Raw genomic sequence first — 72089 nt, 5'->3', positions numbered from 1 at the left:
TGGGCATCAAGGAGATAGTAGACTTGCTTAATTCTTTCTTTGCATCTGTCTTCATGTAAAAGGAAAAAATAGCCCAACCTACCAAAAATAGAACGTAAAAGACAGACTAGGAATACAAATTAAAACAAGTAATAAAATGGTAAGAGAACACCTGTCCACTCTAGATGAGTTCAAATCAATAGATAGATTGTATCCCAGAGTTCTGAAAGAGCTGGCAAACGCAATGTCTGAACCATTGAACCATACCATAGCACTGGGCAACTACCACCCGGGAATTACTACTAAGATTAGAAAAGAGCTGATATGGTTCCCATCTTCAAAAAAGGGAAAGACTAATCAGTCTGACATCAATACCTGGGAAGATCATGGAAAAGATAATAAAGCAACAGATCTGCAAACACCTAGAAGCAAGCAAAGTTATAACCAGAAGCCAACACGGCTTTGTCAAAAACAGATCATTCTAGACAAATCTTATTTCATTCTTTGACAAAGTGACTAAATTAGTGGGCCAATGAAATGCAGTGGATATAGTATAATTGGATTTCAACAATGCATTTGACAAAGAAGACCACAACATATTTCTTGGTAAGCTAAAAAAATGTGGACTAGACATCATCATTACCAGATAGATTTGTAACTGGCTGACAAACTGCACTCAACATGTACTTCTTAATGGAACTACAGCTACGTGGAGAGAAGTAAGCAGTGGATACCCCAAGGTTCTGTTTTAGACCCAGTACTCTTCAATATCTTCATAAACTATTTAGATGAAGGAATAGAAGGGGAATTCATCAAATCAACACCAAACTTGCAGGAATAGCCAACATCTGAGAAGAGTGGCTTAAGATCAAGAAGGATCTCGACAGACTTGAACACTGGACCTTATCTACCAGTAAAATGAAATTCAGTGGTGAGAAAAGTAAGGTTTTACACTTAGGTAAGAAAAAACAAATATACAGAATTGGTAGAACCTGGCTCAATAGTCGCAACTGGAAGAGGGATCTAGGAGTCCTAATAGACAACCACTTAAATATGAGCCAGCAGTGTGGTGCAACCATCAAGAAAGTCAATGCAATCTCTGTTAGGCTGCATTAACAGAGGAATAGAATCAAGATCATGTGAAGTGTTAGTATTGCTTTATAAAGCCTTGGTAAGACCGCACTTGAAATACTGCCTCTAGTTTAGGCCACCACAATATAAAAAAGACATTGAGACTCTGGAAAGAGTGCAGAGAAGAGCAACAAATATGATTAGGGGGCTGGAGGCTAAAACATATGAAGAATGGTTGCAGGAATAGAGTTCATGATCATGTTCATGTTGACAAATAGTACAGAAATTCAAAAGAATCAAAAGTGGGTTTAAAGCAAAAAATATTCTTTGCAAATAAATGTCGTTAGCTGGTTTAAGTACTCCGTGTAAAAATAAATAGATGGACTGATAGTCATGTTATTCCATAGCATATAACAGTAACAAATACACCAAAAAGCTTGAGATAGACATTGTTTCTATATGTAAGAATCACATGTAAGTGAGAAGGAGCCAGAATCCCTTTGTGGTAACTTTTGTATTTTCAAAATTGTCCTTATAGTTATGTGTGCAATTCCTTAGTTTAACAGGAGACACATTATTTGGTTAGATGGATACACTTGGCTCCAGAGACTGTTTCTCAATTACAAGAATAGTAGTGTGAAACTTAAATTAAAACTTAGAAATGTTCCTCTGTTATAAACAAAATATTCCCTTTGGCAATTAAAAAATATTGTGATTTTAATTAAAAGAGCTTATGAGCTTATCAGAGAAATAGCAGATTTTCAGCCATGCTAATTATTTTTGTACATTTGCTATTTAGATTTGCAAATTACTCGATGGTACATTTAATTGCTTTTAAGGGATATGATTATTTCATTTCATTATTTCATACAGTGCTTGAAAAAAATATTTCTCTCTCTCTCTCTCTCTCTCTCTCACACACACACACACACACACACACACACACAAACTTATTTACAACTGATATGAAATAACATGTTGCCTGCTTGCAATAAACCAAAGTGTCAAAGAATCATTAACTATCTCAAAACCCTGGTCTATATTAATGGGGAAAGGAAGCAGTGGCAATTTGCCTTGTGAGAATAGTTGCGTGTACTGGTTCAGGCATTGGGTAGAAATGGGGAGATTGTGAGTTCTAGTTCCAATTTGGGCACAAAGCCTGCTGGGTGACTTTGGGCCAGTCACTTTCTTTCTTAGTCCTAGGAAGAAGGCAATGGCAACCCACTTCAGAAAAACTTTGCCATAAAAACTGCAGGAACTAGTCCAGGCAATCACCAGCAATCACCAATGACTTGAAATCACAACACACACACACACACACATACACACACACACACAGAGAGAGAGAGAGAGAGAGAGAGAGAGAGAGAGAGAGAGAGAGAGCACCTTGCAAGCAGTTAGAGCATAGGGGATTTTAAATCAATAAATATTTGCCTTGATATTTTCTTTTATTCTTCCTATTTACATGCAGGTTTATGACCACATGGGATTACAAGATCCAATGTGAGCAAGTGATGAGATCAGGAGTAGGCAAACTTACTCATTCTGTGATCATGTTTAGTTTTTGTGGGCATGTTCACAAATTGCAAAGTGGCTAGAAAAGAGACCAATGAGATGGCTCCCTACTGATTTTTCTAACCAACGTCTGGTTGCTTACTTTTCTGAGCACCTGGTAACATCTGCAACGTCCCCCATCCCCATTTTTATTTTCTAGGAAAGCATGTGGAACATATGTGTGATGTGGAGAAATGGCTGTAAATGAAGAAAATGTTAGAGGCTGGCACTTGCTTTTCACCCACTCTGTTGCCTACGACATAATGGGGTTGAAACAGGGACACAGAAGTGTAGAAATGCTTTCAGCCATGTGTGAACCCTCTCATTACATTACCTCATTGTTCAGTCTATTATTAATATTGTAAGCCATCTGGAATCACCTGTGTGTGAGAGATGGGCGGCCATATAAATTGGTAAATTGGTAAACCAACAAATAACAAACAAATAATGCAAAATTGGACAATGAGTTAATTAGCATCATCATTCTTCATTATGTGGGAATGCACTGATTGGGTGACTCTTTTCCTCTCAGCACAATCTTTCTCAAAGGTTTGATCAGAAGATATCATGTTGGGGTTAGGTATAATTATAGGAAATTACGAGAAAGAGTGTATATATCTAATTTTACATATATTAACTGCAGCAAGAACTGTATTTGCCCAACATTTACTAACAGAGGAGGAAGAGTTAATTAAAAATTTTTTAGATTGTGCAGAAATGGATAGATTGACATTAAAAATGAAAGAGAAAGAAGATTCAGTATACTTTAGAACATGGGATACCTTTTATCAATGGCTAGAAAAATGAAGTAGAGAGAAAGGAATTTAACATGTATTACTAAGTTAAATGTTGGAACCCAGACAATATGTTACTGATAAAACATAAAACATTTGTTACTATAAAAAAATAATAAAAATACATAAGTAAAAAAAGAAGATACGATGTTGGGGGAGACCAAGTACACTATTGGAACTCCTTGGAGAAACGTTAAGGTGGACACACATAATATATGAACAGAAATTGTTAAAATGGAAATAAAAATAATATATAGAAATAATAAATATTTGAGTGGCTACCTCAGTTGATGTGAGAGGACTAGTCTGCAGGCATAAGAATTTAGGATTAGAATGTAAAACCATAAGGCACATCTACAGGAGCCTTATGAAGTAAACATGCAACAATAGCCATGTGTTTTGTAAAACAAAAAGCCTGTCTGGCTTTCGGATTTGATGCCTTTCCTCCCTTGGAATTTTATTGTTGTGATGCCTAAAGTGCTGCAACTACAGCAACACTGTTATCAAAGCCTCCTTCATTAAAACCTTCCAAGCAAACTAATTATAAGGAGACTTTGGTGCGTCTTTTCCCTGGTGCAGCACTCTCAAAAGGCTCTGTGGCCAACTGTAGCAGAGTGAAATTTAAAAAATGTTTTCCTGTTTTCTGTATGAAATTAATTAGAAAGCATATTAAACAAATGGTGAGTTTAATTAATTTTGCTGACTCTAGATGGAGAAACTCATTATTTCTAGGAACAATTATAATCTCGACTAAATAAAGGTAACTCATCCCAAGGTCACTTTCCATTGTGAAATCATCTTTTGCTAATGTGTTAATACTGGCAAGCGTTTTGATTAGAATTAGTTATGTACACATTAAAAGAACAATAATAGAAAGTAACACCAGCAGTAACAACCACCATTATCTACAAGTAAAGTCAAAATCACCAGCAAGAGACGTTCTAAAGTATTCTCAGGCATCTTGAGAATATAATAAAGGCATAAAAACAGAGACTTCTATTTCAGGGAGAAGTAAGTTCTGAGAAAAATGTGAGGCAGTTTTCAGCATAGCATGACAACAAAATGTAATCAAGATTCAAAATTCCTTGTATCTGTGAATTCAGTTCATACTTGCTAGAATCAGATTTTATCTTTCACCTCTAATGGGGAGGTTAAAAATAGCCTAACATGCTAAAGTGTCTTTGTGCAAATTAATACAGTATGCTTCTCTGTAAACTGTTTTATAGAGTTATGCTGTTTTGCTTCATGCATGCTTACAGGTAATCCTTAGGTTGTGACCACTTGTTCAGTGGACCATTCAAAGTTAAGACAGCACTGAACATGGGGACTTATAGCTGATTCTCAGAGTTCTGGTTGTCAAAACATCACTTAGTCATGTGATCGCAATCTAGGCATTCGAGTATCTGTCTTGCAATTATGCTGATGCAATGAACTATGGTCATGTTATTATGATTTCCGATGTTCCCTGTCAACTACTCACAAGTAAAGTCAACCAGGCAGCCAGCAAGAATTTGGAAGTTGCTCCTAGTCCTGCTGCTTTTTCACCTGCCCACATTCCTTAGCACCTGACCATGGACTTACTCTGCCAGCATCTCATACACCAGAAGTCCCAAACTTTTGGGCACCAGTGACCAGTTCTGTGGAGAGAATTTTTTCCATGGACCAGAGGAGGCGTGGTTTTATGTGCTGCTGAATCTCACGGATGGGGCTTTGCTTGTTTGTGTGGACCAGTTGCTGACATGCCGCGGACGGGTACTGATCCATGGACTGGGGCTTGGGACACCTACCATACACTCATCCACCAGCCTGCTTGCCTAAGACTCCCACCGCTTCCTGCTTACATACCCAAACAGACCTGGGGTTACGATGGGAGCTGGGATTGCCAGGAGTGTCACTGTTAGGCAATGCCATCATGTGAAATTGAACTTTGTAGCTGCATTGCTTAGTGATGGAAATATCAGTCCATTGTAATTAGAAGTCTACCTATAGTGATAAATTCACACATGTAAGAGAACTGATTCCCAGAAGGGATACCTAGGGAAGGGGGACCAAAAAGTCAACATGTCAACTGCGATTGAAGTCCTGCTCCATTTTTACGCTCATGTAGCACACAAAAAAGGGGGCAACGCTTCAGTCCTAGACTCCACCCAGTTCTAATTCTAATTAGAATAATAATTCTATTATAATTCACCTAAATCTATTGCTGGCAAGTAAACTGTAGAAAACATTACAATCACTGAATGGCATTTTTGTAAAGGTTTTAATATGTTAAAAAGGCAGAGCTGTGGGAGTAAATGGTTCCTTATAATTTTGTCAGGACAGCTGTAGCTTTAAAAAGTTAGTGTTTTCTCATTATTTTGGAATGAAAACATATTATTTATATTCCTTCTGAGACTTTCAATTATTTTTCTGACATTATGATTCAAAGCATATAAATATTATTTATTTATTACCCTTCCAGGCATAATCAAGTAATACAGAGCAGGAAAAAACTTCAGGCAAGCAGCTCAAAACACTTTATTTTGGCCAATTTTTAATGAGGATCACATTTTAGTTTTCTTGGTTATACTGAATTATTTTATTTCCTCAGTTTGAATACATTAAACTGATGATCACAATTTGTAGTAGGAGGAGTTTTTTGGGTAATTTTTTTCTATTACTTCTTTTTGTACAAGCTATTTTTCAATTTATTTGATAAAATGCAAAAGATGAAGTCTTAATTTAAAAGCAGTTTCCATAAATTTCATTTCCTTTTCCTGCTCAAGGCTGGTTCTAAGCCTAGGTTCTCTAGGGCACCAAATTTTAGGGGGTGCCAAAATTGAATCGATTCTTAAAATATACAATATGAATATAAAATCTGATTGTCTTTATTGCTGTAGAGCAGGGGTCTTCAAACTTGGCCCTTTTATGACTTGTGGACTTCAGCTCCCAGAATTCCTCAGACAGGCATGCCTGGCTGAGGAATTCTGGGAGTTGAAGTCCACAAGTCATAAAAGGGCCAAGTTTGAAGACCCCTGCTTTAGAGGGAGGAAGGAAGGAAGGAAGGAAGGAAGGAAGGAAGGAAGGAAGGAAGGAAGGAAGGAAGGAAGGAGACATCTTTCTTAATTTCCTTACAGAACAGGAAGATGAACCAAATCATAGGTGGTGCCAGAATATGACTTTGCTTTGGGTACTGGCTTTGTCTGTGGCAGAAGACTGAACATTAGAAGCCCAACCTACATCTTTCTATCCAAAACTGAATGCAGTATATTCTTTTTTTGCAGGCAATAAGAAAGAAATGGCTATTGAGGAGAGGCAAGCTCTGGATGAAAGAGTGACTCCATCAAAGAGTGGGGCAAACTTGAAAAAAATCCCCCCTCCTTTTTCCTTTAAATGCTGCCATCATTTAGCGTCATTGCTGAGGCTCTTCTGCCTATCTTGTTTATATATATTACATTTTCCTGCTATATACTGTAATTCTTTACCTCCTTTCTGTAGTACAGTAGAGTGGGAAAATGAAGGGAACTCATAAGGATGCCATTTAGAACTGCTGTTAGTTTCCTTCTCTTCATTTCTTTCAAATGCTGCAGCCTTTCCTTCAAAGTTTTCCTTCATCAGTTAGAGCAGTCCTGTTCAAAAACTCAATGGGGATGAATTGCTTTTCCTCTCTTAACGTTTCCTAAGATTTTTCAAACACTTTGATCTTTCATCACAAAATTCAACTGCTTGCTCTCCTGAGATCAAATTATATTTCTCTTTCAAATTCTTTTCCTCCATTCCCACAAGATCGTTCCTTTCTCTTTCATTTTACTAATGTCACCAAAGGGCTTTCCTAAAATCCTCCAGGTACTCTCTTTCCTTGCACTGGCACAAGGAAGTTCCAAGTTTGTAACAATCTGATTCTCTGCTTCATCAAGAAATAGATTAACTCAGTAGAACTGGACCCATTGCAATCTATTCATTGCATTGCCTGCTTTTTATGTCTTAAAGCCAAGTTATCGTTCCAGATATTTTGCAACTATATTGACTGAGAATGATCAGTGTTGTATCTGGAGGGCACAAGCTGAGATAGATAAGGAAGACATCAGTGCATTGAGTTCAACTAAGAATAGACTTGAATTTCAGGCTATATTTTTTATTATAGCAATTACAAGGCAAGCTAACAAATTAAATATCCAAAAGAAGCCTCTTGCAGTTACAGAAAGGGATTCTAACAGTTAAATTTTGACAGTTGAACCACTGAGGCCTCCTATTCTTCAATGGTTTTTATTAATGTGCTCATGTTCTGCTTCTGTATGGCTTTGTACCTCTATTTGTATCATAAAGGCACATAGACACCTGCTTATAAAATCAAAATCTTTCTATAATTAGTCAAAGCACATTTTGTGGTTCTGGTATTTTATTCTGCAAAGAGAAGGTTATACTCACATTTCTCACAAAAAGTCAGTTTTGATTCTTCCTTTTTTTTTTTCTTGAGGGGAATGGGTAGCTGATATTCTCCGTTTATCACTAAATGCACATCCGAGGAAAACAGACAAGTTGATTTATATCAGCTTCATATGATTTAGGTTTGGGTGTCTTTCCCTCATTAGTTATACCTGGTTGTGGCTTTGTCAGTTTTCAGAAGGCATTTGAGTTGTGTCAACTCCCACAACTGGTGCCTTATTTCCGGCAGATGTCCCAGATGTGAGCCTCTGGTATTCCACCACAAAAACACAGTTCTGTAAAATATGCTTGTTCTAACCTGTCCATGGAAGTGATTTAAACATAGCTGTGCTTTTATAGAACCTGCCCAATTGATGGGGGCGGAAGGCTATCCACTAGATATTTTTTTTGTGGTTTGGCAAAATGACTTCTGCTTGAAACAAATGAAATAAAATGTGAGGATGTATCTTTCTTAATCTTTCTTAAGATTTGGATGGTTTAATCATTATAGTTCTTGAGTGTGCCATCTCCATCTCCATTCTCCACTTTGTAGCCTTAGTTCTGGACTGAAGGACTGCTTGGTAGAAACAAAGCAAGTTTGATCTTGTAAACTCTTGGGAAAGTGACTATCATTCATCATTATTGAGCAAAATCCTAATTGGTTTCTGACCAAAACTGAGCTGCAGTCAATATAAGTAGTCTGTAGTGGTTGAATCTAACAGCATTTGGCATGTGTTTGACACCACAGTATATGCACAAAAGTAGTGGGCCTGGCTTCATGATATCACAATGCTTCTTTCAGCAGTCTAAACCTACTTGATTCACTTTCCTTGGTTGAACCTTGGTAGTTCTTCTCTCTTGGCTGATCAAGTTAATAATAAATCAATTTATAATTTTGGAAACAATGCTAATAATAACTTGGATCATTCTTACATATCCTCTCCATCTTTCATTCCCATTTCTTTGGCAGGCTGTAAAAGTACACGACTGTCACTGATGATCTTTACTGAGAAATCTGTAGCAATGCAACTTTAAATGCCACAGAGTAGGATAAAGAAAGAAGAGAAAACAGAAATACAGGGCACTTAAGAGAAAGAGATTTGGTTTGTGTGAACTCTGTGACTAAGAAATTCAGGGCAGCCATTGTTACAACAGCTTGATTTTCTATTTGTTCAATATTACAACCAAAGTACAAGGAAGGGGGGAGGGAGGGAGGGAGGGAGGAAGGAAAGAAGGAAGGAAGGAAGGAAGGAAGGAAGGAAGGAAGGAAGGAAGGAAGGAAGGAAGGAAGGAAGGAAGGAAGGAAGGAAGGAAGGAAGGGTTTCTCAAAGCACATGAGACAAGTGGAGAAATCTTCTTTTGGTAACAAATGAATATTTTCTTTATTGAATCAACAATGAACAAATATAATATTTGACATTTGCTAGTGGCTGTGGATTTTCCCTCGTTTCCTAAAAATTACATTTTCCTACATGTGCTTACAGCATTAAGACTCAGAAATCTGCATCCCATTATTGAAATTTATCAAGGATCAGAGTGGAGGTCCTGGTCTTCTTATGTTTCTTGCCTAAACTTTTTGAGTTGTTGGTTAATATATAATGGTTAATAGTGTCTAAACCTGGGCTATACAGTTAGTGTATCCATATGTGAACCATATTTAAATGGAAGCAGTTCAAGAGGTAAAACTACTTAGTTTGAAAAATATGTGTTTGACAGGTCTCATAATCTCCTGAGGTAATTTGGAGGAAATTTGCGCTGTTGATCCAGAGCAAGTGAAGAATCATCTCAAAGGTGCTTTTTCAAAAGGCAACTGGACTTTGTTTTTCCTTAAAGATGTTTCACTTCTCAGCCAAGAAACTTTTTCAGTTCTGATCTGAACTTTTGAAAAAGCACCAATGGGACATCCTTGACTTGTATGACTGAGAATCTCCAAACATATGAGAACATATGAAAAACATTATCTGCAACATCAGTTCTTCCCCCAGCAGCCTGGATCCCTGGTCTTCTTGGTTGGTGAAGGCTCTAGACAGGTAACAGGAGGCTGGATCAGGGCAATAGTGATGGTATCCTTAGGGGTGCACCTATCAAACCTGCCTCGAAGGAGAGAGTGGTACACTTGCTCCTCAAGAAACCATCATTCTTCCTGGCAACTTTGGACAACTGTTGCCCATTCTCCAACCTCCCCTTCTTGGGGAAGATTCTTGAGGAGCTGAGCTCTGCAGGAAACAGATCTTCTGGACACTTTTCATACTTCTTCCAGGGCATATTTCACAACATATAATTATCTCATCACTTCTTTAAAGATCTTTTATATGGAAAAGCAAATATAGCATTTTAAATAAATTAATACAATGACAAGGCTTCTCTTATGCCTGCCAGGCATTTTGGCATTCCTGGTTTACCACTGTTGATACTTAATAAATGATCAGCCCCATTTGTTGGTCTGCCCCACTTTTTCTGGCAGAAGTGACTTGCTATGGACCTGTTTCTCAGGAAATTTCAGCAGGCAGGGTCTAGGACAGTGGTTCTCAACCTTTTTAATGCCGCGACCACAACCAGTCGTACGTTGAGGACTACTCAACCAGTCATAAGTCGAGGACTACTCAACTGGTGCAGCACCGTTTGCAGAATGGGACTTTTGGCGGGCTCAGCAGGGCAGAGACAGCCTGGACAATTCCTATTGGCTTTTGAAAGCCAATAGAATTAGACTCTATTCAAGAGAGTCTATTCTATTGGCTTTCAAAAGCGGACTGCGTTGTTTGGCGACCTCCGTGAAATGGTCATTTGACCCCAAATGGGGTCCCGACCCACAGGTTGAGAACCACTGGTCTAGGATAAGAGCCTTTTCTGCCATCGCCTTTTGGGACATCTTGTTGAGAGAATGAGATCCATCCCAAGTCTACTGGCCTTCCATAACAGCCTCAAAACTTGGCTCTGATGAGGCATTTTATGTTGGAGGTGGTGGGTGTAATAATAATAATAATAATAATAATAAAGTTGAAAGGGACCTTGGAGGTCATTTAGTCCAACTCCCTGCTCAGGCAGGAAACCCTATACCATTTCAGACAAATGGCTGTCCAGTCTCTTCTTTAAAACTTCCAGTGTTGGAGCATTCACAGCTTCTGGAGACAGGTTGTTCCACTGGTTAATTGTTCTAACCGTCAGGAAATTTCTCCTTAGTTCTAGGTTTCTTCTCTCCTTGATTAGTTTCCATCCATTGCTTCTTGTCCTGCCTTCAGGCACTTTGGAAAATAGCTTGATTCCCTCTTCTTTGTGGAAGCCCCTGAGATATTGGAATACTGCTATCATGTCCCCCCTCGTCCTTCTCTTCATTAAACTTGACATACCCAATTCCAGCAACCATTCCTTATATGTTTTAGCCTCCAGACCTCTAATCATCTTTGTTGCTCTTCTCTATACTTTTTCTAGAGTCTCAACATCTTTTTTATATCGTGGTGACCAAAACTAGATGCAGTATTCCAAGTGTGGCCTTACCAAGGTATTGTAAAGTGGTATTAATACTTCACGTGATCTTGATTCTATCCCTCTGTTAATGCAGCCTAACTCTGTGTTGGCTTTTTTGGCAGCTGCAGCACACTGCTGGCTCATATCTAAGTGATTGTCCACTAGGACTCCGAGATCCCTCTCACAGTTGCTACTATTGAACAAGGTTCCACCTATACTATACATGTACATTTGGTTTTTCTTGCCTAAATGTAGAACCTTACTTTTTTCACCATTGAATTTCATTTTGTTAGAAAGCGCCCAGTATTCCAGTTTGTTCCGATCCTCCTGTATTTTAGGCCTATAATCTGGAGTGTTGGCTATTCCTGCCAGCTTAGTATCATCTGCAAATTTGATGAGTTCCCTGTCTGTCCCCTTGTCCAAATCATTGACGATGATGTTGAAGAGCACTGGGTCTAGAACAGAGCCCTGGGGCACCCTACTGCACACTTCCCTCCATGTAGATGCAGTTTCATTGAAGACCACATGCCTGAGTACAGCCAGTCAGCCAGCTACGAATCCATCTAGTGGTGATGCTGTCTAACCAACATTTTTCTATCTTATTAAGTAGTAGGTTGTGATCTACTTTATCAAATGCCTTACTGAAGTCCAAGTAAATTATATCCATAACATTCCTCTGGTCCACTAATTTTGTCACTTGGTCAAAGAATGCAATAAGATTTGTCTGGCATGACCTGTTTTTGACAAACCCATGTTGCTCCTAGGTGTTCACTGATTTGTTGTTTGATTATCTTTTCTAGAATCTTCCCAGGTACTGAGGTCAGGCTGATAGGTCTGTAGTTTCCTGGATCTATTTTTTCCTTTTTTTGAAGATGGGAACTACATCAGCTCTTTTCCAGTCCTCTGGTAGTTCCCCAGTGTTCCAGGTTCTTTGAAAAATATAGTTCAGTGGTTCTGAGATCACATCTGCCAGTTCCTTGAGAACTTTGGGGTGTAATCCATCTGGTCCTGGTGATTTGAACTCGTCTAGACTGGATAGATGCTCACTTACCATTTTCTTGCCTATTTTAGCTTGTGTTTCTAATCTATTTTTTAAGGTACTGTTTTTGATAGGTTGAACTGTTTTTTCCCTTTGTGTAAAGACAGATGCAAAAAATGAGTTAAATAGTTCTGCTTTCTCCCTGTTGCTTGTCACCTTCTTGCCACTTTCCCCCACTAATGGACCAATCATTTCCTTAACTTTTTTCTTGTTTTTTACATGTTGAAAGAAGTTTTTTTTTTTTTGTTATTTTTGACTTTGGTCACAAGCCTTAGTTCATTTTGAGCCTTAGCTTTCCTCACTTCATCTTTGCAGGCTCGGATTATTTGCTGATATTCTGTTTTAGTTATGTGTCCATCTTTTCCCTTTTTATACTTGTCCTTTTTATCTTTCAATTTATCAGAGAGTTTTTTATGCAGCCATGCTGGTTTCTTTTGAGAGCTGTTATTTTTCTCCTTTTCTTCTTTGTTGGTATTGTGTTTAGTTTTTATTCAACTCTTGTAATTTTAATTGTTTTTATATTTGTGTTTTATTGTATTGTAAGCTGCCCCGTCACTTTGGATGGATGCCATATAAACTGATCTCTAATTCATAAAAATTGTTAAAAAAAAATAAAGCACCAAGCAATATAAACTGCAAGGTGAGGATAAGAGGAGCAGGTTAAATGATGAGTTAATAGAACTGAATCCTTTCATTCTAATAGTCTAGAAAAGCATAAGGATCTTAAGTGAAATGCTGCTTTTCTTATGCCAACTTGCTCCTCCCCACTGAAATGGCTAAACTGGCCTGAAATTCAAAGTATTTGGGAAGTGCCTGTATTTATCTGAATTTGGCTTTGAATTTTCCATTAAGTTAATGGTATGTGTTAAATAAAAACAATTGGCTAGATATGTGCATCATATTAAAACATTAATTAAAAAACATAATGGTTGAGTTCACACCACATGTTAAGTTAAAAAGCAAAGGGAAATACCTTATGGCATAATGTTAAATTATCTGTAGATTTCTTGAGATTTATTCGCTCGGTTTATCTGTAAGGCAAAGTTCAGTTACTTAAAACCCAGCCAAGCTAAATTTAAAAATATTTCAATTCAGGAAGGATATACTTTTCACTGAGACATGCACACTTTTCCTATGCATTACGTGCATAAAATTTACTTTTCATGATTTCAGAATAATGATGCTGTTGAAGGGACTGCATGCTACTCACTAAAATGAAAACTTGAAAAGAAAAAAAAGAGTAAAACTTATTCAAATACTGACATCTGCTGGTCAAAGGCATGCCTTACTTTCTTTGGCTGGTATGGTATGATATAGTACCGTATATCCTGAAGATTAAGAGGTGTACATGGGAGAAGATTCCCAATTCCTTCTGAAAATAAGTGAGTCAAAAGAAATAGTATCTGCAAATCACCCAATAAGCTCTTTGAGAGAACCGCATGAACTACAAGACAAAGATTTCATCAGAATCCTGAAATGCTGTTGTCAACCATTGGAATTGAGATTCAAATATATCTTACTATATTTCTTCATTGCAGAAATTCCCCAATTTCCCTGAAATCTGCAGTAAGGGTGCACCTCCTGAAATCTTTGGAGATCCCTGCCAATCAACACATATAACAACGAAACAGTGATTGGCCATGCTAGCCCTAGAGAGCAACAAGCACAAGCTATAGGCCGAGTTGTAACCACCGTGCAAATGTTGAATGTTTGTAAAAGAAGTCCATTGACATCTGTAAAATATCTTTTAATCTAAAATAGCACTTCATACAGAAACTGAAATTGTAGACTGAGGGGATAAAACTAGGTGAAAACAAATGTATCTTTAAAAACTGCAGACAGTGGAAATAAGGTGACAAAAACATACTCTGTTCATTTGTGGATGATAAAAACAGAACATAATTTAAAAATGCATATTAAACAATGTCAAGGTTTAAATGTCTTAATGTATTAAATTGCATTCCAATGTACCCTTTATTTTGGCTGTTCTTTATTTTCTCACATTTCACAGACATTCTTCATACAAAAGTTTTAAGTGTCAAAAGAAATAATCTTCTACACTCAAGCGAGATGAGGAAAAGATTATAGCAGTTCTCTCTTTTGTACACATTTACATTTAAAGCCTCTCAGAAAGAATTCCAGTAAGTAGTTACCGGTAGTGATGAGATTCTGAATGTTTATTTACTATGATTTTTTTCCTCCCTCTGGCAATAGAGTCAAAATAAAAGGAGTTGCATTGTTTCCCTGTTGAATCATTTCTAGAAATGGAAGCTCCTTTTTCTTTCAACCCACAAAGAAGTTTAAAGAGACAATTAGAAAACAGCCCTTGCAAGTATGTTTGGAAACTCCATGGAATTCAAGATGTATACAGTAAGTTTCTGGTTTAAATGAAGATGAGTTTTGTTTTGCATAAACTATGTACAGTCAGCTAATTGTCCTTTCATGGTTTCAATCATCCTTGTCAGCCACACATTTATCTCCAAGGTTTATTACAAACAAGAGAATCAATCTTTTAAGGTGTCTAAAACAGGTAAGAAAGAAGGCCTCACTTTCAATTGTGATAGGTACATCAGCTTAACAAAAGTCAGTATTGCTGACTGTTGTGACAATTTACTGTTGACAGATTGTGACAATCGAGGTTTAATCAGAGATGGGAAATCTTCATGTAAGCTACACATAGTATTTCTCATTAAGGAAATGCATCAGGATTTTAAAATAGATACATTTATCTTATTACTATGACAATATTTGTTATATGCAGGTGGGCTTGAATTCATCTGCCTCATTACAAATATATTTGCCATAGATACAGATAAAATAAGATCTTGTGAATGTATATAAAATTAACAAATGATAATTAAGTATAAGTTATTCAAATCTATTATTACATAATGTTTTTCTTTATGCCTAAAGAGATTTAAAAATAAATTAAAGTGAAAATGTTTTATGTCCAGTTATTTAAAATAATATAATTTCTATTGCATAATTTGGTTTATATTAGTTCTTAAATCTTCATGATAGGATGTATGGCTACATATACCAGAATTAAAATATAATCCTAATAACATTTAAAAAAAATACAGAAAATACTATTGATCAGGAATTGCATCATTAAGCATTACAGAAATCATTAAATTCTAAGCCAATAATAATGTTTCCAAAAAAAAAAGAGTTGCTAATATTATCAATCAAATGCTTTGTGGTGTTAGTCCAACATTCCCTTTTTAGTGGACTTTCTGAGGTAAGAAATGGATGCAAGATTACAAAAATGTAAGGTAGTTACAGACTAAGGCAGAGGTCTCCAACCTTTTTGGTTTGGTGGTCTGGAAAGGAAGGCAGGAACCGCTACGTGTGCACGTGCAAATGGGCCATGTGTGTGTATGCACGCAAAATTTCCCCCCACACATGCATGCGCACATGCAAATGGGGCTGCTCAGGTGTGAGTGCTGCAAATGGGGTGGCGCTAGTGCCAGTGAGACACTCTGGGGTGGGGCTGTGCTAGTGCTGGTGATGCTCAGGGCAGCACTAGTACCAGAGGGATGCTTGGGCCAGCGCTAGTGTTGGTGGGGCACCCAGGGGCAGGGTAGTGCTAGCACCACCAGGTTGTTCAGGGCGGCACTAGCGTGAGTGGGGAGGGGTGAATACTAGCCATCCCTTCATGCAGCCCGGTAGCCAAGTGGCCACATCCTGGTAGTGGGCTGTGGCCCATAGGTTGGGGACCCCTGGACTAAGGTATATATTTTTTTCTTCCATTAGTTCCTGTCTGATTCTCAGAGACTGCCTGGAGAAGTCCCTGCAGTTTCCTTGGCAAAGTTTTTTCAGAAGTGGTTTGCTCTTCCTTCCTTCCTAGGGTTGAGAGAGAGTGATTGGCCCAAGGTAAGCCATCTGGCTTCATGCACATTGTCTCCTGTTTTCTATCCTGGTGCCTTAACCACTACACCAAACTGGCTCTCTAAATAAGATAATAAGGGTCATCTAAAATTACACTTATATTGTGCAAGGACATGCAAAAGAATTTGCATTTATTCTCCTTGCAATACCCACAAGTGTCTGCAATCTTCTGCAGCATCCTTGGATAGAACACTGGTAGAAGAACATATTTCGCTGGTAGATGTTCAGCTAACAGGGGAAACATGCATAGTTGGATATATATCCTACCGTCTGAATACCCAGTATTGTTCTGAGAATAAGGCAAGATGATCGTCTAGTAGAAACATTTCAAGAAACCTAAGGCATGAACATCTTTTTCTGATAGTCCTATATTACAGACAATACAAAAAGCACACAGAATACTATTGCACAATAGATGCAGTATTAGAAACTCTTATTAAAGGAATCAATTCAATTAACAGTTTCTCCATGCCTGAACTGAGAACTTTTTGGTTACTTGAAGATGTTTGTTATCAAGGCATCTTGGTTATCAGCCATGGAAGGATTTCTCATAATACCCTCATTATCACAACTAAAATCATGAGCTTACAGTTGGTCATGAAGATGGTAGATGGTAAGTCAGCTTTTGGGCTCACAATTATATAAAAAAGAGTAAAGTAAGAATAATGAGTAAAGAAGGCATTCATCTTTGGGATAAATGCCGAGACAAAGATGGCCTTTCCCTACTACCTAATTCAAGTGGCTTTCTGTGTTTGAGTCAGCAGAAATCTATACTGGCATAAAATGTATTGTCCCATCGCCTTTCCTATTCCTGGATCTGGAGAACCCTCACAATTTGTTAAGCTATCGATGAAATTGCTGGGTCTGGAGCAACTATGCCCAGTGTTTTCTCCAAGGCTAAGAAAAGAGAATGGTGACAGATCCCTGGGAATGGAAGGGAAAAGGTGTGTAACTCCAGAACTTGAAGCTAATCCTACTCTCTAGAAGTCACCTGACTGTGTTGCTGACAGAATACTCCATGAAGGATCTAAGATTTTATAGACTTTGGGATGACTAGGGCAGAGGTCCCCAACCTTTTTGGCACCTGGGACGGTTTCATGGGGGACAGTTTTTCCATGGACCGGGAAGTGGAGGGGGGCAAGGGAAGGTTTCAGAATGATTCAAGTGCATTACATTTATGGTAAATTTTCTAAACAAATAAATAAATAAGTAATCCACTTTATTTCTAGTATTGTATTAGATTAGATCACTTCTAAAAAAGTGGGAAGGAAAAGAGATAATCCTAAACTCAGCCTTCCAGCAAAACAAACCAAAAACCCAGCACACTGAGGAAGTGCTGAAAAAAAAAAACCATGAGAGAGAGAGAGAGAGAGGGGGGAGGGAGGGAGGGAGAGGGAGCAAAGGAACTCAGCACTGTGCAAGCCCAGCAGCCTTGGAAAAGATGCAAATGAGAGAGGGATTCCCTTGGAGACACAGTACTTAAGTGGAAATGTAGCTTCTCCCTCCCCTATTGTAAGCTGGGTAGGAGTGTGCTTGCCTTGCAAATTTTGAGAACTACACGAAGAAAGGAGGGACACACACACACACAAATACACCAAATGACACCTCGAAAAGCAGGCAGGATGTTGCCAAACACGAGGCACCTGGAGCATCAAAATAAAAGCAAAAAACTCCAGTTGAAGTGCAGCGGAGCCCAGCGGTCTTAGAAAAGGGGTAGATAAGAGAGAGAATCCCTTGGAGATGCAATGCTTAAGGTGAAAGGTGGCTTCTCCCTGCCCCTATTTGCACTCTGAGAAAGACACCCTCACACACACATACCTTGGGGAGGTGTCCCCCCTCCAATGAGGCTTTGGGGGAGCTCCCAGTTGCAAGCTGGGCTGGTGCATGTTTGTCTTGCAAACTTGGAAAGTTGCTTAAAGGGAGCGTGAGCCCGGCTGGGGGGCCGGGAAGAGGGAGGAGGAAAGTGAGAAAAAAAAAGAAGGAGGAAGGAGTAGTAGCAGAAGGAAGAGGGATCAAGACCAGGAAGAGGAGGAGAAGGAGGCAGAAGAAGAGGTAGCAGAAGGAACAGGAGGAGGGAGGGAGGAAGGACACAGAGCTCAGATGTTACAAACTAGTTGCAAGTGCAGCCATTGGAGGACCTTGCACTGAGCAAGATGGCTTCTGCCCTGCCACTCTCCCACCCCTGCCCAGAACCCTGCAGACTTGCTGCATGCCTGGAAGTGGAAGACGTGCTATCAGCGCATCTCCAGCTGTGTGGCCCGGTTCCTAAGTGGCTGAGGCTCAGTATCGGTCCATGGACCGGGGGTTGGGGACCCCCGGACTAGGGGGTTCCTCTCCCTGTAAGATACAAAACATAATGGATAAGAACAACTTAAGCCTGTCTCATCAATGGGCTGAGGACAAGACAAAAACATTACAGGAAGACGTATATAAAGAAGTTGCTAGAATATGTTTGTATTATGATTAGATGGGTAAGGATATTTTAGAGGAGAATATTTGATGACAACAATGATCAGAATAGTTAAAACAATGGTCCTTCCAATAATATACTGTATATTGATACTGAGAAAGAACAAGAGAATCAAGTTCAGATGATGGATCTAAAGACAGTAAGAATACTATGCAAAAATGATTATTCAGTCCTGAGCCAAAAAAAAGCTCACTGCCTTTTGACATAGAATAAAAAATATGACTTTGTTTGTCAAGAGGGAAAAATAAAAGAAAGGGTTGAAACAGGAGAAAGACAGGTTAAGGCAGATGGAGAGGATAAAAGAAAATTTTGCATGATTATCCCAGGAAGAGTTATGAGTTATTGTTGGAAATAAATGGAGATACTGAGCAGTACTCCAGGAGACAAGCCTGACTCATTAAACAGTTAAGGTTTTAATATAGAGTAGACCTAAATAAACGGTGTTCCCAGAGCTCATCAGAGTTTTGATTATATGATACAAAAGACTGAGGTTAAGCGCTGATGTTAGTTCATCTATAATTTTTATTTTTTTACTTTTATTATTTAATAAGTGCAACCTTAAAGATTAAAACAATAATAGGGATCTGTTGTTACTGTATGAAATAATTTGCCAATTTTGTTACTAGATGTTTATATTTTACAAAATAATAAATACTAATGGGGAATATTTGACAGAAGTGAGAATATAGCTTTTGTTTTGCATATATATGTCATATGTTTTAAAGCTATGATCTGTTATTTCTAACTTTATTAGCTCATTTCTAATTTAAAACCAGTCTCTGCTTTGAGTTTTCAAAAGTGAAAGTATCTGATTCTCTAAACAGCAATAATGATGAATACAAACATTCTTTTGATATCATAAAAGATGGTACATTTGAACAGCAAGACAGAAAGCAACCTAACACAATCCATTTTTTAAAATAGATTAAGCAAACATAACTAATTCCAGATCCTTGAATATCAAAATAGCTCACTTTGAAAATATTACTGTAGATACTAGCAAGTTTTTTTAAAAGTAGCAAGGTAATTCAACAGCAATGGTCTTTTCACAATGATTCTTCTGGAGAGCATTTTAGTACTTCTGCAACTTATCTGAAAAATCAAATTTTGTATCTGCCTCTTGGGATGTCTTCACTGAAATTCCACAATAGATTTATTGAGCAATGTCATAGTAGTAGTTGCGTAGCTTTAATTCAACAGTAGAAAATGATGGCCGATCATCAACACTGGAAGAAAAAAGGAAAATATTTTTATAGCCAACCAGACTCTTTATTATTTGTCTGGCAATTTCCAGTCAATATATTATCTCTTTAACAACAACATTTACCAGCCCTTTCTCTTGCTTCAGGACAGCTTATTGTGTAACTGCTATCATCAGATAACTTAATAGTGGTTTCTCAGCACTTAGCAAGAAACAGCCAGCAAAATACTGCATTACAAAATGACATTTTGGAAACACTGGAAAGGATCACAAATCTAGGCAATGTCTGATCTGTATTTTTCTTTCATCTTCTTATCAATACTATCAGATTGGGTATCTCCTGGATGGAGGTTGAAACAGAGAAGGAGTCAAAAAGTCAAGATGGTGGTCACAACCAAGAGATCAAATCTTGGTATTTATGTTGTGATGCATGAAAAATGGGGTGTATCCCTTCTCATTTGCTAAAGAATTCCAAACTGAGGTATATGCTGGTTTTGATGGAACATTTAACTATGGTCAATGAGCCTGAAAAGCTTCAAGAAACTATTGATATGAGAATACTTACCTATATGTCCAACACAATTTCATTAATTCATAGATATCAGATGAGCAACCCACTGGACATTCCAGTCGTTCTCCTCTTTCAATCATCTGTGCAACATCAATTCCTTTCATACCCTACAACCAACGACACAGAAAACTGAGACAACGTTGGTTTCAATTGAAATAATATCACAATTTCTGAAATGTTTTCTCACAAAGAAGTGTCGTAATGGACATTTGAATAGCATCTACATCTTGGTTTATTTTTAAATCTATGATTTGGAATTAAAGAGGAAAGTTTAATAATGGCAGATAAAGTTTATTTACCTTATATGGCTTTTGTCCAAAGGAAAATGTCTCCCACATTAACACACCGAAACTCCAAACATCACTCTTGCTAGAAAATTTGAAGAAGTTCATGCATTCTGGAGCATACCATTTAACTGGCCATTTGCCATGATGTTCTGCCTGTAATGACACCCAAAATTAAAGAAAACAGTAAAATACATTGGTGTATTATATCTATCAAGCACAACTATAAAAGAATCAGAAAACGTGTTCCATTTTAATTGTTCAATGAACCACAATTTGTTGTTGCAACCCAGAGGTTTTATAGAATGTATTTATAAAATAGATTTATTATACAATGACACAGTAACAGTAATTAATAAAGAACAAATAAATTATATAATATCAGGTAATTACTCAAAATTGTTATTAGAACAAAATCATTATCAGTTAATGGTACTATAGAAGAAATGTTTATAACATTCAGTTGCTTTTCAAGCAAAACTTGCCAATCTCCACATCTTCTCTGTATTCAATAAGAATTCAATCTTATCTGAATCTGGCTAGAATACTTTGCTTTTTAGAAGACGTTCTAATTATTTGGTATGGGTAGCTGAGGAAGTTGGGCAATACTGTATAGTAGATAGTAGGAATAGCCTATAAAATGCTTTTTTTAAAAAAAGGGGGTAGACTCGCTGGGAGTGTGAATATTTTAGGCCAGGGGTCTTCAAACTTGGCCCTTTTATGACTTGTGGACTTCAACTCCCAGAATTCCTCAGCCAGGCATGCTAGCTGAGGAATTCTGGAAGTTGAAGTCCACAAATCATAAAAGGGACAAGTTTGAAGACCCCCATTTTAGGCAATGACCATCATATATATTCCATGCTGCCTGTTGCATCCCTAATCTTACTAATGATGTCTGAACAGAAGGGATAATACAATAGCATATCCTCTAGGTAGATATACAAATTGAATAAATATATTTCAGACATTGCTTGCATTTGATCTTAATTTTTAGTATTGCATATCAAGAGGCACCTTTGTTGATAACCACTAAACTTAAATCAACTTTTGCCAAAATATCAAATACCTTGTTCTTAAAAGTCCATTTTTCTGAGATGCAATTTTCTTTTTTGCTGCATTCACAAATGTAGATGAGGCCTCTTAGTGTTTTGAACCAGTAGGGATATATTGTTGGAATATATTGAATTTTTTTTCTAACAGGGGAAATTTAGGTAACCAGGAAACTGAAAGGAAATGTACAGTATTCCAGTACTAAAAAGCTCTGGTCATGATGCTTGTTTGAATAGGTTGACTGCCAGCCCCTGCACAGAGAAAGGATATGGGGGTATCTTTGGAATTCCCAAAATGATTCTTAAGAATTTATTTTTTTTAAAAAAATGAGTTTGCATTATGAAGAAAGGTTCCAAACTCAGTTTCATAGAGGGGGAAAAAAGGCTAACTTAAGTTTGAGGCAATGTAATATTGGATGAATGTGATGACCATCAACAGTACACTACCATTTCAGTAGCTGTTGTTGAATCTTAATTTCAGGGACACATTATTGAGGCAGGTCTCTCTCTACTGTAAATAAAAAGCCAAGATAGTAACAAGAAAACACTTGATTGCTGGACAAGGTGCCCACTTTTCATTCATCCTTCATTTATGTCTAGGAGAATTTTGCCTAAAAACTCTAACTTTTGTTTTTATAATTGATGGCCCTATTTTTTGCAATCAACTCCCCCACTAACTATATTTGGAACCTGATCTTCTGAAATCTGAAAAGATCCTCACATTTCGTTTTTTCCAACTGTGGTAGCCAACAATGGTTTAAATTATAGTAGTATTGGAGTTAGTGTTTCTTTATGTTTACACATACACATGTGTTGTTTATATTATATTGTGATAAGTTATACACATACACTATATTGTATGCTTATTCTAGTGTTAAATATAAGCATACATCAAACAAAAATATTATAGCAATTCTACAAATTTCTCTGGGAGCAGATGGCAGATGCTATTGGTCTTCACTTTGTTATTCATGAATATTTTTTTCCATTGAAAAATGAAAAGAATGACTCACTCTCTGATATTTCTGGAATGGAGACCATGAGTGAATGAGGTGGATTTTACAGGAAGCATCTGGCCCATCCCTAACTATAAAGAAACTGATGCCATTAGAAACTGTTAAATCTTTCGTTCGCGTGCGAATGATGAAGACACATGGTGACAATTAACAATGCTTTATTCTCCTACTCCATCTCCAAGCAAAAGGCACGCAGGCCTTTTTATAGGGCTTGAAACCCAGACAGAGTGAACCAATAAGAGTTCCTCTTTCTTCACTCCTTGCGCATGCACACAAGGCCGGCGCCGCTCTGTCTGGTCCCGGGCAGCTTTTAGAATGCCTGGGACCATTTGCAACAATTCTGGGCCTGCTGACTTTCCTCATCAGACCCAGGACACAACACACCTCCCCCCTGGATAGAACAAACACAATTCCAATTTTTTTTACAATAATAATAAAATAAATTAAAAGAAAATAATAGTCTGCTCACATGCAGACACCCTTCTTATAACTAATAGAGTTAGCTAACCAACCACTCTCTAATGTGGACTTCGTGTGTCTATCCTCTACCCAACATAGGTCCCATCTCCTCAACCTAGACCTGTAAGGTCCCTTGTACTGACAAGAACCTCACATATTCGCCTAGATGCTTAGGAGGGGCCTTAGCCCGTTGTGACCTACTCAAGGTTAGGGAGGGTGCCTGGTCTGTCAGCTCACCTGCCCGGCTAGGCAGACCAGGACTTGTTCTTAAGGGCGCCTGGCCTACTGGCCCGTCTGTTGGGCTCGCTAGACCAGGACTTTTATGCACATGTTTTGCAGGTGACCCCTGGTGAAGCGTGCCGGCAGAATTGCCAGAGCTCTCCCCAGGCTCCGTAAGAGCAGCCGAAATTCCCCAACCCTCTGAATTGGCTGAGGATTCCCCAACTACCCTGGATGGCTCCAAGGAACTTAGTCCCTCGAGCCCATGACTACTCTCGGATGTGACCTGTGTTGCAGATGTGCCCCAATATTCCCAGTCTTCTGTGGCCGAGGTGCCAGAGTCAGGGGCTGCCTTTATGACAAACCCTGCCTCAGGTGAATTCCTGTTTGGAGCTCTTGCGGATACGTATGACTCCCTGTTCGGCACAATAGCTGAACTCTGAGGATGCCCTTGCACCTCCCCTGAGAAATCCCCTGGGAAATCCTTAGTGACCTGTGGTACGTCCCAGGAACAATGAGATTGTGCTTCAGAAGGTTGACCTGAAGTACAACGTGGTTCCTGGGCCCCCTCCCCCGAGAGCGGAGGCAGAGGCGGAATCCACAAGGGACAACCACCAGCGCAGTTGATCGATGTGACGCCGCAAGATGTGGTCATCTCCCAAGGTCACTTCGTATGAGAGAGGTCCAGAGATCTTACAGATGACAGCAGGAACCCACAGACGACCAGGAGCATAGTTCCTAGCCCAGACCGGATCACCCAACTTAGTCTCCTTGGTGCCCATGGTTGCGACACCTGAGAAGCCACCCGGTCTGGATGCAACCTGTCCAATTTAGTAATGACTCTGCGACCCCAGCGGAGTTCAGCTGGGCTCTTTCCAGTGGTCGTGCAAGATGTGGTGCGGTGTGCAAGAAGAAAGTCAGCTAACCTGTGATGCCAGCTACCAAACGTGAGTCTTTTGAGTGCGTCCTTGGTGGTGCATACCATCCTTTCAGCTTGCCTGTTGGTGGAAGGGTGGAAGGGAGCTGACGTTGCATGCTGGATCAGGTTGGCCTGAAGAAAAGCCTGGAACTCAGAAGAGGTAAATTGAGGGCCATTATCTGAAACCAGGACATCTGGAAGTCCGTGTGATGCAAAAATTCCTCTCAACACCTGGATAGTCCTAGCAGTAGTAGTAGAGGAAACAGGAACAACCTCTAGCCACTTGGAATGGCTATCAACAAGGATAAGGAAGAATTGCCCCTGGAAGGGCCAGGCATAATCTAAATGTACCCTTGACCAAGGGGTGTGTGTCTCCTCCCACTTGTGGACAGGGGTCTGAGGCATTTCAGGCCGTGATTGTTGGCACACTTGGCACCCATGCACCTGAACATCAATAGCTTTATCAAGCCCAGGCCACCAAAGATGGCTGCGCACAAGTGCTTTTATCCTGACTATCCCAGGATGTCCCTCATGTAGAGAAATTAAGACTCTAGACCTCAGTGAGGCTGGGATGACTCCCTGCTACCCCATAAAAGACACCCATTAAAGGTAGACAGTGCGTGTCTCCTTTGCCAAAAACTTTGAAATGTCGCATCTGGACACGTGTCAGGCCATCCTGACAACACCCATGTCAGCATGTGTGTAAGCATGTGATCAGTGGCAGTTTCTGCAGCCACGTCCCTAGCATTGAGGGGAGATTCAGGCAACTCCTGAATGGAAAGAATATTTATGCTTCTACCTGAGTTAAAGGCAATCTGCTTAGGCCATCTGCATGGCCCATTTCTTTTTCAGGTTTGTGAACTAGAGTGTAGTCATATGCTGACAGGAAAATGGACCATCTCAGCATACCTGGAGAAATGATATGTGGAATCTGTTTGTTAGTGGTAAACAAACCCAGCAGAGGCTTATGATCAGTATAGACCATGAAGTGGCAGCCATATAAGAAATCATGAAATTTCTTTATGCCAGCCACTATGGCCAAGGCTTCTCTGTCAATCTGAGCGTAATTCCGCTCTGCAGATCACAGAGTCCTTGAATAATAGGCCAAAGGGACTTGTGTCCCATCAGTCTTCAGATGGCTAAGTACTGCTCCCACCCCATAAGGAGATGCATCGCATGCGATGCAAACAGGCAGTTGTTCATTGAAATACGCTAAAACAGTATTAGAAGTGAGCAAGGCCTTAACCTATTGAAGCTCTTGTCATGGACCTTAGTCCACTGCCAAGGAGCCTGCTTGTCTAAGAGCCTGTGTAATGGCTCTGCCACTGCAGCTTTATGTGGGAGCAATGCATGATAAAAATTTAAGAGCCCCAAGAAGGCTTGCAGCTCACTCTTGGACTTGGGGCTTGGGGCCTGTTAAATAGCTTGTAGTTTAGCTTCAAATCAATCCTGAAACCTAAGAAGTCAGTGGAAGTGACTCCTATCTTGCATTTATCCTGCTTTAGCTTAAGGCCTGCTTTTCGAAAACGAAGCAAAACAGCCCTTAATGTTTCTAAATTTTGAGATGACTCCCCAGCACTGAGGACGTCATCAAAGTAGGGAGAGACCCTAGGAATACTTTGGAATATGCCAGGGGCTACATTGACCCCAAATTGCAGTCTCTTGACCTTGAAGGCCACTCTGTGAGTTACAATAGTCTGGGCCTCTGCAGCTTTCTCATCAACAGGTAGCTGTTGATAGGCCTGTGCCAAGTCAAGTTTTGCAAAAATGCGCCCCCCCTTGAGGGAGGCCAGGATGTGGCTTACAACAGGGACTGGATAAACGTGCTGTTGCAATGCCTTATTCAGTGTACACTTGTAGTCTGCACATATACGTATTTCCCCATTAGCCTTTAGAGGTGTTACTATGGGGGTTTCCCATGGACTAGAATCCACAGATTCTAAAATGCCCTGCTGGAGCAATTGTCCAGCTCAGCATCTATCTTACCCTTAAGGGCAAAAGGTACCCTCCTAGGCTTAACCCTGATGGGCGTGATGGTTGGGTCTAACCGTAGCAAAATGGGAGGCCCCTTGTAGGATCCTAGTTCTGAACTAAAGACATCTGCAAACTTCTTGCAAACCTCTGCAAGGCCCAGCGTTTGCAAGCTGTGCAGCCCAGTTACTTGGATTCCCAGAGCCTCGAACCAATCGAGTCCAATAAGACTTGTACGTTCATCCCCAATAACCACCACATCTAGGGAACCTTCAAAATCCTTATACTGTACCTTAAGGGTGGCCTCCCCTTTAATACACACCATAGAATTTTGAAAATCAGTGAGTATTAGATTCGATGGCCTGAGTTTAACTCGAAGGCCACTACTGATGCAAATCCTTTTGAAGGCATTAATTGAAATAATGAAAAGAGCAGACCCAGTGTCCAACTCCATCAGTAAGGGAACCCCTTGCAACCTTACATTAATGGAAAGTTTCTTAAGGGGGTTGTGTGTCCTTGTTTTCAGAATGTTCCTGCGTGATGCGCAAAAACCCACCCTGTGTTGACTGGGGACCTGGTACCTTTCTGAAGCAATTCTTCCCGAGGTTGAACCTTCTGGCAACCCAGACAGAGGGATGCAATGTAGCCTTGCCTGCCACACGCCTGGCAAATGGTGGAGCGGAATTGGCAATCAGCTCGCATGTGGCGTCCTCCATACCTGAAGCATTGAAGAGATGCTGGGGCCTTGACCGGACGTCCCTTCTGCTTCCTCTCAGCTGGCTGGTGAAGTCTGTCGACCTCCTCTTCAGGATCCACTTCTGATCCTTCTCGAGCATCCTCTTGATGGACGGTAGCTGTGTCTGGAGGATTCCTGGCGAGGCGCAAGGCCTTCACAGCCCCGCCTGCTCCTTCCTCAGCTGCCACCTCTCGCAACGCATTTTGGAAGGAAACATCTTCTTTTGCAAAAATCTTTTGTTGTAAGTCTCTGCTCCTTAATCTGCAGACAAAGCGATCTCGCAGCCTCTCTTCCAGATCCTTGAACTCACAAGGTCTGGCTGCTTGCCTTAAGGCTGCAATAAAGTCCACAGCAGATTCACCTGGCCTCTGGTCTCTCTGCTCGAACTTGTGCCTCCAAGCAATGACAGATAACTTTGGCTGGAAGTGTTCCTTCAACATTTTCTTCAAGTCAGCATATGTTACTGACTCCAGAGGTGCAGGGGCCACCAGATTTTCTGCGATGTCAAAAGCTTCTTGTCCACAGGCACACAAAAGAGTTGCTGCCTTCAGGCCATCTTCTCTAATCTGATTTATTCTGAAGTAGTTCTCCACCTGTGCTACGTAGGAATTCCATCTCTCTGAGTGGGAGACATTGAAATCAGTCAAGTGGCCAATCTTCGGCATTGTAAAGTTTACGATCTTCACCACTTGCTTCTTCTGTAAGCTGTTGTTTGGGGAAAGGGTCCTTTAGCCGAGCTCACCCTCCAGCGATGCTATACTGGCAGGCTGGGATGCTGATTCAGACGCCGTCTTCCCTCTTCAGGACTTCCAGGGTAAGTCCTTAAATCTTTTGTTTCAGCTTACAAAGGATCCCACCTTCATCGCCAGTGTTAAATCCTTCGTTCGCGTGCGAACGATGAAGACACATGGTGACAACTAACAATGCTTTATCCTCCTACTCCAACTCCAAGCAAAAAGCAAAAGGCACGCAGGCCTTTTTATAGGGCTTGAAACCTGGACAGAGTGAACCAATAAGAATTCTTCTTTCTTCACACCTTGCGCATGCGCGCAAGGCTGGCGACGCTCTGTCTGGCCCCGGGCAGCTTTTAGAATGCCCAGGACCATTTGCAACAATTCGGAGCCTGCTGAGTTTCCTTATCAGGCCCAGGACACAACAGAAACAATACTAGAATTCTTCCCGTGAATTCTAGCTCCTTGATTGACTCAGCTTATATAAATTATAGTTGATAAATTTTAATTAATGTTTAGCAAGGGCTTTTGTGATGTCCTAATAAATGTTTTCCCCAACAAGTCATATACATTTAACAAATAAGCATAACTTCACTGGGCTTCAAAAAGCTTAATTACAGGAAGAAATGCTCTATTCAATTCTTTTCTCCCAACAAATTTGCTCAAGGCATAAAGTTGAGCAAAAGCTGAATTATAGTGACATCACAGCACATTGACATTTGATGATAAAAAACTTAAAACATGTTAAAGGATGGAAAAATTACCTTGTAGTAATCATTAGAACCAAGAGCTTTTGAAAGTCCAAAGTCACTGATTTTGGCATAATGTTGTGTAACCAGAAGCACATTTCTTGCAGCTAAATCTCTGTGTACAAAATTATTTTCTTCCAAATATTTCATTCCCATGGAAACTTGATGCACCAGCTCTATTAGGTTCTTTTCTGTGATATCTCTGCAAAATCAAACCTGACTTTTAGAAACCTATTTCTTTTTACATTTTTCATTCTTCATCCCCACCCAGTAGGGAGCAAATACTAATGATACTGTCAAGATTGAAAACTTGGCAGTTACATGCCTGGACTTTATTTGGATACTCAAGCTGGAGGTTGACAGATACAATGAATAAATATTCCAACTTAATTGCTTAATAAGAACTAATTAATAGTCTTTATGCATTCATTCTTTTTCATACATTATTGCTAAATTTTTATTATATCCATGTAGCATCCAAATAGTCTAGAACAGAGGTGGAATACTTTCCTCCCAGTCTTGTACAGTCTCAGAAACCTTCAGAAATTGTCAATGGATTGTAAATTTTAATGTGACATAATTATGATTTGACAGGTGATTATTATTTATACAGGAAATAAATATACTAGTTAAATTAATCTTTTAAACTAATCTTTTAAATTCAAATAAAATTAATATTTTCTGCTCTTTGCTCATTTCTTTGTCCTGATCTTAACAAATGTTTGGAATGTGGCCTGAAAAGCTTGACTTAGTTGGTTTACAAGCAAATGCCAACCATGAAATAGAGATTTTGTGGAAAGTAGACTTTGCAGAGATCAAAGATTCGCCTAAACCAGGTGTGGGGAATGAAGGCCCTTTTATGACTTGTGGATTTCAACTCCCAGAACTACACTGGCTTGTCCTAGCAAGAATATATACTCAATCAATATCACAATTAATATGATATAATTAGGAAGTAGGTTGATGGTGTAGACCAGAGGTGGGGAACTAGGCCCAGTATTTTTCAATATCTTCATAAATGACTTAGATGAGGGAATTGAAAGGGAACTCATCAAATTTGCAGATGACACCAAACTGGCAGAAGTAGCCAACACCCAGAAGACAAAATCAGGATCCAAAAAGATCCTGACAAAATTGAACAATGGTTCGTGTCCAATAAAATGAGTTTCAATGTGGAAAAATGCAAAGTTTTATATTTAGGCAGGAAAAATCAAAGGTACAAGTACAGACTGGGCGAGACCCGGCTTATAAACAGTAACTGTGAGGGACCTTGGAGATCTAGTGAACGATCACTTAACCATGAGCCAGCAGTGAGCAGCAGCAGCCAAAAATACAATCCTGGGTTGTATAAACAGAGGCATAGAATCAAGATCACATGAAGTATTAGTATCACTTTATAAAACCCTAGTAAAACCACACCTGGAACATTGCATCCAATTTTGGTCACCATATCACAAAAAAGATGTTGAGAGTCTGGAAAAAATTCAGAGAAGAGCAACTAACATGATCAAAGGCCTGGAGACTAAAACATACCAAGAATGACTGCAGGACTTGTGTTTGGCTAGTCTAAAGAAAAGAAGAAACAGGGGAGACATGATAGCAGTATTCCAGTATTTGAGGGGCTGCCACAAAGAAGAGGGGGTCATGTTATTCTCCAAAGCACCAGAGGGAAGGACAAGAAACAATGGTTAGAAACTGATCAAAGAGAGAAGCAACCTAGAATTAAGGAGAAACTTCCTGACAGTGAGGACAATTAACCAGTGGAACAGCTTGCCTCCAGAAATTGTGGGCACTCCATCACTGGATATTTTAAAGAAGAGGCTAGACAGTCACTTGTCTAAGATGGTATAAGTTCTCCTGCTTAAGCAGGGAGCTGGACTAGAAGACCTCCAAGGTCCCTTCCAGCTCTATTCTATTCTATCTGAGAATTTCAACTCCCAGAATTCCTGAGTCAGTACGGCTGGCTCAGGAATTCTGGGAGTTGAAGTCCACAAGTCATAAAGGGGCCATCGTTCCCTAACTCTGGCCTAAACAGACTACATCATTTACATTTGTGACATTTCTATATTGCAGTGACTTCCATGCTCTGTAAATGTACTTGTGGAATAGTAAAATCAGCAAAAATCGCAGCCATGCACTCAGGTAATCAGGGATGGCAAGTCAAAATATATATCCTTTATATGAATACAGCATAACCATGTATATCTGTATTCAGTAAATTCACTTGTAGTAAAATTCAGTGGTCTGTCACAAAGCTGTATATATCCCTTCAATGTAAATTGAAGAATAAAATGTTAATTTTGAAAATGACACTGTTATGAAAATGTTTGCTTTTGAAATATTCAAAATTTCAATTTTCAGATATTAGAAAAACTGTTATTTTCATATAACTTGTACTTTCCAATGAGCAGCAATCATTATAATTATCAATTTAGATTCCATCCATTATTGGTTGAAACTTGCCAACTTACTGTCAACTCACCCATGTTTTAACAGATATTTATTCAAGGGGCCAAGCTCAGCCATTTCCATTACTAACATCCAAGATTCAGCTTCACATATCCCAATCATTCGGACAATATACGGGTTATCAAGTTGTTGCATTACATTTGCTTCTCTTAGGAGTTCATCTTTTATTGCTGGATCATTACTTTCATTTTTGAGAATTTTCACAGCCACAGTTTTCTTTCCTCTATAACAGAAATTCCAAGAAAACAGAATTATGTTAAGCTTAGGAGAAGGACAGATGGCTGGAAATGAGGTGGCCTATTTCTGTCCTAAAATAAATTTTGCTGGCTAGCAGTAGTTCACTTGCTTTGCTCTGCTGACATTTTCCAAACAGAATCAGTCTTAATTTCAAATCTGTAGATACCATTTTAATATTTTAAGATCATGAGGCCACTACTGTGGCTTTATCAGAAGTTCCAATTCTTTAATCTATGTTTGAATATTCCAAAAGAGTCCACTTTCAAATTTTTCTTGTACTTTTGATAGAGATATGGTATACTATAGGTGTTATTTCTGTAATGGATTCTATCACACAAGAAAGCAACTCAGGTGCCTTTGAGGCAGCCAAAGCACCTGGTCCATACTGATCCCTCAAAACATGCTTAAACTGAAGACACCTCCACTGTTGCAAACTGGGAAGCCAAAATTCAATTTGAAGTTGGAGAAAATCCTTAAACTAGTCATTATATCATAGCTGATTTAAAATCATGATCCAGCTTGTATCGTAGCTTTCCAATTAAGTTATTTATCATCAATTTTCAAAATAGAATTTTTCCAAAGAGTTAGATCAGTGGTTCTCAACCTGTGAGTCAGGACCCCATTTGGGGTCGAATGACCATTTCACGGGGGTCGCCAAACAACGCAGTCTGCCATTTTTCCCCCTTTTTCTTAGCTGTGCTACTCCCTTTTATTCTATTGGCTTTTGAAAGCCAATAGAATAGACTCTCTTGAATAGAGTCTAATTCTATTGGCTTTCAAAAGCCAATAGGAATTGTCCAGGCTGTCTCTGCCCTGCTGAGCCCACCAAAAGTCCCATTCTGCAAATGGTGCTGCACCAGTTGAGTAGTCCTTGACTTACGACCGGCTGAGTAGTCCTCGACTTATGACCGGTTGGGGGTCGCGGCATTAAAAAGATTGAGAACCACTGAGTTAGATGTTCATGAGTCCCTATCACAACTCAATTTACATCCTAAAATGGCTTGTAGATTTCTCATCACTAGTTTTCCTAGAAATCTTTTCTGCTGCATGTTTCAAGAGCTTGCCATAGAAAATAGGACAAAGGAAATAGATAATAATTGCCAAACTTAACCCATAAAAGATAATATTTGATTATATTTTCATTTCACGAAGACACTAATAAAAACCTTGGACCAGTGGTATTTTTGACCTGTATGATGTGGTACTTGATCCATACCGAGACATATAATAACAATAACAATAACTTTATTGTCACTTTGAATGTACACCAATTGGCATACATCAAAATGAATATAGTAATGTGATCATTTAGTATTTTGGGGTGATAGTGTATTAATGTATATTAATAGATATATGGGTAGATTTTCAAATGTTAAAAATATGTTAATATAATGTTGAAGTTTTGGAATTTATCAAGAATTGTGATTGTATTGAGCATGGGGGGGGGTGGCCCGTTGCAAAACAATTACGTTTTAAAAAATGGAAGATATCAAGGGATAGTTGTCAGAAATGTATGACCAATCTGTTTTGAAAAATGCAAAACAGATTATTTTCTAGCAATCAAAGTAATATATATGTTACTATAGCACAAATTCTGTGATATCTTACAATGCTATCTGGTACTATGCATGTTATAGTAGTGAATTCATTGGTAAATCAATGTCTATTGATAAGTATAAAATATTAGATTTTTCTTTTCTTTCTTAGTTTGTACTTTTGATTTTTTTCAAATTAAAGTTTGTTTTGTTACCAAAAATAAATAATAATAAAATAAAATATAACTTGCACACATAACATTTTTCCCAACAGAAAGGGCAAAGATATATAGAAAACATTATTTGTTAATTACATAGTTTACCAGTTTAAAATTAAAATGCTAATTTTCATATGAACAAATTATAACAAATAAATTTAAATAAGAATACTGTTATGCTAGGCTGTAATCCAAACTGCTCTTTGTAGGCTAATTAAATGAAACTTCTGTATAAATATATACAAAACTGAATTTTAAGGATACAATTGTATCCATATTCATAAGGAAGATTCAGACTGAAATTTGGTAAGCAACTATTGCACTTAGTGGAACTTCTGACTGAGCTTAGAGAGAATAAACTGCCAAAGACTTTGGTTTAAAGCAGTGTTTCCCAAACTTGACAATTTTAAGGCATGTGGACTTCAACTCCCAGAATTCCACAGCCAGCAACGCTGGCTGTGGAATTCTGGGAGTTGAAGTCCTCATGCCTTAAAATTGTCAAGTTTGGGAAACACTGCTTTAAAGATAACACACTAGATTTTTGTTATACAACTGGAATCCAGTGCAAAGATCTGTGTTTAGTTTCATTATGTTAAAGTAATAAACTATTGTTTATGGGAACAACTCTATATTCACTTCAAATACCAAGTGTTTTGAAAGGTTATAACAAATGAACAATATTCATTTGATTGAACCAACTTAATTTTTAATTCTATGTTAGAGAAAGGGTTTTTTCTAATAATTACTGTAAGAACAGTATCAAAATCCAATAAAGAAGAGGATACTAAACAAATAGAGATGGGGAACAATAACCTACTTTTTCATTTCATAAGTGCCTTTTTTTACTGTACCAAAATTACCAGAACCAAGTTCTTTTTCTTCCAAAGTCAGTAAATTTCGGTCAAGAGTGACATTTTTAGCTTTCACTTCTTCTGGATCTGCATATGGACTTTCATAAACTTCTGTATCCATAGGCAAAGGTTCCCTCTCTTCACCTGTTAAATGAACAGAACTTACCTTATTACAACAGTCATTTGTAATCTGTCCTTACTGAATTTAAAATATGAACTTCAAAATATTAGTTCAAAATGAGGCACATTTTTTTCAAATGTTGTTGTTAATTGCGAAGTCGTGTCCGACCCATCGCGACCCCATGGACAATGTTCCTCCAGGTCTTCCTGTCCTCTACCATCTTCTGGAGTCCATTTAAATTCACACCTACTGCTTCAGTGACTCCATCCAGCCATCTCATTCTCTGTCGTCCCCTTCTTCTATTGCCCCCAATCTTTCCCAGCATTAGGCTCTTCTCCAGTGAATCCTTCCTTCTCATTAGGTGGCCAAAGTACTTGAGTTTCATTTTTTCAAATAATCATAATTATATTTTAGTTTGAACTTCAGCATTGAACTATAATGCTTTTATTACTATGCTATTTCATGCATATGGTTCTCATTTGCTTTTGTACATCTTAATGAATCACATATAGTTGCAAACTTTGTGAAATCAGACAGAATTAATCCTTAGAAGAAAGGAAATGTATTTTCATGAGGAACACCCAAACTCTGGACTAATCTATTTTCTGATAAATAGGCAAAGGATTTCTTGGATAAATTTTCTAAAAATACATGTGTGTTATAAATTATCCCAATTAGTCAGTCTTTCTGTTGCTATTGCTGATTTTATTTCCACATACAAACTATTTTATTCAAAAGGGAAAAAAAAAGATATGCATCAATGTGAATGTGATTTAAAGACAACTACAAGAGTCTTGGGTGTGGTTTCCAACCAGTATTACAAAATAATTTGGAATGGAAAGAAAGATAGGCAAAACAAAGCCTTTCCCTCAGATTCCATGTTAAAGAACAAGTGTCTTTTTTTTATGTTGACCAAATAAATTTATAGCCATAGAAAATTATTTGGAGCATTTATTGAGGCTAGAGTCCCTTTTAGACTCTACTGGGAAGGGCCATGTTAGATACAAAATGTAAGGAAGCTTTTATACCAGTTAGTAAAAAGTAAGAACAAAAGATCCAAAAGGTTAGCTATGCTGGCTAAGACAGCCTCTATTTACTGCCCTTTTGTAAGGTCCTGTAGACCTGGTTCTTTCCCTAGGCACTGGAATTGGGTTGTCAGCACTGGAGCTTTGGCACAGATATATGCAATAATAATAGCAATAGCAGATTTATATATTACTTCACAGTGCTTTACAGCCCTCTCTAAGTGGTTTACAGAGTCAGTCTATTGCCCCCAACAATCTGGGTCCTCATTTTACCAACATCGGAAGGATGGAAGGCTGAGTCAACCTTGAGCTGATGAGGTGCAGTCAGCAGAATTAGCCTGCAATATGGCATTCTAACCACTGTGCCAGCACACCATAGTTTATATACAGTTTATAGGTTTTTGGACTTTAATGGAATTCTTTGCTTTTATCTGGTTTGCTGCCCAGAGTTTATTGGATAGATGGATGGCTGTATAAACTGGATAAATAAATAAACTGAAGTCCAGCATTTTTCCAGGCACCAGGTAAGAGAAAAATTGGAGAAGTCTGGTCCACAGTTATACAAAGCACCAATATATCTCAATCAGTATAATCTTAGGCCAATGTGAGACCTGAACAATTGATTTCACTTGTTTGCAGTGAAATAAATAAGCACTTTAACTTGTGAATAGTTACCTTCACTGCCTGTATTTTAGACATTATCAGAAATGATATGAAAACATTACATACCTCGTTTTGCCCATGAGGGTGCATAATTGTTAAACATTGCAAGCAGTGCAGAATCATCTCTCTGGCCAGGAATAGAGAAAGATGGCTATGACACAAACAGATTTTTTTATTTCAATCATTTGGGGTCAAAGAGAAGGACAACATTAAGAAGAAAATTACATGATAAACATTAAGCAAAAACAACATGCAAGCGGAGTTAAAGAAAGGGAGCAAATCTTACCTAAATTTTTGAAAAGTTATTTGCTGCTTATATTTGGCAGTAAAGTAAGGCTTACAGTGAAAAAGCATAAAGATTTCTGCAAATATTTTAAATAATTTCCTAAAGAAGGAATTAAATAACACTTTTATATTTCAATTATAGACAACTATAGATCTTATTTTGGAATCCCGTGTCCACTGAAACAAGAACTGCTCAGTGTTTTTCTTCTAATATATTTTATATTTTCACTGTTATTTTTCATTTTATAAACCATTCTTCAAAAGTGCATAGACTTTGAAGCAGTAATTTGGAAAATAAATGTAATTTACTGGTCTAGCATTATTTGAAACTAACTTATCTCTAAATATCTCTTATTGCTTTTCCCAACCATTGATCTATGCCTTTTATGCAAATGAATAAAAATGAAAAGCTGATTAACATATTAACATGTAACATATTAAGCTTGCTTGGAACACTAGAAAACTGACTAATACAAATGTACCAGGATACACAAGTGATGCAATAGATAATTGTGGTGGCCATAAAATCCTTCCTTCCTTCCTTCCTTCCTTCCTTCCTTCCTTCCTTCCTTCCTTCCTTCCTTCCTTCCTTCCTTCCTCCCTCCCTCCCTCCCTCCCATATTTTTGCAGATCAATATGTGTTTGAATCAAAACAATGTCTACATACATTACATATAGAATGAAATATTTTGTGGAAACTAGTTTTAACTATATTACAGCAATAACAGCATTTTGCTAATATATTTCAATATTTTTATCACTTTATCTGTAAATTCAATTTTAAGATGCTTCCACCTAAATTGTAGAATTTGTACAAAAACTGATATTCCAAGAAAGTGGAAATGTTTGAAATAAATTTGATTTAAAAAGCCAAGCTACAAAGAGATTATATTGCTAGCAAAACAATTTAAGTGTTTTTTAAAAAAATACAACTAGCAACCTGATATGTTTATTTATAAATAAAATGTATAACTGCATAAATATTTACAAATTAACATATATTTAGAGTTGCCTCTACGATGGCAATTGGAAGTCTGAGTACTATTTGGGGCATCACTTTTCATAGAAAGAATAGAAGTCAATTACAAATGCTTTTAACATAAAATCTGCTGCTACTAAATCACTTAGTTGTTATATATGCCACAGAAAAGGAAAATAATTATTACTGGTACTGAATGTTTTAAGGGAATATGTAGTAATTAATAGATACCTATGAATTTCACAGTATATACACTATGTAAGTACCTACAGTATATCTGCTAGGAAAATGTAGGAATTCTACTTTGAACGAAGCAGAGAAAAACAGAGATATGTAAGATGACTGATCCGTTAATGTTCCTGTCTCCTCCAAAGCACTCGATTCTCTCTTTAGCAATGGGGAACTGAGAGTGTTGAAACTGACAGAACTAAATTGATTGGAGAATTACTTTTAAATAGGAAATTCATTCATATGAGACTTTAACACAATTAAGGAGAGAGGCAAAATAAATTAACTTTTCCCTATTTAGTTATGAAGAAGTGAGTATGATCCATTTGATGGGAAAAGAAACAAGCATTTGTAAATCTGTTTTGGAAATTAGGCATTTCCTTTACACCTAACATTTCTGTAAAACGCATAAAACTCATTTCTCATAATAGGCTGTGAATAAATATTTATGTTTGTTTTAGACTTATCAACATAGTTAACGTTCTAATAAAATTGTTCTAATACTTTTCTATTAGAAGAGTTTCTATAGCACAATGAAATCCATGAACTATTTTATTTAATGCATACCATATAGGAATTAGCATTGGACTAGGAACTGGAAGGCCTTGAAAGAGATTATAAAATGGCAATCAAAACACTCAAAATCACCAATACAGTTATTATAGTTCGAGAGGTAAGTAGCAGAAATAAGTCTAATGCTTTGAATTATGTAGGCAAGGGATTCATAAACTCTGAGTCATGACCTCCTGGTTAAGTCTTAAGTAGCTTTGAAGGAAATTGCATTTCTGCTACTACATCTGGAGGGCGCAGCCTATCTGACTGCTAGCTTAGGACTCAACACTTATTCAATGACCTTTTCTGCAACTCTTTCTACACCTTTCTACTCCTAGTGCCCTCGTTATCCTCTTCTTGGGCATCTCTATGGGGTTGGGAAGTTGGTTTATTCAGCCCTGCACTTACACTCACTCCAGTCTAGCTAACATTACTTTACAGAAGAGGACAACGCATCCCAAAGGGAGGCCAGTAAACTTAGGCTGCTTCATGTTTAGACCTGCTTGTAAAATACTTAGTTATTTTCAATTTAGCCACCATAATTATTCTAAAACAAATCACTGTTGTATTTCAAAACAAATAAAATGCAAGCCCAAGTATAAAATAGCCATGGTATGCATTAATTATATAAATTAAGAAGTCAGAGCTGAAGGAAGTTGCTAGATGCTCACAGAAGATTAGCAACAAGAGGCAAAGTAAACTACAAAAAGGTTTGTAAGTCAGCAAAGTGAAGATAATTTTTAAATGTATGGAAAGACTTAACAAAGCTGTGTTTAATTGCACCTTGTGACTTCCTGGCTTTGGGAAAGTATATGATTTGATTCTGGTGATAATTCCACCCGTTGTCCAAGTCTAGAAACCATAAAGGATATCAAAAGAATAAATAAACATATGAAGAAAATATGAAAAAAATCCATATCTATTTTTTTCAGTCATTCACAATAGATCTGTTCTAAGTATATTTTATGAAGTATATTGTAATAACTGATTTTTAAAGTTAAGTGAATGTTTGCTTCCATCAAAACTCTGGCTAAATTCAAACTTTAAATTATTTTAAAAGAGATCCACTAAAATCAATAGATCTTAAATTATTCATCTGCAGTTTTATTGATTACAATGGCATATTATAAGTATCCTGGATTTCATGACAACGGGTGCATTTTTAATTAGAACTTTTGGTTTTGTAGTCAGCTTGCTAAATTGCTAGTTTTAAAGATTATAACTGGGAAATACAGCTTTATGACTATATATTTAGCAATAATAGGAGAGATGTTAAGAAATTTTCTGGGTTGGAAAACTTCAATTTTTTAATTTCTTTTCCCCAATGCTTCAATTTGTTTTCTGTGTATTCGAATACTGCAAATTGAATTTAATTTATTCATAACATACACCATCCTCATGTAATCAATTAAGAAAAAAGTTTTATCAGTTTGGTCTAATTAATGCATCTATGGAAATATACATATTTGCTTTTGGGAAAGCAAAGTTTTTGGAGGTACTTCCTAGAGGAATTTATGATACATATTCATTCCTTCCAGGCATAGGTACTCGGGCAATTGCTTCACAAATCTATCACAAATAACCATCTGTACACAAATTTAAGGCCTAGTTTGCTTAAACATGTTTGCAGATAAGCATAAATGGTTAGTATCATCTTAAACTATAAAGCAGAGTCCCCAACCTTTTGGGCACCAGGGACCGGTTCCGTGAAGAGAGGTTTTTTGCGGAACGGAGGGTGTGTGGTTTTGTGTACTGCCTGCATCTCGTGGATGGGTCTTTGCTTGTTTGTGTGGCCCGGCTGCTGGCATGCCGTGGCCCAGGACTAGTCCATGGACTGGGGGTTGGGGACCCCTGCTATAAAGCACCAATTTATAAGGTACAATGATTTACCAACCAGTCACATTATGACTTATCACGATTAATAGATTATGTCTAAGATAAGAAGATAAAAGAGTATTTTAACTAGTGCAAACAAGCTTAAAACAATCATTTTCACTTACACGCTTGTTCTAGCACTGAAGTAAATGGAAAAGATAAAATCCAGTCTTATAAACTAGGACAGGAATTTCCAATGGTGTTTAATGCTTGAGACTAAAAGCCTTATTGGTTTGTGCTCATTATTTTCTCTGCTTCTTCAAATATCTTATATGAATCTATGTAACTTTGTCACATACAATATTTTTTAAAAATGTAATCCCATCATGGTCTCCAATTATATTTTCTGCTTCTCATGCATTCAAATCATATATGCACTTGCTTACAGAGCAAACTAATATATCTAAAACTACTTTTCATTAGTTATTCTGAAAAAAGAATTGAAGTTTCAAAATTTAAAATATGATAGCTATTATTTTATTTTCATCAGATAAAGCCCCATATATGAATATTCAGTAATCACGGGTGCTATAGTTGCCTTTTAACAAATTAATATTATGTAACATTTAAAAAACAGCAAAACATAAAATGTAATTTGCAACCTTATTTGTAATTTGTAATTAAATGTAATTTGAAACTTATTTATTCAGCAAGAGTAAATACATAAACCATGCTGAACACTTAAATGTTTATAATAATAATAATATTATAATATTATAATAATAATAATATAATAATACTTTATATTATTTAAAATATTACTGATTTTCACCAATTCATTTTCTTACCGTGGAGTTGCGAGGCTTAGGAACTTTGGGGGGTAATGTCCCTAAGATAAAAAGATATATCAATTAACATAAAAATATCAGTTGTGATTTATTATTAAGATCAGCATCAAGGAGCAAAGACAGGTAGAAACTTTATCTCCATGCAAAGACAAATCCAGTTCCCATTTTTTAAAAAATAAATAAATGAAATAGTAAAGAAATGAGCACACGTGAATTGATCTGGAACAGATTTTTCTGGAACAGAAAAGGTTATGTATAAAGTTTTGTCTGCTTCTCAGGAGGATGTTGTACTTTTGCAATTTACTGGAGAGTTTTTCAACAGGCTGAAAAGTAGAAGAACCTCATTATTAGTTCATCATTAGCAAATGATGAAATTGGGAACAAAATGTAATAACTCTTCCTAAAATTGGCCCCAGATGGAGAGAACTCTTATCATGTCAGGTTTTCCTGATGTGTAAACTAATTACAGTTTATTATAAATCAAGAAAAGGTTGGTTTTGTACGATAGTGAAGACATGGGCACTTTGTTTTACCAGCACTTCTAGTGGAAGTTTGGTTTTAGTGACATGGATCTACAACCTGAAAGCAGCCAGAGGTCACTTTAACATCAATATTTATGGGAGTCACACTTCATTTGTGCAATGTGCTAGGAAAAAAAAATCTTTCAAATATTTGCACACTTTTCATTTACAAGAATATGTCACTCATATCTGATCCAATTTCATTTTGAAGATGGAATGGATCACATATTGGTACATAAAAGTCCCTCTGCCCTCTACACCATATCTCACCACTCCAAACTGAAAGAAAATGATGTTTTCTCTAATTGATGCAATAAATACTTATTATATTTTTAAGCAACTGTATTTCAGAAAAATTAAGTTAAATATGCCAGTAATGACAGTTAGGGTACTTTTAATTTAATTACTAGGAATTTGCCTCATCTTGACACAATCAGATGTTAGTAATGCACACTGTATGGATTTGACTTCAATATTTTAAAAATATAAGCTACTTACTATTTCTTGACTGAAAATCTGGATCACGCACTGGCTCTGTGATTATTCTTAGAAGTCCATCTGCTTTGTAGGAATAATGTTCCACTAGCTATCATGTAGATGAAATAAAATAGCAGCAATGAAGCCAGAATAAATGCATGCACAAAGTATTAAATCTTTAGTTCCAGTCCACAAATATAATTTTGGATTATAATTTCTACTTAATACTGCACATAAATATATTTCAATGAATAAGCAGGATAAGTTCTTGGAACTTGTAAAATTCATAAGAACTTCTGATAAGTAATGTTATTAAAATTAGAAAGCTATCATGAAAGAATTTGTAGCATTTCAAGTACAAGCACCATTTATAGAATAAATATTCAAACCTTTTGTATCATATTATATTGTTCATCCTTTTTAATGGACTACTTGGCTGCTTCTTGGGGCAGAAGGTCCAATATCCACCAGTCTTGTTTTGACAACAGATGTGATATCAGACTGTTTTCCTCTAAAATATGGGAGACTTAATTCTCATATAAAATGAGCTGTGAGCTGTGCACAAATTTCTCTTTTTCATTAACCATTGACTAATTAGATTTCTGCAGATATTAAAGTTGAACACCCCAAGATTAAAAATATAGTGAGGCAACTGCATATATGCAAACTATCCCAATTTTGTTTGTTGCAATGATTTGCCTTCTTTCCAAGATTACAATATTTTCCAAGGTAGTCTCTCTTTTGAGAGATATTATAATTGAAATTCACTCAAGATACAGAAAACATCTGATATATTCTGAAATGGAATCCTAGATTTTTTTTCAGTAGCTATTTTCATTTAGATCTAAATAAAGATCTAAATAGATAGATAGATCTATAATAGATTTATTATAATAAATATAATAGATCTAAATATAATAGATCTATAATAGATTTATTATAATAAATCTTTCCAAATTTGCTGTGCCACAAACCATGCTGGGTTATCTTAATTAGATAGGTTAATTTAATCAATACTAATATTTTATACACACAACCACACACAATATACATATATAAGGCTTCAATAAATGTGACTAAGCTTTCCACAAAAATGTTTATAATTACGTGCAACCCTGGTGCTTCTTAGATCATAATGCCATGCAGAAATTTTTGGGTTACTCTTAGATGAGCAAAGGATATTGGTGATAATAGGACAATTAATCTAATACTTAAAGTATATCTTATACGCACACATACCACAGCCTATATTCTGCTCAAGCTATGGGAGGGCAATTTAATATATGTATTGTTTAGTTTTATCTGTAAATTACAATTCATAAAACTTTCAATAAAAAAAAAATGTGACTAAGAAAATAATTACAGCAATTGTTAAAAAATGTGGATACTTACAGCAACATAAATATGTATACAACCAGCATGTAAGTTCAATAGATAGTTAAGTGAATAGCATTCAACAAACCTGGCATAAAGTATCAAATTTCTTTCCAGCTGGTATTGAAAGTTTTCCTTTCTTGTCTTTATCAATGCGGTAATGTAGTACCTTTCCTTCATTGAGTAAACAAAGAGCATAGGATCCATTGTTATCTCTTTCCCTAATCCTAAAAATTAAAAGAATAATAAAGTAAATTATAGTCTAAATAAAGAGAAGGGGTATGAAAATCTAACTTAATATTCATGACAAAACATGTTGGGACACATTGTCCAAACTACAATCATTAACTGCTCCTGCTAACAGTAGGTAAACGATTATTATGTGGTTCAAACTGAGATTTTTTTAAAAAAGAATGAATAATTTATTTTAAAAGGAAAAGGAGAAAAAAGAAACAAATTGCAAATTACATGAAAAAGTCTGCAGAATAATGTTAAGATGAAATTAAAATGAAAGTAGAATTTATTCCTCTGGAAGAAGCATCTCAAATTTTATCTTTATATAACCAATTATATTTGGATCAAAACAATTATACAGAGTAAGACAGTTGGAAGGGACCTTGGAGGTCTTCTAATCTGACCTCCTGCTCAGGCAGGAAGACTTACACTATTTCAAACAAATGGTCTCCAATCTCCTCTTAAAAACTTCAAGTGTTGGAGTATTCACAACTTCTGGAGGCAAGCTGTTCCACTGATTAATTGTTCTAACTGTCAGGAAATTTCTCCTTAATTCTAGATTGCTTCTCTCCTTGATTAGTTTCCATCCATTGCTTCTTGTCCTGCCTTCAAGTGCTTTAGAGAATAGGTTGACTCCCTCTTCTTTGTGGCAACCTCTGAGATATTGGAATACTGCTATCATGCCCCCCTCGTCTTTCTCTTCATTAAATTAGACATACCCAATTTCAGCAACCATTCTTTATAGGTTTTAGCCTACAGTCTTATAATTTCATGACATTTTAATATTTCAGCAGTTTCAATATTGTTATATTAATTGTTATTAAAAATAAATGTTAAATAAATTTTAAAGATCTAGCCATTGAAAATAAATAATCTTAGTTTAAAGAGCTTAGAACACTCTCAGGTATGGCAACAAGCTATTTACAGATGAAATGTGACTTACAAGGTATTCTGGCAGCAATTATATATAAAGACAGTTCAATCTATTTTGTACGTTTATATAAAATTTAGCAATACTAATAGGAAAATAACTGATAGCAAACGAAAGTCAGTATTTATAATTTGGTTCATCCTGCTGTTGATAATTTGCTACAAAAAATTACCACCAGATATGATAAAGCATTCCAACTTGATTCTTGCATTTTCAAAAATTTTCTGAATATATATTATCTATTTTAGAAATCATCACTGGGCTAATATATCAGCAGAAAAACATATCATTTTTCTCTTGGTATATTATGAATTATAGAAAATTTGATATTTGCCTGCCATAATTGGATTGTACTACTCATTTGTAGATATTGAAACCATGAAAATGGTTCATTTTGGAGGTGGGAGGAGAAAGAGGAAAAAAACCAAGTGATTTCTTTAGGCAATCTCTCTCATATTTGATATCTCCCACTGTCTCTCTCTTGCAGAACAGAGAGATTGGAAAGGAAGGGATTACAAGAGAGTAAGTGGCACACAATAGGGAATATACGTATCAAGAAGAATCTGTTTTGCTTCATAATTTAAATGTTAAGTGAATCTGGGTTCCCCACTGACTTTGCTTGTCAGAAGGTTGCAAAAGGTGGTCACATGACCTCAGGACACTGCAGCCATCATAAATGTGAGTTAGTTGTCAAGCATCTGAATGTAAATCACATGACCACAGGGATGCTGCAACAGTCATAAGTGTGAAAAATCATCATAATTCCCTTTTTTCAGTGCCATTGTAACTTTGAACGGTCACTAAACAAACTGTGGTAAGTCAAGGACTACCTATAGAGCAACCTACCTCAATCTGATGCCTTCCAAATGCTTTTGAGCTAAAATTGCAGTTTTATACACCCAAATGACACCAGATAAGAAGGACTACCATACAAATTGGTTTCATTTTTTACTTACCATCTCCCTTTCCCCTAATCATGTTCTTTAAAGGTTATAGTTTTAAAAAGTATAAACTAAAGAAAAATGAAGGTCAGTAAAAAAAAACAACCTATCGTGATTTATACTCATTCTGTGACACATTCTGTAAAAAAAGATATAACTGATATGATCTTAATACATTATTTTCAAGTCTCCATGAATGATTAGTATATTCCAGTTCCTGATACATTATCATTCTGTGTATTTTTTGATTGACCTATAAATAGTTTAGATCTAATAAAAAAGGCAGGAACTACAAATAGTTCAGAATATTTTTATTTGCAAATTACAGAATTTTTCTGCATTTATAGAATGTAGACCTTCATACAATCTAGTTCAGGTTTTCAGAATACTAGAAAAGAGTTTCATAATAAAATCACATATGACTTCCAGTTTGCCATTGCGGCGCCTGTGGATGCATGAAGATGAGCTCCGTTTTCTGCATCCGATTTCATCCCACTGGGGAACCCTGGAAAGGGTCAAAAGTCACCCTGTAGGGGCAATGAGAAAGAAGGAGATTCCCGCTTAATCCCGGGTGGACGGCAGCCCTTCTGTTTGATTCAGGGCAGCTCTCCAAACAAGCAGGGGAAAGACCGGCCATAGCAATACGGCTTATCATTAAGCTGCTGACAGCCGAAGTCAAAATTACTACCAAGCACCTTTAAAGCAACGTGGATGAAACTGGGTGAGATCTGATCTTCTCTTTAAGAGTTTAAATATCTTTTCCTGCAAAAGCTGCCCAAAGTATTTTTCCCCCTGTGAGGAGAGAGGGAAGGGAATCTCTACCCCACCTTCTAAGAACAGCGGCGACTGACTACCCAGGGGAAACAGAGCAATTATAAGAACAACTTTAATCTAATTGGATGCATATACTTTTGAAATTTGTGGACTAAAAGTTTTCCTATTCTTACTGGAGACGTTGGTTTTTATCTAAAAGGAAAATAAATAAACCTTGAAGAACTATTATAAAAATTGGGGCTTAAAAAGTTTTAAATGTCATCGGTGACATCTTGTGGCAAAGTATGGTATTACAACTTGTTATTGACTAAAAGAGACTTGGTTTGAAGCCCAGAATCTAGAAAAAAACTCTCTTGACCTTGACAGATACCACCTGTGAAAAACTCAGCTGTAAAGAAGGAACTAACAAATAATCTCTCTATTATTCTAAATCCCCATAGTTCTGATATGTTTGTCTTCCCTTCCATCTGTTCTTCTTCTTGCTCCTCAAATTTCTTCTGATTTATATAGAAAGTCTTTTCCATTTTCAGTGTTGTCAGACTCTTTTCTGGATTTTCCATTGACTGTATATGTTGGTCAGTTGAATCCTCTATCACAGTATTTAATTGTTCCACTTCTTCTGTTATCTTCTATGTAGTAGATTCTTTAACTGTGATCAAAATTTGGGTTCGTATATCTAGGTTGATATCTTGTTCTTTTCTGTAGCATCTTATTTCATCATAAGTTGAAAGAATGGTTTCATGTATTGCTTTCAACATAAAAAGAATATGTTCCTGGTCTTCATCCATATTCTCTTGATGGTGTGTTAAGATGAGGGATTTAAAGTAAGAAAATGAAAATAATTTTATAATTGGATATAGGACACAGCTGAGCTTCTCATAGCTGGTATTTGTCAAGGTTGAAAAAAGGCTTATCTATAGTCTGGGCTTCAAGCCAAGTCTCCTTTAGACAATAACAAGTTGTAATATTAAACTTGGCCACAAGATGTCACCAATGCTGTTTAAAGTTTTTTAAGTCCAAGTTCTTTATAATCCTTTTTCCAATTTTATTTCTTTTTTGTAAATAAAAACCAAAGTCTTCTGTAAGATAAGAAATCTTTTGGTTCCCAAATTTTAGAAGCATATAAATCCAGTTAGATTAAGGTTATTCTTTCAGTGTTTTAACTCCCTGGATAGTCAGTCACCGCTATTCTTAGAGGGTGGGATAGAAGTTCCCTTCCCCTTCCCTCTCCCTCTCTGCAGCCTAGTAATGAGCCATATTTCTATGGCCGGTCTTTTGTCTGCCGGTTTGGAGGACTGCCCCAGATCGAGCAGAAGGGTTACCATCCTTCCGTGATCAAGCGGGGTCTCCTCCTTGCTTGTCGCCCCTTCAGAGTGATTCTCAACCCTTTCCAGGATCCCCCAGCAGAGCAAAACCAAACACGGAAGACAGAGCTCGCCTTTCAGCATCTGCAGCAGTCGTGATGGCAAATCAGAAGTTTTGTTCATTTTATTTTTACTAGAAAGTGATAGCATATGAACGAGGTTTTTTCAGCTCCCCGATCAGTGGACATAATTCTTTATTCTGTAAAGAACTTATCAGGCCACTATAAACAAATCATGAATGCTGTTTTAAGTTAATGAAACTGCAATGACCAGCATCAAAAAGAAAATTTGGAATTGTTAAAAACATTTCTTTGTTTAACTTTCTTACTCTTCTTCTGGTTTTTAGCATTAAGTTATGGAACCTGTAGGAAAAAATGTATACTTACAAAAATTTCCCATTAGTCTTTGAACCCAGAAGTAGGCGCTGTTCTGAATCCTCCCGAGATATAATCCCATGGAACCAGGGCATTTTCAAGTGTGCAGTTGTAGCAATCAGTTTCTCCAGTTGTGGTTTCTGACTAATAATTGCTTGCTCAAGGGCGTGTCCCTGTATAATTGACAGGAGGTCAAAGTGTAAGAATATAATATAGTTAATTATGGAAGTTGGTATATGAATGGTTTTGACATAAACAGAGAAGTTTACTAAGATTTTAAACTACAAACATTCAGAGTGTAGAACTTTTAGCATAACTTTTAGAGATCATCTGAATGTCTGGCTTGCCCTGAGAGTAATTTACCACGCTGACCCTTTTTTGAGGAGTTGAAAATATGATATTGCTCTCAACCATCAATGGCTCACTCCAAGGGCAGTCTGCCCATTTTTTCTTGTCCAATATCAAAAGTGGTGTTTTCTAACTTCTGCCAGCACAAGCATTACTGTGAAATGTTTGTGATATAAACCCCGGCATAGACAGTGTAAGATCATAATAAATACAAATAAATTTAAAACAACTGAGAAATGAATTATAAAATCATTCAACAAGAATTTTGAAATACATATATAAAGTTGAATATTAGCCAAAGTAAGAGTTAGGTGATTAGATGACAAAGCAGTGAAAAGAACGTTTGCTAGAGAATATGGAGTTTTCAGAGAAACTGAATTAATACTTTGTACCTATATTTGCTATAGAACAGGGGTGTCAAACTGCCGGCCCATGGGCCAAATGCGTCATACTGAAACCACGTCCACCCCAGTTCCAGCAATGGGGGAAAAGTCGCGATACGTCATGACACATCACATGATGTGTCGTGTTTGACACCCCTGCTGTAGAAAATAGAGAGGCATTCTTCAATTTACAGCCATTCATTTATTGATCATTCAAAGTTATGATGGGCTGAAAAAACTGACTTATAGTCAGTCCTCACATTTATGACATTGCAGCACCTCTGTGGTTGCGTGATCAAAATTTGGGCACTTAGCCCTGACATATATTTATATGTCAATTTCCTGTTGTCACATGATCACCGTTTGCAACCTTCATAGGGGGTCTCCATCAAGCAAAATCAGTAGGGGAAGTCGGATTCACTTAACAACTGTGGTGATGCAGTTAATGACTGCAGCAAAAAAAAGTCGTAAAACTTACTTAACAACTGCTTCACTTAGTGATGGTGTTCTGGTCCCAACTGTGGTCATAAGTTGAGAATTACCTATTGGATTGATACCTGAACCAATACTGACTTTCCCAGGATAGAAATTAGGACATCCGAAGCACACTGGATTATCAGAAGATGTTCTAGGACATCCCGAAGATTATACAGAAATGAGTCTATCAAGGGTTAAGAATTTTAGCATGTCCCAAATACCAGCTGCACAGAAACATCAGTGGCACAGGGTATGGCTCCATCTTGTGAGCAGCCCAGAGGCATCTGGTTGGTCACTGTGGTCACTGTGAAAAAGGAAATGCTGAACTAAGATGTACCTTTGTCAGATCCAACAGGAATGTTTTTATGAGAACAAATTTGAAACATGGAAAAAAGTACAATATATCCAAAAGTTTTTTACATTCCGGAGTTCAGTGTTTTAGCAGTTTTTTAAAGTGTTTTAAATGGATATATCCGGAACTCGAATTTTTAGAATAATTATGGATATATATACATATACATACATACATACACACACACAGACAGACACACATCACATACATATACATAGACACAAATACACAAACACACACACACACACACACATACAAACATGAATAAATGTTGCCTAGAAATAACATGGTCAATGTTTCCAAAATAACAAACTGAATTATGCACATATTTAACTAGAAAATTCCAGGTATTCTGAAATCCATTCTCACATTAAGAGAAAAAATGTTGCACCCAGCAACAGTAGTATGTTAATTAGGGAGTATAATAAGCGTGCCATTACAGGTTGTGGTTTTGGTTCATCTCTTTTTTTCTTACTCTTTTACATTCAATGGTGCTTTAATGTTTGTAAACCTTTTAAATTTTTAATATTTCTCCACAAGTATGCCCTAAAATATATGTGCACCACACAAATTCCAAAATTAGGTTCACCTACTTTTGGCACACTTAAATATGTAGATTTGGATCATTTCCCTCAATAAATAAATGAATATGGTGTTTTAACTCATTTGTTTCACTGGGTTCTCTTTATCTAGTTTTAGGATTTGTGCAGAAATCAGATCTCATTTTAGGTCATACTTATGCAGAAATAATGAAAATCCAAAAGGGTTCGGAAACTTTTAAGCATCACTGTATTTCTTATTTATTAAACAAGGATAGCAACATGTCAGGAAGGTATGTGGCAAGCTGACCTATTTTTGCAGTTCACAGAAAATGCTCAGAACAAAATTGCTTAAAGATATGCCAGAGTTTCCCACCATTTCAAAGTGATAAATACATGTATTTATACACTAAGATTGGAATTTCCATTGATAAGCAAAGAGGTTGTTAAGTGAGGCACAGCTGATTTTATGACCTTTTTGCCACGTTGTTAAGTGAATTATTGCAATTGTTAAGCGAATCCTGCAGTCATAAAGAGACTCCAGTTTCCTTCATTGACTTGCTTACTAGAAATTGTTGTTAAGTGAATTATTGCAATTGTTAAGCGAATCCTGCAGTCATTAAGAGACTCCAGTTTCCTTCATTGACTTGCTTACTAGAAATTGTTGGAAAGTTGCAAATGATGATCACATGACCCCGGGAGTCTGCAATTGTTATAAATACAACATGCTGATTGTCAAGCACCTGAATTTTGATCATGTGACTGTAGGATATTGTGACAGACATTAGTGTGACGACTGGTCATAAGTCACCTTTTTCAGTGCTGTTGTAACTTCAAAAGGTTGCTAAATGAATAGTTTTAAGTTGAGGATGTCTACACTGAACAAATGCAGTATGGAAACCAACTCCAATTTCCATCCTAAAACTCCAGAAAAACTAGAAATCCTGGCTTTGTCTATATATATAACATGGTATTGGCTACTTGGCCAACGTATAGCCACTACCTTCCCAAAACCAAAAGAGGAAAAACTACAGAAAAGGAAAAAAAAGAACCTTACATATAAATTCCAGGTTTGTTTAACGTATTCTTTGATTAGATTTTCCTTTAAGTCCTCAAACTGACTTGTTTTGGGTTCTACTCCTGGCGGCCGATTATATGGTTTCCTGAGTAAACACATGAGACCATCAATTTCATCTGAGTGGTAGTCAATGAGTTCTACAGGACTCCGGTGGGATTTTCCTCCAGTAATAGCATAAGTGCCATTAATTTCCCTCTCAATGGTGTAATGATAAACCTTTCCATTATATGCCAGAGACAAAGCAAAACCACCCAGATAGTTTCGGCTCTGTCGCAGTAAATACAGTCCGTTGTTTAGTCCTCCTTGCAGCAGATAATCTTCAGCTTCTTCACGTGTGATGTTGCCAAAAAAATAGGGCAGGTAGCTAATAGAATCAGAACCTGCCATTTTTTTTCCACTACTTCTCTTTGCTTGTTTGCTTTTGAGGCTATATTACACCTAGAAAGAATAATAATAATAAAAAAGTTAATGACACTTTTGTATGAATGTATGTTATTTTGTATGCTACCTTGATGATCTTATTGAAACCAGGAGATGGAAATATACACAATGAGATCATGAGCTAAGAGGTAATCAATGAATCATAATCATAAACCATAGGGAAACAATATTTTTGCTGCCAACAATATCCTCATAATGCATTTGTACAGGAGTATGCAATGCAATGCAGAAAATAAACACAAAAGAGAAAGTATTCTGTGGCTTCTGAAATGCCTTCTAACCCTTTAATAATATCTTTATTCTTGGTCGAAAGAGGGAAGGGACTTAGAATAGAGCAAGCACCCACACAAGAGCAAAAACAAATTCCAGCAATTTAAGGATAATCTGCCAAGAAGCTGCTAATCTAATACCATACATCAATCCTTAGGTGAATACAACAGAAATATGGTATGCCTTTTTAATTAAAAGCTATATGCAATCTCTTCAAGTAGAATAGATGACCAGTTAGCAATTTTCTACTAAAGTCCAGCTGGGTTTATTTCATTCTCCTCAAAAAAAATTACCTATAGATTTTGAAAGTATATAGAGGTGTATATATATATAGAGAGAAAATATGCAACACGACAATATTCTTCAGCAAATAATTGCATTTCAATTGAAAGTAAATATGATTAAATTAAATAATATTCTTGCATTAAATAATATCTTATCTTGCACAAGCTAAATGATTAATTATTAATAAAAAATAATAGATTTTTTTAAAATTATTGGGAATTTTAAGCATATTTATTATAAGTTTGTATCAATCAAATTACCAAATTAAGAAAGTCAGTTAGATTTTTTTCAAAGAAAGAAATCTCTATTTTTTTTAAAAAAAATTAAAATAAAAACTTAGAAAGAAAAAAGTGTCTTCTGTAAAAAATCAGAAGTATTTAGTATTTTAGTGACTGAAGAGTTAGGATTATAGTTACAGTTAGCAAAATATGTCAACCGGTAAAATAACAGAAAAATCCTCTGAGAATTTTAATAGCCCATCTGCCTACATCTATTTTTATAAATAATTTGTTAGTGCTAGCAAACCAACACTACATGAAAAAAAACCAACACTTTTCCAAACGTGTTAGCTACATTTCATTCTCCTGAAGATAATATTTAATAGTGAAAATAAAATGCTATTTATGAAGTTTACAATACTGTAGAGGAGAGGAAGAAGTGGCTCTGAACTTAGCGTACCAAACATCTAAATGTATAAAGCAGAATGCAGAGAGAGAGGGTGGGGAGAAACATTCATTCCATAACAGATGGCTGTCCAGGCTCTGCTTGAACACATCCTGTGAAAATCAGCTGATTTTCTGTCTAAGAAAACTCATGGTTTCCTGGTTTCTAGCTGGGTCCCTTAATTGGTTCTCATAGAATGATCACAAAGGTCATCAAATGACAGATCTGTCATATTCAGATTATCATATCATATCAGATTATAAACGTGCAAAAGGATTTAAATGATTGGAAAAAATTACAATTATCTTTGTTGGGGAGAATTTCAGCTGTTAAAATGAACGTTCTACCAAAGTTTCTTTTCTTGTTTCAAATGATACCCATTTTGAAAAAAGACACTAATTTGGACGAATGGCAGAAGGGTATCAATAAATTCATCTGGGCAGGGAAAAAAACCAAGAGTAAAGTTTAAAATTTTACAAGATGCTCGGGAAAGAGGAGGGCTTAAGGCGCCTAACTTGAAATTAAATTATGATGCGGCGGCCCTAACAGCGATTAGTGACTAGGTTAACTTAACAAATAAAAATATACTATCTCTTGAGGGATGGGACTTATTATATGGATGGCACGCATATTTGATTTATAATAAAAAAGTAGATCAGGCTTTCAAATCCCATATCTTAAGAAGTGCCTTATTGCGTGTCTGGAAGAAGTATTATTATAGGTTAAATTATAAAATACCAATTTGGGGGATTCCTGGACACGCAATAGAAGGGGTATCTAGGGGTGTGAATTTGGATAGGATCTCTTATAAGCAATTACTTCGATTGGTAGGGAGTGATTGGCAATTAAAATCTTTAGTTGAGCTAAAGCAGGATTAGCTTTAGTCTTGTTATGCATTGCTTTATTGCTCTGAAATCTCTCACATGTTTTGGTCTGAAAAATCCATATGTTTCCTTCAGAAATATTCCCATGGAATTGATGAAACATAAAAATAAAAGAGGACACAGAGAGAAATCTACAAATACTTCTGCCCCATAATTACTTGCAAAACCCTGGCATTCTACCAATATGAATGTCACCAAAAAATTACACTAATTAAAAAAAAGTTAAGCAAATCAATCAAATTGAAAGACAATGTTAAAAAAAATAGAAAAGATTTTGACACAGAATTACTATGCAGCATATATATGTATGCAGATGCACAACAACAACAATAATAATCCAGAAATACTTTGCAACTTTAAATTAAAAGCTGTTCATTAGTTGGATGATTTTTCTATCTATTTTTGCTGACACACGAGGACAAAACTGAGGACAAAAACCACCTACACCCCTAGAACTGAGACTATGGATAAATTGCACACATAAGTAATTCTCAAGCACAGCATTTCTAACTATCTGTATGATGGAAAATTAAAATTACTGAATTTAAAGATTATAGAGTCTCCAGATGGCAGGGTAAATTGAGGAAGGAGCAATGTTTATTTCTTTTTTAACTCTTGTCTAAACAAATATCTTCTGAATACTTCCCTTTTGGCTGGTTTCATTTTGGGTTAATACCTTAACTGGAATAGATTAGAAACTAGTTTGGGGAAGGTTCTTCAGTGCTTCTTAGGCCTCTCTCAACATAATGTCCAACACCCCTTCCTATTGGTCTCAGCAAGTTTCATATGGGCTCACAGGGGAATTTCCAAGATTGAATTTCTTTGTAATAGGGTACTCTCTTTCCATCCCTAAAGGCAAAAAACTAAAAAAAAAACTTCTATGCTTCGGTGATATCTTCAGAAGTTTTTAACATAAACCTTCTTAAACATAACTAAAAGTATTATGACTGTTGAAAACCTTGAGGAAAGATAGTACAGTCTAAAATTTGCTTTACAGTATTGTCTTGCTTGCAGATTCCCGTTACATGATACAGTACTTCTATTTAAAGCTCAGCCACAATGGAGTAGAGATACTGTGTATGTGATTCAGACCTATGCTGCTGGCTTAGTCTAGTGAAGGAGATAAATGTCTTATTGTCTTGTCTAACAACCTACTGGCCTTTGGACCCCCTCAAAACAGTGGCATCAGATACCTAATTACAAATTGGTATCACACAGCAGAGATAGAGAGGTCTGTTAGTTTTGAGTTCTTCTTCACTAGTCTTTTTATCTCAGATTTGGTCCCTCCCATATGTAATTAAATCAGTAATTTTTGCTAACTTTTTACTGAAAGATTTACACTAAATAAAATGTTCTCTCATCCCTATGTATTCTTATATTTGTCTTGAAAATAGCCAAACACAAAATGAGTGAATATTAATAGGGTAATTTGGAATTGGCTAGATAAGGAGGCTTGTCACATGACCATGACTTGTATCCTGAAAAACATTGATTGGGGTCTAAAACTCAGGCCTCACAGAAAAATGGAGGGTGACTCTTATATCCCATTAGCAAAATTAGGTCTGCAGTATAAAGAGTTTTTAATTGTCTGTCTATACCAGGGGTGAGGAACTATGGTCCCTTTATGACTTGAAGATTTCAACTCCTAGAATTCCTGAGTAAGCCACACTGGCTCAGAAATTCTGGGAGCTGAAGTCCCCAGGTCATAACAGGGCCATAGTTCCTCATCCCTGGTCTACACCATCATCATGCTTCTTAATCATCTCATATTGTGATATTGAACCAATTTATATTCTTGCTAGGACAAGCCACTATAGTTCATAAACTATACTTTAAACATGTTCCTAATACATGGGGAAATTTAAACAAAGATGGTTACTGTCACATTATTTAACCTGCTTTGATCTATGTTACAAAAAAGCTAGCTCAAAATCCTATTAACATTACGGTATTTAAGTATGATCTGTATAATTGAAGATAGTTCAAATGTCAGAAACTATTACAAACAATAAGAAAATATGATAATTCAATAGGTAAAATTAAAGTCTTCATGATTTTTACTTTTTACATTTTAACAATATGTATTCTCTGAATACAAATAATTGGATATTCAAGACTTTGAAGTATTTTTGCTATTGTATCACAATAAACATTGTAACAGTTATCTTTCTCCTTGTAGCATAAATATAATAATAAGAAAAAATAATAGGCAAAAATACATAAAGTAAATAGGACATTAGTTTTACAATAGATAAAAGCATGAGATCTGGAATAGAATTTGATACTAATTTATTCTATGCGTATTTAGTCAATATGATTATTTTAAATACTATGCTTTTTGCTAGATTTTGATTTTATTATCTCTATGAATATAGAGATAATACTCCCTCCTTATTATAACTGTATATATATTTAATCAGTCAGCTTGACTTATTCCCAGAATTATTGGATTCAAATGTTGTTATATTTAGAAAGATTACCTAACATCAATAAGACTAAATAATAATTCAAAAGTGTCATCTCATTTATTTCAGTAGGTTTATTCTGTGCATAACTAAATATGGATTCTCCCAATTGAAAAAGATATAATTATGACAATTATTTTCTTTTAATCTTTTCTTAAGAAAGATATGCTCTGCTAAGATAATGATTTGAATTTGAGGTAAACCTTTATAAAGCTTAAGTTTTATAGAGAAGAATTACTATTCAAGAGCTTTCTCTAGAATGTAAAAACAATTACTATGGTAAAACCAACTTTTTATCACCTTTTACTGAAAAAGTTATAGATACCTGTTTTGAGTTCCATTATTGGGTCTCAATATATCTGCATACAGTATTGGTTATCAAGCACAAAGCCAGCTGGTTGACCTTGGGCCAGTCACACACTCTCTCTCTCAGCCTTGCAACCACTTGCAAAGATGGTAGCAAGAAAACTGCAGGGACTTGTCCAGGCTTTTGCCAGGAGCCAAGACTGACTGAAAAGCATACAGCTGCATACACACCCAATATTTTCATATACTAAGATTAGATAGTCTTACAAAATTCAGTAAAGTTAGTCTGAAGGGAAAAAATGTACATATCTGTAGTTTTGCAGGAAAATTTTATGTGTCAACAGGGTTAAGTGAATTTAAATACATAATGTTTAAAGGATATATTAAGGGTTGGAAAAGAATTTCCCATAACATTTTTATTATGTGGGCTGAGTAATCCAAATCTTTGCATGTAATAAAAAACCCTGGTTATTTATGGTCTGCATTCATGTTGTCTGCTTACCTATGGTACAGCAGGGTTATTTTGAATTTCTTTCTCACACTTCCCATTTTCTCAGGACTATTATAATTTTTACCCCCTTAATGGTTCAATCAGCCTTTTCCCAAGATAACCTCTACAATCCATTACACTTGCAAGTGATTGCAATGCTGAGAGAGAGAGAGTGAGAAAGGTGAGCAACCTGCGGTGTTACTACTAAATCTGATTTATGGATGAATCATCTCTTCCTATTTGTGCTGTATCTATCTATCTATCTATCCCATTCTGCCCAGGAGAGACATGCTCCAGGTCTCATCTACTAAGGTGTACCATCTGTTCAGGCCCAGGAAGAGAACTTTTTTATTGTGGCACCTGCCCTTTGGAATATCATCTGCTCCCAGAGAGTAGATTGCAAGCGTTTGAAGATATGGCTTTGCTTCTGGACTTGGAGATTTAGATGTATGGCAGAACCTGCCAATGGCATACTGAATTTTGCTGAAGTGTTCCTGGAACCCTACTGTTGATTTTATTTAATAATTTTAATTCATAAAATATGTTTATATATGGTTTTATACTGTATTTTTATTCCTTTTAGTTCTGTTTTTTTCACTGTTTTGAGCTCCCAAAATTTATATATTTGAGATGGGCAACCCTATGAATCGATAAATGGCCAACCACAGAGTTAGTGCCTCTATCCAGCCATGGAGCTCTGAATTTTTATTTCCCCTTCATCTATTCAAGAGGGCAGAAACCCAGTTCTTTTTTTCCCCCATGGACAAAAGGATACTGCATTGACTTGAAATGTGTTGCACAAGGTTAATACTATTAGTAACATCCACAAAACCAGCCACCACATCCCACCCTAATGTTCTTCCTCCTATCCTCCCTTACCATATCTACTTCATTCTTCTCCTTAGCTGCCTACCCTTCTCCCATCCTGACCAAATACAGATCCTTTGCCTTTTCTGCTTCTTGGAAAGGACTATCACTGTTCTCAACTGCAGCAGCTAAACTGAAAAATTTGCAACCTTTGTTTAGGTCCACTGGTGATATGCTGTCTACCAATTGCAGAGGAAAGGGGCAGCTTACAGGAAAGGGAGAAGAATTGGATTTGTTGGGGGGGGGGGCAGACAGAGAATCTCTCTTTACTCACTTCTCTTATGGCAGCAGCAGGGATCTAATACCCCAAGTGGCAACTCTATCTTGAATCCTATTTTAACAGGGCCTACAGATCTCTGAGATATTCAAAAGTGAAATTAACCTCCAACTTAGCCTACCAGTTTCACACCTTCAGAATTTATCAGCAGCACCCATTGGATGTCATCAGGGTGTTTCTAAGGGGATAGAATAAGAAAAAAAAGCAAAAACTCCAAAGACACTATTCTTAAGTTAACAGCGATATACACACACTGCAATAGAAATGGAAAGTTTGTCTTAAGATAATACCAGAGCTAGTCTGGTGTAGTGTTTAAGGCATCAGGCTGGAAACCAGGAATTCTAATCCTGCTTTGGGTCCTAGGAAGGAGGCAATGGCAAAGAAAAATGCTGGGCAGTTGCCAGGAGTCAACAATGGCTCACAGGCATAACACATCCAATACATATCCTAAGAAGTTAAAGCTACAACTCTTAAAAAAAATTAAGTTAAAAACTAAGTTAAAAACTAATCAAGCATGAGGCAGAAAGCAAATGAAACCTGAGAATCTTGCTCATAAAGTATTTATCTTAACTTCCAATCCCATTTCATGTTTCTCCTCCTGCAGGGAGATGTTCTATTATCAATATCTCTGTACTCATTATTCTGATTCCTAGTTTCCCCTGCCATCTGCATCAAGCCACCCGATTTCTGCACTTATTGTCAAGCAGCTTCTTTTACTTCCCTATCTTGTGTAGCCCATAACATTTTTTCTTTCTTTTTCTTTTGAAGCACAACTTCAAAAAGATTCATCCGCCAAACAGATAAAATGACGCCTGCAAGGCAACTTTTGTCAGATTGATCTGTGTGCTAATATAATGAGACAAGATGAAAAGCACAACACGAAATTGTGCTTGATTTTTTTTAAAAAAACCAACTACTTCCACTTGTAGTCTGTATATTATGAAATCCTTCACAAAGAAAAGCGATTTGGAGTCAACTTCAGGAGCAATGCAGCTTTCACTTCGGCTTTGTCAATGCTTGTAATTCTTCATTAAAACTACTATGTTTATCGGTGCATCCAGGTAACTATTATCCGTAACTATTCCATAGACATACGTCCGCCTGTCACAACCTAGTGAAACTCCAGTTGCGTTGGACCACAACAACCAACCACTTTGAGAGAGAAGGCGAGAACTGTTAATCTAAGGCAGGGGTCTCCAACCTTGGCAACTTTTAAGACTTGTGGACTTCAACTCCCAGAATTCCTCAGCCAGCTTTGCTGGCTGAGGAATTCTGGGATTGAAGTCCACAAGTCTTAAAAGTTGCCAAGGTTGAGGACCCCTCATGTAAGGCAGCCGCGATTCTTCAAGGAGTTCCCACCGACGAACCTGCTTTCTTTTCATCCTCCTCTTCCACACAGGACACGCCCCTCTCCCCGAAATGACTCATCCCCTGCCTTGTTTCTGCAAAGCTCGACCTCGCATCCCCACCTCCCGCCTTCCAAGCGACCTGTTGTTATTTCTTGGCTTGGAGGTTATTGTCCTCCAGTCACTCTTGTCTCCTCAAACTTTAAAAGAAGTATGGAAGCCTTAACTCGAACCTAGGATTTCCTCCTCCGCCTCCTCCTCCTCCCGCAGTTACCCAACTCCAAATCCGGGCTGACAGAAACCTAGAAGCCCCCTTTTGTCACCCCTCCCTCTCTCGAAATTCGGGAAGGAACGCCTCTTACCTGAGAAACCAATGGGTGGAGGGAACCTCCGGTTAGGGGGGGGGTCTCTCTTCTCCAGCCCCTGCCTTTGCAAAGGCGGGAAGGAATATGAGGTGAGACGCGCTTCCTAGGGAAATCCTCGTCAGTTTGCGCGTTCAGCGTCTCGGCGGCAAGGCTTCGCCTTCCGCCCTACCGGTACCTCAGCGCCAGCTCCCAAATCGACGCGCTTCTTCCAGACGTCTCGGCTCTTTTCTGCTCACGCCTGCTGGGCGCCTCTGCTGAAGCGCCGGTCGGTTCAGGATGAGTGAAGCGCTCGCTTCCTCATTTTCTCCTTTGCAGCCCCAACTATTTCCTCAGCGCGGAGGCTCAGCTGAGTAACACTTCCTCGTCGGACGAAGACGCATCTGTCTTCATTTGTTTAAGAGCCTCTCAGGCCGATTAGGGAAGGAGCAAAAAAAAAAAAAAAAAAAGCCCGGTTTGGGCGAGTAACCTGTTCCAATCAGACAACGGGCGCTTCCAGGACTTCCGCGGGAACGGGGCACCTTTCAAACGTCCAGCTTCACCAGCAAGTCTGGCAGAAAAGTTTGGGGAATTAACACTGGCTGTCACAGTCCACCGCCTGCTGCTAAGTCTTGTGACCCGCAAGACCTTGGCTTATGTTTAACATTTTCCAGAGGGATAGCTGTGTTAATCTGCAGCTGCAAAAAAAAAAAAAAAAAAAAGCAGATTGACTGTGCATATCTTTAACACCGATGTGATTTGGCATGGACTTTGTGGAATTACTTCCACTTGTTTTATTACGTTTATTAACTCGATAATAAACTTGAGCATTCTATTCAGTAGACCCTTAAACTGAAAACAAGATGCCTAAAACCACAAATAAGGGGATACTTGATAAAATTTGTTTTATTTCATTTCTAAAATTGCCTGCTATGTTGACTCTGAAGAAAAAAAAAATCTGACATGAGAAGTGATCTAACAGGAAAGCTAACTCTCCTTTGTTCTCTTCTTCAATATAGCTTGGAACCTGGAAGAAGATATCTAGGGGAGGCTTCTGTCCCAATTTGCAGGATGTAACAAAGCAAGAAAAAGCACTATCTTGCTTATTCTCTCAGAGCAGATTGTCAGATTGGTAACCTGAGACTTGAGCACAACAGTTCATCTTACTCCATGGGGGTTAGAAAATTGGTCAACAGATGAGAAACCAACTCATTCTCTCACTTGCTATTCTTCCCATGGCATCCTGATGAGAACTGAGCCAAAGTAGCCCATATTTACATATCAACCAATGAGAGAATTGAAATAGGAAGTGCAAAAAGGCAGACTTTTGTAAAGGAGAAAACAGGTGAACAACAACCATTGTTTCTTGGAGGAAAGAAAAAGTACAACATGGAGGCAGCTACTGCTTCCTTTCACTTTCTTTGGGAGTATGGATGGAGTGGATAAGTGTGCTAAAGAAGAGAGAACAATTATTGCCCTCGGTTCTTATTGAGCCTTTGCACTTTTCCAAGGCCTGAGAAAGAATATAATAATGACTCTTTTGCTACTCATAATTTTTCCTTTGATTATTCAACAGGCAAGTTCAGCATGGAACAGCCTTCTTATCTGCAGACCTGGATTTTTCCTCCAGGCAATACACTGGTGTGCCAAATTTTGCCATTCAGAAAAATGGGAGGAGCAAGAGAAACACCTTTTGTTTCTGTGCTTTTGTTAATCCTCTCCAAAAATCAGGCAACAGGTATAGTCTGTCTGCTAAACATCACTATTGGGTAGAGGAGATCATAGATCAGTGCACTTTGTACATTTATTTATATATAGTAACACATTTCTTAGACATAGTTAGCTATTATCTTGAAAGAGAATCATCTATATCAGGTTGCTTATGTTTATGTTAAATGAGCACAGGGAGGGGGAAAATATCAATGCTTTTGAAAAAAAAAAGTCCTTAGCCTTTACAAGTAGTCCTCAACTTACAACTATTCATTTACTGACTATTCAGAGTTACAACAGTGAAAAAAGTGACTTATAACCATTTTTCACTCTCATGACGTTGCAGTATCCCCATGGTCATGTGATCAAAATTTTTGGATGCTTGTCAATTGGTCTGGATTTGATGGTTGCAGTGTCCCAGAGTCATGTGATCCCCTTTTCTGACAAGCAAAGTTAATGGAGAAGCCAGATTCACTTAACAATCTTGTTACTAATTTAACTGCATTTATTCACTTAACACCTGTACAAGAAATATCATAAAATGGGGCAAAACTCACTTTACAATTGTCCTGCTTAGTGGAAATTTTGTCATAAGTCAAGGACTACCTGTGTTGTTTCTATTTGACACTCCATTCCATATATTCTAATTAACAAATACAGCAGTATCGTAGTACATTGAAAACTTTATACTGTACTTCTTTTGAAATTGTGTTTAGGAACATTTTTTTTAAAAAAATTGCCTGCAGTGAATTCCCAGAATGCCATGACATTCGCAGCCACTCCTATGCAAAGGTATGAATGGGAAAAAAGTTAAGAGTAAGTTATGCAAGACTCGATGTCTATCATTTCAAAATTTCTCAACCAGCTGGTTAAGTCAGTTTCTTTCTTTCAGATATTATATAGTATTAATAGTAATAGTAGAAATAATGATAATAAATGTATTGGAAATAAGTAGAAGAACACACTGCTTTTATTGTTTCATGTCTCTGGAGTGAAAAAAGTTCCAGATGTTAAACAGTTAAGTTAAATTCAGTAAAGGTATTAGCCTTTATGTAGAATAAATTGTCATAAAATAAGTATTTAGATTCTTCTGTGTTACTCAGAGATTTCGTTGATAGTACATTGATGATTCCTCTCTGTAGTTCTCTGTAGATGAAAATCTCATGCTGTTGAAATGATTTCTTCAATATGCATAGACTACAGTATTGCCTTTGTTGACATTTGGATCCCATTTGCTATTACACCATTTAGCTCTGTGTTTCTTCAAGTATTTCAAAATAAGCTTAAAGATACAATTCTGCTAAAATTTCCTTAGGTAGAATTCAATAGTCACAGTACTAAAATAGATCATTTGGATCTTCTCCAACAGATGTTGCCAATTTTCTGTAACAAGGGATTCTAGAATGTCTTTGCCAAATATGTCATCCATTTCCTTGTAACTTGAAAGAGAGAGCTACTCTAGTAGTAAAGATGCCTATAGATTTTGTAATGAATAATCAGGAATGAGTATGTAAGGGACAAAATTTAATTTGAATTAAGATGTATAATTTTTGCTCCTTGGGTATTTTTGTGGTTTTCTCTACTTAAGTGTTTGCTTTAATTAGGGATAGTTTAATCTTAATCTCACTCGGTTCTCCTTTTAGCGGAATTGGAAGGCAGCAATTGTCTCAATACTTACAGACAGAGAAAACATTTATCAGCATACAAACATCTTGGTGAGAAATGATGATATTTTTTAAAAAGTGGATGCCTGTCCTGCACCCCTTCCTCCCACAAAGATGAAGGTGCTTTTAAAAAAAATCTGTTCTCTGCTTAATATGCATTTCTTTCACTGAATTCTTCATCTTGCTTCTTATATGTCTTGCTTCCTCCTCTTTCCAAAATTAGCTTTTGCTATTTCTGTATTTTCAGATTAATATTAATAACTACTTCTCCCAAAGTTCCTAAGCTGTAAACCTTTTGAGACTTAAATTGAAATGGACATTTCTTCCCTCAGTTATGTCAGCCTGATCTCGCCTCCAGTGCAGAATATTAACTCCTTTATTAGAGAGAGAGAAAGGGGGAGAAATCCCTGGGAAGTTTTTCCTTGCAGGCCCCAGTATTTGTGGTAGGGCATGTCACCAAAGTCCAATCATTTAGAAGCATATCCTCCTTCAGGTCCAGTCTCAAATTTGCAATTTTTGTCTAGAAGTGCTCCTTCTCTCTCTCTCTCTCTCTCTCTCTCTCTCTCTCCCTCCCTCTCTCCCTCCCTCCCTCCCTCCCCCCTTCTCTCCTCTACTGAAGCCCAAGTCAGTTAAGAATGCGTGGAACACTCACTTCCTCATTTCTTTTTGCAGCCCTTATTGTTTCTTCTGTGCCAAGGTTCAGCTGAACAACACTTCAGCCTTTTCTGCATTGCAGCCTTAAACTGCTCGACCTTTCACGTATACATTGGTTGGAAATTAAACTGGTTTAAGACATTCTTTTCTAAGTTCTAACCCTTTTCTTTTCTTTGGCCATGATGATGCATGGCATGGTGAAGTGTCTGAATCAAGACAATTTTCTAAAATGGTCTCAAGGATAATTGTTTTTCTACTTACCAAAGACATGCAAAGTGCCACATAGAAACTAAGAAAAAAGCTTCTTGCCTAAACTTGTATGAACAAGCCTTCTGCCTTTTAGTGCAAATATATAAAGGACAGACTTCACAGGCAATATATATTTATGCTGTGCGGACTGGAAGATGTTGCATGAGCACAAATGGAGAAGGAATCTGCAGCAGAACAACCAGCAAGGGCAGGCAGAATCAGAACAGATGGGTCTGGTGGCAAAAAAAAATTCACAGCTGGGAGGGACAGATCAGATGTCAGTGAGGCTAGATAATAATGGAGTTCCTAAACAGTTTGGAAAAGAACTGTTTAGGAACTCCATTTCAACTTTCTATGTTAAAAGTAAGTGGAGAAGTATAAGTACAAAAGCTGCTAACAAAATGAGCATATCAGCTTGTGATTAGAGTGCTGGGTGATCAGGAACTGAAGGAACAAGATAGTGAAGAGACAGCTAAAGAGTGTATAGTTTGGTAAGCTAAGACCACTCTATCTTCATTGGCAATAAGCAGAGATTATTTATCTAAAACACTATAACAGTAAATATCCCTTTAATTTAAATAAAAACAGCATGTACGTGTATCTGGAGAGTTTCCAGCTTCCAGTATGATGTTTACCACAGGCTCCTGAGTGTGGATTCTGCTGTTGATTTATGTATTCCATCTGTAATGGGAAAGCAAGCACCTGTCACTTTTTTTCATGGGGATGCAGTGGACAGTATGTGGTTTCTACTGATAGAGTTTTTGTGTGAGCCCCCTCCTCATACTTGACTTCATCCTACCTGGTGCATCCAGAGGAAACATTTTTTTTTAAAAAAAAGGAAAGGAAAAAGAACCTAACATTTCTCTGTTCTACCAATGAATCTGACAAAGAGGAAGAAAAGTATTATGATAGTCAAGGTCCCTTCAGAAGGGGGCAGCAACTCAACTGTCCAGGATAGCCTGGCTATGGAGAGCAGTACCACTGAACTGAAGAGGAGAGAATATTTCTCCCCCAGTTCTCAGTGGCCAAATAGAATGGGGAGGTATTGTTTACAATGAAGATGGTGGCTTCATTGTAAGAATGATGCATACCAGGGAAAGATGTATGGAGGTCTCATGAGTCCCATCTTGTACTAAACTCTATGTAACTCACAACTAAAAATAAAACAACATCTATTTACCAACAAAAGTATTAAAACCAAAAGACCTCACACCCTAGAAAAACAGTGGCAGAATGTGGTTCAGTCGTAGGAGGATCGGGGGTCTTTACCAAAGAGTTAAGAAGCAGATTAGCCTGGAATCTTTGGTATGCAGGCGGAGAGCCAGGGTGGATCCTCTCTAACCCTTCATGGGGTATATCTAATAGGCAAAGCTGTGCTTTTGTTTGGAAAGATTCCCATTTATAGACAAGAAACAATAAAGAAACTACTCTTGGTATCATACTTGGTTCCCTTGTGCCTGATATAAATTTTCCCATGCAGCCCACAATGAGTTCATCTCACCAATCCCCCCCTGTTCCAGAACTTGAGGGAAATGCTGAGTCTTGAGAACTTTTTGCAAGGTTAAAAGGGTGGGGCCCTGCCAAATGTCCAGGTTATCCTGTAAATAAAATGGGCAGGGCAATATAGAAAATTTTATCAGGTGAACAACCAGCTCATTCTTTCATTGCTTATGCTCTCCTTCTCTGTGGCATCTTGATGAGAACTGAGGCAAAATAGCCCAAATTTACCTTTGGACCAGAGAGAGGAAGAATTGAGATAGGAAATGCAAACAGGTAGCCTGTGGTGTGAAGAGTATTGACATTACTTTCACTTCTTAGGACATCAGTTATAAAGAGTGATGGGTAATTGTATATACTGCATATATGAAAAATTGAACTAGTTGTCTTATCTAAAGTAAGTAAGGTTAGGAGGAACAGGGTGCTTTGGAAAATTTCTGTTAGTTTTAGAATGTCACTATATCAGCATTATGTGTTAGTTGAGTATGTTTTTCAATAAAAAACAGGATATAAATTGTGTGTGTATATAATGGGCACAGACTCCAACATTTTGATCTATTAAACTCATACCATGTAGTTCTCTGGATGCATTTCTCTAACCAGATGGCCTGAACTGTAAAAATGTGACTGTTACTTAAAGGTAGGTGTGCCAGCAATAGTCATGCCTAAAATGAATGAGGGTATCTGGAAGTATGTTAAATAGTTAATTTAGATTCCAAAAGTTCATAACTAAGCATAAATGGGTTTGTAAGATTTAAGGTAATATTGCAAATGATGTCACTTTGGATGGTATTCAATGATGCCTGCATATTTTAATTTTTAGACAAACCAGTTGCTGACTGTATTTAACACCATCCAGACAAAAGTAGATTAATGAAACAGCCGATAAAAGCTGTGGGTAAAAACTGTAGAGCAAAACTATGAGAAAGAGAGATGTTAATAATGAAATAGCTGCTGTGAATCTGAACAGTATTTTAAATCAATGTTACACATTCTAATTACTTAGGCATTTAGCTCATTTCAAAAAGATTGGCAAGGCTGAATTCCTTTAGCAAGAAATCCCAGTGCTGTAGTTTAGATTGGAAATCTGAAAAAAAAAAAAAAAACTTAATGAAAGAACTTTCCTTGTCAAGAAAACTACTGAATAAGCCCATGAAATCATTTAACATTAGGTTTGATTTGAAAGTGATGTCACTTCCATCTTAAAGGTAAAGCTAGCTTCCCTCTAGAATCAAAGGGATGCATTCCATTTATTATATTGAAGATTTGATTACTGAGGAATGTCTCCCAAAGTCAATTTTTATTTAATAAATATGGTTAGTATTGCAGTCAAAAGAACTGTAGAGTTGCCCCTTCAATGGCATCATGCCAAAAATTCCCCCATGAAGCAAGATCTAATGAATATGACTTCCATATTACTTATTGCCAATGTGTAACACATTCACTGGCCATGGTTTTCCCAATTGCAATGTATGGCTGTGAAAGTTGGACCATAAGAAACGCTGAGCGCAAAATAATTGAGGCCTTTGAACTATGGTGCTGGAGAAGACTTCTGCGAGTCCCCTGGACTGCAAGGCGATCAAACCGATCAGTCCTAGAGGAGATCAACCCTGATTGCTCTTTAGAAGTTGAAACTCAAGTACTTTGGCCACCTAATGAGAAGGAAGAGATTAATGCTGGGAAAGATTGAGGGCAATAGAAGAAGGGGATGACAGAGAATGAGGTGGCTAGATGGAGTCACTGAAGCAGTAGGCGTGAGTTTAAATGGACTCCAGAAGATGGTAGAGGATAGGAAGGCCTGGTGAACGTTGTCCATGGGGTCGCGATGGGTTGGACATGACTTTGCAACTAAGAACAACAACAACACATTCACCATCTTATTTAAATTGCAGTTAATGTGTAAATGGATAACAAATGCTAAAAACATCTTTTTAAAATGTAAGACATGTTTAAAATGCTACCAAATATAGAAAAAGGACATCACTCAATAGTATCTTTGGTTTTAGCAGTGTTAAAGCACCTGCAGAAAGAACCAAAAGTACTTGCAAATTTTCAAATGCCTTTGGAACTTATTTTTGTTGTTGGTAAAAAAATAATAATAATGACTTGGTTTGCAAATGTTACCAGCTTTGATTATTATCCTGCATATCACACTGCTATTAAAAATCACAAGAGCATTTTTCTTTGGTCAGGCATCAATTCAGATTTCTTGTCATAGGATGGATTGGACTCTGAACTTGCATTTTTATAGGACCTTCCTTTGAAAACTTACATGTAGTGCAAATCGTACTTGCCTTCCTAAAACAAAATGAAGCTTTGTCCTTAATTATCACCTTGTATTTCATGAATAATCCACCAGTATTATAAGAACTACATGCAATTAGCAGAGGATCATTATATTTTCTCCCTGAATAAGTGTTACACTATGTAGGCATCATCTTAAGAAAAGCTGTTTGATACCAGATCCAGAATTCTACTATTCAGCATCATATATCTATAGAAATTATAACTAGCTTGGATAAAAAGGTCATAAGCCAATAAGGACTCACACAGATACTTTTAGTGTGGGTTTTGCACAACAGAAACACTCATTTTTCTATGGCTAGCAAATATAAAATTAACATTATTAGTAGGCATTTATGTTCCAATGTATTTTTTGGATTCCTGTAGTGGTTACAGAAATTCTATGTTGGATTTGTTCTTATTTCCAGCAGATGGCACAATACATTGCAGGAATTTAGAACAATAATATGGCTACATTTTTTATTATTATTGAATGGTTTTAAGAGGAATAACTCAGCTTTTTTATTAGTATTGGCATTAAAAATATTCTCTCTGTTGTGACAGCACTAAGAAAATTCTGCAAATGCTATTTTTTTTAGTTGTTTGTTTCCCACAAAAGTATTTTATGTTACTTTAGTGGATATTTATACTTTTATCTTTGCAGTCGAAGTTTAGAATCATTAACAAGCAAGTCTGTGTGACTTTGGATAAAATCCAGGTAATTCAGAACTGGTTTAAATAGGATATTATATTATTTAAAACTCTAAATCTGCTTACAGACACACTAGGAAGTGGAGTACACACATACATTGTTGCTAATAGACTAAGAAACAATTTTTAAATTCCTACTGGAGCAGTAACATTTACTGGTTTGGGTACTGAATTGGTACACTGAAGCTTGAGAAAACAAACTCCACTCAGCTTTTCCCAAGTTCAGCAATGCAAGGTCTCAATTCTATTCTCAGGTACAACCTATAAATAAAGGCTGATGTTTTTTAACTGTTGAATTACATACATGAGTCTCAAGCTAACTTGGCTGCTCAAATAATTATTGAGCTTCTTGTCCAATCCAAATTCTGTTATTGATGAAAAAAGCCAGAGATATTAATATTCGATATCAGCTGAGCAGATTGGGAATAATTCCCATCTTTGCAAGCTCTAACTTTGGGGAATCACTCTAACTTTGGGGACAGCTTCTTTCAACATGTAAAAAACAAGAAAAAGGTGAAGGAAATGATTGGTCCATTAGTGGGTGAAAGTGGCAAGAAGGTGGCAAGCAATAGGGAGAAAGCAGAACTATTTAACTCGTTTTTTGCATCTGTTTTTACACAAATAGAAAAAAACAGACTAACCTATCAAAAATAGTGCCATAAAAAACAATATAGAAATACAAGTTAAGATAGGCAAGAAAATGGTAAGTGAGCACCTGTCCAGCCTAGACGAGTTCAAATCACCAGGACCAGATGGATTACACCCCAAGGTTCTCAAGGAACTGGCAGATGTGATCTCAGAACCACTGAAATATATTTTTCAAAGATCTTGGCGCACTGGGGAACTACCAGAGGACTGGAAAAGAGCTGATGTAGTTCCAATCTTCAAAAAAGAAAAAAAAAATGGATTCAGGAAATTACAGACCTATCAGCCTGACCTTAATACCTGGGAAGATTCTGGAAAAGATAATCAAACAACGAATCAACGAACACCTAGAAGCAAACAAAATCACTACTAAAAGCCAACATGGGTTTGTCAAAAACAGATCGTGCCAGGCAAACCTTATTGCATTCTTTGACCAAGTGACAAAATTAGTGGATCAGAGGAATGCTGTGGATATAATTTACGTGGACTTTAGTAAGGCATTTGATAAAGTAGATCACAACCTACTACTCAATAAGATAGAAAAATATGTGTTAGACAGCATCACCACCAAATGGATTCGTAGCTGACTGACCGGCCATACTCAGCATGTGGTCCTCAATGGAACTGCATCTACATGGAGGGAAGTGTGTAGTGGGGTGCCCCAAGGCTCTGTTCTGGGCCCAGTGTTCTTCAACATCTTCATCAACTATTTGGATGAGGGGATAGATGGGGAATTCATCAAATTTGTGGATGACATCAAGCTGGCAGGAATAGCTAACACTCCAGAAGACAGACTTAAGATACAGGAGGACCTGGACAGACTTGAACACTGGGCGCTATCTAACAAAATGAAATTCAATGGTGAAAAAAGTAAGGTTCTACATTTAGGCAAGAAAAACCAAATGTACAGGTATAGTATAGGGGGTACCTTGCTCAGTAGTAACTGTGAGAAGGATCTCGGAATCCTAGTGGACAATCACTTAAATATGAGACAGCAGTGTGCTGCAGCTGCCAAAAAAGCCAACACAGTGCTGGGCTGCATTAACAGAGGGATAGAATCAAGATCACACGGAGTATTAATACCACTTTACAATGCCTTGGTAAGGCCACATTTGGAATACTGCATCCAGTTGGTCACCACGATGTAAAAAAGATGCTGAGACTCTAGAAAGAGTACAGAGAAGAGCAACAAAGATGATTAGGGGACTGGAGGCTAAAGCCTATAAGGAAAGGCTGCTGGAATTGGGTATGTCTAGTTCAATGAAGAGAAGGACGAGGAGGGACATGATAGCAGTATTCCAATATCTCAGGGGCTGCCACAAAGTAGAGGGAGTCAAGCTATTTTTCAAGGCATCTGAAGGCAGGACAAAAAGCAACGGATGGAAACTAATCAAGGAGAGAAGCAACCTAGAACTAAGGAGAAACTTCCTGACAGTTAGAACAATTAACCAATGGAACAACCTGCCTCCAGAAGCGGTGAATGCTCCAATACTGGAAGTTTTTAAGAAGAGACTGGATAGCCATTTGTCTGAAATGGTGTAGGGTTTCCTGCCTGAGCAGAGGTTGGACTCGATGACCTCCAAGGTCCCTTCCAACTTTATTACTATTATTATTATTATTATTATTATTATTATTATTATTGTTGTTGTTGTTGTTGTTGTTGTTATTGTTATTGTTATTATTATTATTATTACTACTACTACTACTATTATTATTATTATTATAAAAGGCAAGACTTATGACACATGCAGTTTTATTCATTTTGTTCTTTTCAGCACCTTCTGCCTAAAATAGCTGCTCACTCTATTCTCAGAGTGGGAGTCTCAGAAAGGATAACTGTGTCATCAGCATAAATAATCTAGGTTTTTGTGCAAACTTGGAGTCCAAAGTCCAAATTATTCAAATAGATCACCAGATCATTTATATAAAAAATAAAATTGCCTGAGAAGATGATATAGTATAGAATAACAGAAAAAAGTGCAAAATACAACAACTTAACAGTGGTAGTATCTTTATTACATCCTAACAATAATAGTGAAGTTCTAAAACAGGGGTGTCAAACTGCTGGCCTGCGGGCTGGATGCATCATGCCAAAACGGCGCCCACCCCATTGCCAGCAATGGGAAAAAATAGTGATACATCGCAACATGTCACGTGATGTTGCGAGTTTGACACCCGTGTTCTAAGAGACCTTCATTAGAGCCCTGGTGCCACAGTGATTAGAATGTAGTATTGCAGGCAAACTCTGGCCACAGTCTGGAGTTGGATCCTGACAGGCTCAAGGTTGACTCAGCCTTCCATCCTTCTGAAGTCAGTAAAATGAGGACCCAGATTGTTGGGGGCAATGTGCTGACTTTGTAAACTGCTCACAGTGCTGTAAAGTACTATGGAGCAGTATGTATGTCTGAGTGCTATTGCTAAGTGCTATCCTTTATGCTGCAAATTAAATATAATTAAGAAAAAATAACTGATTTTGATGTTGGAACCAACCTTATCCCCATATTCCACTATCTGTTAATGATGATTAATTATTATTGATCTCTAAGGACCAGGTCTGATGGAAACATGGTTTGGATTATACTGAAGCTGTGCCAGAATCTTGCTGATAAAATAGTAGCTACTGTATTCTGGATTAAGGATCAAAAACTGTGACTTGGTTCATAAACACCTGGCTCTTCTAATTCTAGGATACTTTTATGTGTCCCCATCTTCTCAAAATACATAAATATAATTGCTTTTGAACAAATCTATTAAGTAGTAGTGCTTAAGGAAGATGCTTCCAATTCAAAGTAGAAACTCATTTAAAAATTTAGATGGTAATGATGTGGATAATAACAGCCCTAAACCTAAATGGGGTAGCTGATGCTAGGCATATATAGGAGGATAATGAAAAGGACTAGAGAATTCAACACACTGGGAACTAAATGCGCACTTTCCTTAAAGCACTGAATGACGTTGAGCAGCATCGCCAATGACTTTTCAAGCAGATTCTACATACTAATGGCAATACTAATACATTTATTCTGCACTATACAATAAAGAAAGGAAATTAGATTCATATATAATACCTATTTAACTACAGGTAGCCCTTGACTTAGAACAGTTTATTTAGTGACTGTTCAAAGTTACACCGGCACTGAAGAAAGTGACTTATGACCATTTTTCACACTGATAACCACTGCAGCATCCCCATGGTCATGTGATTGAAATTCTGATGCTTGGCAACTGATTTATATTATGACAATTGCAGCATTCCGGGGTCATGTGTTCACCTTTTGCAACTTTCTGACAAGCAAAGTCAATGGGGAAGTCAGATTCACTTAACAACTGTGTTACTAACTTAACAACTGCATGTGTTCACTTAACAACTGTGACAAGAAAGGTCATAAAATGGGGCATTTAACAATTGTCTCACTTAGCAACAGAAATTTTGGCCTCAATTATAGTCGTAAGTCGAGGATTTCCTGTAACTGGTA

At 37.1% G+C, this 72089-nt stretch overlaps 1 protein-coding gene across 2 annotated transcripts; it reads right to left on the bottom strand.

The window, feature by feature from the left end:
* Nucleotides 1–14040: 14040 nt before the first annotated feature.
* Nucleotides 14041–59937, bottom strand: SYK (spleen associated tyrosine kinase). Of its 2 annotated transcripts, XM_039332175.1 has the most exons (14): nucleotides 59222–59937; nucleotides 50545–51003; nucleotides 47401–47561; nucleotides 42859–42997; nucleotides 41418–41505; nucleotides 40399–40439; nucleotides 38519–38587; nucleotides 35758–35842; nucleotides 33849–34026; nucleotides 31055–31264; nucleotides 28588–28774; nucleotides 20739–20879; nucleotides 20434–20546; nucleotides 14041–19893 (listed from the first exon to the last, which is right to left on the bottom strand). In XM_039332175.1, exons 2-14 carry the CDS (start codon nucleotides 50950–50952, stop codon nucleotides 19821–19823), a joined length of 1893 nt encoding a protein of 630 aa, XP_039188109.1. In that variant the 5' UTR covers nucleotides 50953–51003; nucleotides 59222–59937; the 3' UTR covers nucleotides 14041–19820. The 2 variants fall into 2 exon arrangements, with proteins under 2 accessions (XP_039188109.1, XP_039188110.1); XM_039332176.1 differs by lacking the exon at nucleotides 38519–38587 and having other exon boundaries at nucleotides 59222–59936.
* Between the last annotated feature and the right edge of the window lie 12152 nt (nucleotides 59938–72089).

Source organism: Crotalus tigris, unplaced genomic scaffold, assembly GCF_016545835.1.
Source record: "Crotalus tigris isolate CLP2741 ecotype Arizona unplaced genomic scaffold, ASM1654583v1 scf7180000024452.453762, whole genome shotgun sequence".
Lineage (NCBI taxonomy): Eukaryota > Metazoa > Chordata > Lepidosauria > Squamata > Viperidae > Crotalus > Crotalus tigris.
The sequence above is the reverse complement of the archived record's forward strand: the minus strand, read 5'-3'. Positions and strand labels throughout refer to the sequence as shown.

Coding starts and splice junctions, on each gene's coding strand:
- SYK (XM_039332175.1), bottom strand. CDS start 50,952: ATGGCAGGTTCTGATTCTATTAGCTACCTGCCCTATTTTTTTGGCAAC. Junction 34,027..35,757: donor ACCCTCATGGGCAAAACGAG/GTATGTAATGTT, acceptor TTCATTTAACAG/GTGAAGAGAGGGAACCTTTG. Junction 28,775..31,054: donor AAATATCTGTTAAAACATGG/GTGAGTTGACAG, acceptor TTGATTTTGCAG/AGATATCACAGAAAAGAACC.